Source organism: Sphaeramia orbicularis, chromosome 20 (assembly GCF_902148855.1).
Source record: "Sphaeramia orbicularis chromosome 20, fSphaOr1.1, whole genome shotgun sequence".
NCBI lineage: Eukaryota > Metazoa > Chordata > Actinopteri > Kurtiformes > Apogonidae > Sphaeramia > Sphaeramia orbicularis.
Window position 1 is genome coordinate 42169208 of NC_043976.1, and position 71075 is coordinate 42240282.

The following is a 71075-nucleotide window of genomic DNA, read 5'->3' on the forward strand; positions in this document are numbered from 1 at the left end:
CATTATAATTTCTGTTCATTTTGTGATTATTCTGTTTTATTTCATTGATTACTTTTTCCACGCTTGTTCATTTTGATGATTTTTTGTTAATTTCTGTTCATTTGTTGATTATTGTGTTATTTCGTTAAATATTTTTTTCACGTTTGTTCATTTTGTTGATTTTTAAATACAATTGTGTTCATTTTGATGATATTTTTGGTTCATTTTGTTGATTATTTTGTCTGATTTTTTTTTCCACGTTTGTAATTTGTAATATTATAATTTATTTAAATTTTTTTTTTTTGTTAAGTTTTTGTTCGTTTTGCTGCTAATTTATTCATTATGTGATTACTTTGTTCCTTTCTCTTCATTCTGATAAATTTTAAAAACAATTGTTTTTTCATTTTTTGTTCATTTTTTTTTGTTCATTTGGTTGATTATTCTATTCATAGATAATTTTTTTCACATTTCTTCATTTTGATATTGCTTTTTTGTTGTCAAACACTGGAAAATTCATGCCATAAATCTGATATGTCGAACAAACGCCTTAAAGAAACCATGGTGAAAACACACCTTAGAGGGTTTTTTTCTCAAGTTTTAAAGATGAAAACACACTTTAGTAAAACCTGGTTCTGCTTCTGTTTTCTTTCTTTTGTTTTCGCTGCATCTGCATCAAAAACACACAACTCGGAGGTGTTTGGATTCCGCTTCTCCCTGCAGAAACAGTCATTAACTGGACGCCATCACTCAACTTTCCGAAGTAAATGCGCATCGGCCGCAGGACCGCCGTTTAATGAAGCTCGTCTTCGCCGCCGACCCCCTCGGAGGGCGTTTTACCGAGCTGGAAACCTGGAAAAATGGTCTCGGTGGGAGATCAGACAGGACTGCGCTTAATTTCATTTTATGTTCAAGTCGACGGCCAGCGAAATTACAGCGACGAGACTAAACATCCCCGTCGTCCTCTGACGCTCGCTCTGCAGGGACTGGAAACGAAGATGGCGCCTTTATTCAGCCGTTATGGTCCACGTGAAACAGAAATTAGAAGAGGAGGTGATTTATTAAACCTGTTAGATCCACCGTCCTTAATAACGTACACGTTTTATACCGTCATCTGTAAATATTATACGTTTAGATGTGTCAAATGTAATAAAGTACAACAGAGGACACTAACAAAGGCCTTGGAGTCAACCCAAAATACAATAAAGGCCATAACTTTCTAAATTTTGTATGTTTTTTTTTTTTTTTTTTGCAAATTTAAGGCATGGTTCAGAGCAGAGGTGCCAACATACAGCTAAAGGGATTAAAAACTGACCAAAAGTATATGAAAAACAACCAACTGAATCTCAACCAAATCCAGCATCATGAGAGCGGAAGAAGAAAATGACCCAAAAAATGAACCAATATGGAGCAAAGTAACCAACAAAGTTACTACAAATGAATGAAAAACAACTTGAAAAGCACTCGGAGACCTCCGCCAAGGCAGATCAAATGAATGAAAAACAATAAAATAGTCAACATAATGAACAGAAATTAGAAGAGGAAGCGATTAATTAAACACGTTCGGTCCACGTCCTTAATAACATACATGTTTTTTATATCTTCATCTGTGAATACCATACGTCCAGATGTGTCAAATGTAATAAAGTACAAACAAAAACGCTTATAATAAAGCCCTGGCCTTGGGTTGACCTGAAAAATACGATTAAGGCCGTAACTTTTTAACTGCGGATTTTATTCTATTTATTATTTGTTTATTTAATTTATTTATTTATTTCTTTTTACCAAAGTATCTGAAAAACAGCAACTGAATCTCAACCAATCCACATCTATGAGAGCGAACAATAAAACAACCAAAAAGATGAAGAAATATTGACCAAAGTAACCAACAAAGTTATTCCAAAATGAATGAAAAAATGATACAACAGTAACAGAAATTAGAAGAGGAAGTGATTAATTAAACCTGTTAGATCACGTTATTAATAACATACATGTATGAAAAGGACAGAGTTTATTTTGTGTTTTTTAATGTGTATATTATTGTTTATGAACTGGACATAGTTATTTTGATAAGTATATTACTGCTAAGAAATGGACAGGTTTTTTTGTTGTTTTATTGTTATGGAACAGATAGTTTATTTTTGTTTTTAATGGGTGCTATTATGTCATGAAAAGGACAAAGTTATTTTTGTTTTGATATGTGCACTATTACTGCTACAAAAAGGACAGAGTTTATTTTATATGTGAAATGCTGCTGCAATGGACAGTTTATCCTAGATATGTGCAGCATGTTGTGTTTTGTGCAGAGCCAGAATTTAGTCTGATGTGCGCAGGATTTTCTGATTTACTTATGGGATCGGACAGACGACTTTGGGGTAGATAGAAGGATGGAGGAAGGGGGCGGGAACATAATAAATTAAACTTCATCCCGCTCCTTTTTGAATGTTGGACTTTCTTTACATTAATCCTTTTGTTGTTTGGTTTTAATGCCAAATTCGAAATAAATAAACAAACAAACAAATGGACGGAATGTGGAACCTGAACTAGCCCTGCCTCTAACGGGACATGTTTTTAACGCAATGTCTACTAAATGGTCCGATATAATTAAAACGGGCCCTTTCCGCAGCGCTACAGGTCTGTTGGTGGATCTGAGGTGGAAATGCGTCACAGTGGGCGTTCCTGCTGTAAACTCCCATAACCTGAGCTCGCTAAAGGGGAAATGGATGGTCCGTCAGAGTCGGGGACGCCCACCGCCGTCAGACGTCTCTCAACAGACAGACCAAACAGGCATGATGGGAAATGTTTAGCGTGGGGCAGATCTAGCATTGATCTGGGTCCCACTGCGATCTGATTCCAGATGGGCCCGGACGGGACCGGCGAGCCCCGATGCAATTTTAACGGCGCAGCTCGGCTCTCGGGTTTCAGGGCAGCTTTTAGAGGTCGATACGGGGGCCTGCAGGGGACATTTGTTTGATGTGATGGATTGCTAAAGCAAACTGGAAATGAATAAATAGCAGGTACATTAGCAATAGGAAGCAGACAAAGCCCATTACTGTTCCAGTGGCATTTCTGTTTGGGAGCCTTCGTCCTTTAACACAAATACACAAACTGTTTATGAAGCTCTTATCTTTACTTTTTTTTTTTTTTTTAAAGACCGATATAAAACTTGGTGTTATGGACTCAAAGTCGACCCTAAACCAACCCACATTGGACGACCTGATCCCACCACAGCTTCTTAACCCTTTTAGAACTGCCATTACAACAGTCGGCCTAGATTTGTTTATGTTTCTTGTAATAAAAGGGTCAGAAAATGTCCTTTTTTTTGCCAATTCCTTTGTAGTTTTTATCAGGAAGAACTTAACTTTCAATATCTGTTCATTATTATCATTTCTATATATATAATAAATGCTTTTAAACCAGGGGTGTCAAAACTCATGTTAGTTCAGGGGCCACATATCGACCAGTATGACCTGCAGTGGGCCGGATCATTAAAATAATAACATAATAATACATAAATAATATCAGTTCCAAAATGTGTATGTTTAATTTCTATGTTTTAGAGTTGAAAAAAAGTAAGATTATATTATCAAAATTTCTACATCTACAAACTAGTCTTTTAAAAAAATATGGAAAAACATGAACCATGACCAAAATGAACATTTATTAAGAAAAAAGTTCCAATTTTAACAATTTATGCCATTATTTAGCTTCTCATTTTTACATGCTCATTACAAACATACAGATCACAGTGCATCTACAAATGCACAAAAATTTTAATAATAGACAGAATATTGGTAAAATTACTCTTAAATTTCTTAAGACATTTCAGGTTGTTCATGTTTTTCAAATTTGTTGTAAAAGGTTAGTCTGTAAATGTTAACATTTATGTGTAATTTTACTTTTTTTTTTTTTTTTACACTAAAACAGAGAGAAAAATATGTGGTTTTCGTTACTTATACTTTATTATGATACTATTTTACTGGTCTGACCCACTTTAGATGGAATTGATTGATTGATAGTTAATATCTTCAGTGTAATTTTTTATTTCCACCAATCTCATCCGCGGGCCGGATTGGACCCTTTGGCGGGGCCGGTTTTGGTCCCGGGCCAACTGTTTGACACCCCTGCTTTAAACAGTGTGTTACACTAAAAAATGATCAAATTGATGTGAATTTTTTTGTCATATTCACTATGAAAAACAACTGTAAATGTTATGAAACCTTTATGAGATTATAGAAATAAACTTTTCACCTATTTTACATTTGAATTCGTCCTAGATCACAGGTGTCAAACATGTAGCACTTTTATATACAGTTCTTTCCCCCAAGAATTCACCGCTAAACGTCGCTAAAAATAAAAAAAACTTCCATCTCTCTCTCACTGACTGCACTCTGCTTGCTCCATGCTCCGACCCCTTCCGCCCCTCCCCCCTCAGCCTCATACAGACCTCTACCCCTAATGTGTTACAGGACCCAAGAGAAAGAAGCCCATCTGAGCCATAAAAGATGACGTTTGGATTCAAAGTTACATTTATTTGAATGACGGCGGATGCAGGAAACTATCGTCTAAAAAGGTGTTAAAGCCTGAATATCACGGCCTCAACGTGAAATGTTGTTTTTTTTTTTGTTTGTTAGTTTTTGGACACTCAGTTTTTACTAGTTATTTATCATTTTGTCATACAGAACATAACAAACAACAATCGGCGGACAGATAATAGTCACGATCTAATAATAATGATAATTTCGGTTACAGTTACGAAATAGTAATCAAGTTTACCGAATTAATTTAATTTGTAGAGTAGCAGTTTATATCACATTTCAAACCACACATTAATGTATTTTAAAAAACTAATCCATTTGCCCTTCTCTTATCATGTAAAGTTCATCTTGCAGCCTCAGCGTAAATGTTAATCTCTCCATTTTGTGAATTTGATCGGCAGTTTCATCCAGTCCTCCAACACCGGTGGATCAAGTCGAAGCCCATTTACGACTGATGTTTTTTGGTTTTTTTTTTTCTGCAGCACCAAAGATTTTTTAGAAGGTATTTATCATTTATTGTCAAATCATCAGGAAAATCTCCCAACAAAAGTGTGAAAGTGGGTTGCTGTAATTTAAACCCAACATGTGAAATGTTGTTTTTTTTTTGTGTTTCGGATAATGGGAGCCAAAGCGCTACGACACGCACATCCCCGTGGAGAATAATCTTTCCTGGGAATCTGATAAAAGTAGAACATGAAGACAACGGCGGTGTGAGAGTGGATCTTCCTCTCCTCTACTGCCTTTTCTCAGCTCCATCCATCTGGTAATTACCCATGTGACCAATGTCAACCATGTCATTTTAACTCATAAAACCCACTGTTTGAACCGTCTACACGTAGGGAAAGAAAAATACATCATGGTGTCACTTCATGTTCTGCGTGTAATGTCATATATATGTTCAAATGCCCATGTGAACTAACTGGAAAAATGAGGAAAAACACATCATTGCATTGAAACAGTTCAACTCCATTAACCGTCTTCTACTAAAAGCCCTCATCCAGACCTTACATAAAACCTTATGTATTATGGGGTTTTCTGCGTCTGTAGGGTTACATTTGTAGATATTTCATCAAACATTTCGTTAATTATTATGTCAAATTGATAGTATCTGCAGGTTCATGAGGCTTAAGATGAAAACATTTGTTCTTTGTCTACGAGGACGAAAGTGTATTTATGATTTATGATAGAACACGTGGTATAGATGGTTTTTGTTTTTTTCTTGTTCTACTTTTGATGACGAAGGCGGCAAATGATGCCCCCTAAAAATGTTAAAAAACTTCAAACCAACAGGAATTCCACCATGTGGATTAACCCACAAAGACCCAAACACCCACCGTCGACCAAAAGCATCTTACGATATAATCTGTTCATCCACTAATTCTATTAATAGATGTAAATAATTGGTGTAAAATACAGTTATTCATCTTTCATGGTCATCAGATATGACCCATTTGGACATTCAGAGGCTCCGTAGTTACGTGGGAAACACCGTCATCTTCTACAGCATTGAATTTCACTAGTAAAACCATGGAGTTGGATCAATGACAGTGGATGAACACACTGGGTTTATGTTCAGTTAATGAGAGATTTACCAAAAAAGTCACCTTTTTCTTCAGTTTTTTCTGTTTTGCTACAATAATCTATGGCTTTGCTTCTGAGCTTTTATGAACATCTACATCACAGGTGTCAAACATGCGGCCTGGGGCCAAATACAGCCCACCAAAGGGTCCAATCTGGCCCGCAGGATGAATCTGGTGAAATACAATAACTACATTAGGATAATCAATGGTGTCAAATCATTTTATTTCAGGTTCCACATACAGACACATACAGTCCAATTAGATTTTAAGTGGGTCTAGAACCAGCAAATATTATATAATAACCTAGAAATAATGGCAACCCCAGATTTTCTTTGTTGTTTTTTGGTGTAAAGATGTAAAATTACATGAAAATGTTTACATTACCAAACTATACTTTTTTTTTTAAAAATGGGAATAATCTGAACAAATATGAACAAACAGAAATGTCTTCAGAAAAGTAAATGCAGTTTTACCAATATTCTGCCTGTTACTAAATGTTTTGTGTGATAGTAACACACGTGTAAATGATAAACTGATAAACTGAGGCAGAATATTGTTAAAATTGCACTTGTTTTTCTTAGGACAATTCAAGTTGTTCATGTTTTTCAGATTTTTAAGGAAACTTTGTAGACGTAAACCTGATCATAATAGAATTTCACATTTTTCACTGTTATTATTTTACTGGTCTGGCCCACTGGAGATCAACTTGGGATGAATGCGGAACTGAATGAAAATAAGTTTGAAACCCCTGATCTACATGATCAGTGAATTAAACTTAGGAAAATAGATGACTTCCACTGGAAAAGAATGCAAAATTCAGAGGATGATATTTTAATAAATGGTAATAAATCACTTAGTAAAGGTTAACCCATAAAGACCCAAACAGCCACTGGCAACCAAGAGCATCTACTGATCTAAACTGTTTAATACCTGTTGGTCCGTTAGTTCTATCAATCCATGTCAATAATTGGTGTAAAATACAGTTCTTCATCTTTTCATGGTCATCAGATATGACCCATTTGGACGTTCAGAGGCTCTGTAGTTACCATGGAAACACCATCATCCTCAACAACATTGATTCACCAGTAAAACCCATGGAGTTGGTTCAATAATAGTGGATGGACACCACTTACTTCAATTCAATTTTGCTTAATTTAAGCAAAAAAAAAATCTGCCAAGGAACAATGTGAAAATTATCTTGGTAAGATTTCTTGAAATAAGATTTTCCAGATCTGTTGTCTAAAAATCCGTTCCTATATCTCACTGAAAGTTCCTCTGTAGGTGATTCTGTCTTATTTTCAGTGTGATGAGCTACTTGGACTAGAAATGAGAAAAATACAGTTGGTAAGATTTAGATTTTTTACAGTGTATTTGCTCCAGATCCATAACATAACGTGTGCAAACTTGAAAATCCTCAGCTGGACTTACCAGGCGCACTACTGCCCCCAGTGGCCAGACTTATCAGTGCATGCTAAAGTTTTTGCGATGATGGACGGATGGCCGACCAACAATCCCCAACGGTCAGTGTGGTCGACTGTAAAAATGTCCAGTTGGAATCGAACCCTAAACCCAACAGGAAGTCCACTATTTTCAGCTTGAAATGGCCAATTTTGCCCTATTTTTAGCAAAGCAAACTTGCAATCACATTTGGTCGGTTTCTGAACACCTACGTAATCAGACACTTTTGTTTGAGTTGTAAATGGGAAGACTTTCATATGTTGCAACAAATGACTCAATACGGTTTCCTGTACAATGTCAACAGTTCATCTCTTGTATGAAGTTGGACATGAACGTACATTCAGTAAAAACATCTATCAGGTCCAGATGCACAAAACAGCCTCTTGGAACCAAACCCCAAACCCAACAGGAAGTCGGCCATTTTGGTCTGAATATTTATGCCGTGTTTTGCTTTTTCTAGCAGGAAGAAAAATGTCCAAAGGTCCAAGCCTAAAAACATCTACATGTCCACAGCAAGGTTCTAATAGTTTTGGATTCTTCATTATAGTTTAGTTTACTTAGTTTTGACTTTTTTTTTCTCTAATTCAGTTCGTTTTAATTCATTTTTAGAGCAGATTTGCTAGTTTTTGTTAGTTTTTGTTATTTTCTAAATGCTTAGTTTTAGTTTAGTTTTAGGGGTTTTTTTTTATATCTTTTCTCTTCATATAAATTCAAATAAATCCCAGACAGGACTCTGCTGCTTTCTCCCACCTTTAGTCTCCATGTTTCCAGGTAGAGTGGGGACCAGAAGACAACTGGAAACCACAAGTGAACACAAGTGACGGACCCTTAAATATCATACGGTGCCAGCAGCTAAAATTGCTTGAGGGAAATAAATCGATTTCATATCAATCCAACATTGACAAAGATGAAAACTAAGGGAATTTATCCATAATTTTTATACGTTTTAGTTAGTTTTGTAAACACACAATACAGTTTCAGTTAGTTATTGTTTTTTTCTTTTAATTCTAGTTTTTATATATTTCAGTTAATGAAAATGTTTTTTCAATTCTAGTTTTTGTCATTTCATTAGTTTTCGTTAACGACAATAACCTTGGTCCACAGTAACATTAATAAGGTTGAGTAGGAACTCCCATTGCACCATGTTAGTTTGAAAGTCGACCTCGTCTTTATCAACTGATGCAAAAAAACATGAAATAATAATAGAAGCAACATGTTATCAGAAAACCCCGAACCACCCAAGCGACACCTGTTTTGTAGGTAAAACCCTTAGATTTGAGAAGTGCTGGTCCTCACCCTCGTCGTTGATGAAGCTCCTCAGGGAGGCCAGGTCTTGTTGTTGCAGAAGAAGGTGGTGTTTTCCGGGAGGCTGCCGTTGAAGCAGTGCGCCGTGCTGCGAACGCATTTCTGCCGCAGGTTTCCCATGAAGAGCTGAAGGCCGATGAGGGCGAAGACGCTCAGGCAGAAGACGGTGAGGATCATCACGTCCGCCAGCTTCTTCACCGACTGGATCAGAGCGCCGACGATGGTCTTCAGGCCTGGTGGGACGGCGGACGCAAGGACGCACAAGGAAGGTTACACAATTCACACTCGACACTTCACGTCTACTCTAAGTCCAGGTGATTGTATTCAGTTTTTCATGTTCAGGTTGAGCGACATTTTCAGAAAAGAGCCGTCGTTACAACACGTCATGATTGAATGTTTTACTCCATCCCAACTTTTCCAACAACAGTGAAGCTCAGACAGCAACGACTGATCAATGACAACAAATTAGTGAAACAGCTGTAAGTCCATCAGTATCATTTATACTCGGCCTGTTTTTGGCGACTGGTGTCATATAGAATTCTGACCCCATGGGAATCTGACCCGGGTCACTTTTCTATGTAGAGTAGGGGCTGTTTCCATGCATGACCCAGAAACGGTTTCAAGCCACTGAGTTTCAGCACCGCTTCTTCTGGTTATTTGTCAACAATGGCTGAGGCCACATCGAAGTGTCTGTAGTCGCTTTTTCCACTGGACATCTGCGCAAAAACTTTACCCATATTACTAAATGTCAAAAAAACAGAAGTGCATAATGTCGGTTTTTTCCATTAAATCACAAATTTAATGATTTATTTAGTATCGCAAGATGACATGAGAAGTCATCCCATAAACATGGCGACAAACGTAAATATGGTGTTGATTTACAGATATATTCATTATTAGTATATATTTCATCTCCATCTCATACTAAATTATAAAATGATTCAGTTTCCTGGTGTGTCCACACATACCGCACCATGTTTCTTTTAAAACTCTTCTTCTTTGGTTGTTGTTGTAATATCCGTCAATATCCGTTTTTTTTGTTCATGTGACTCTAGTTGTGGAAAAATGTCTTTTTCATTGCAGTTTTGTGTGATTTACCAATTGTGCTACGCCCAAAAACCACCTTTTGCCAATGGAAAAAGTTTTAATCAAAAACGAGAATTTGGGCAAAATTGTCATTTTTCCATTAGGTAAATTTTTATGGGCAAGTTATATTCACGCAATTTGAGGATCTGTGGAAAAGTGACTACGGCTGCATGCCCCAATGGACATCAAATAAACAAAGGTAACTATATTTACATTTTACATGGTTTGTCCTTCAGATTTAGTTGAGAAGAAGAAACGGGTCGTCCTTCACAAATATCGCTGATGTTTCCCCCGGTAATCCTCTTAACAGAAATGCCGGGCTACACACGAACATACTTCCTGAATGGATTCTGAAGTTCGGCCCCTCATCTCGATGAATTACAACAACCCATTTCTTCTTCTCAACTAAGTCTGAAGGAAAACCCTGAAAAATTAATATAGTTGCCTTTGTTTATTGATGTTATTTATTTGCTTCTGCTGTAATACTTGTAATGTTTTATGTAAAGCACTTTGAACTGTCTTGTACATGAAATGTGCTGTAGAAATAAACCTGCCTTTCCTTGCCTTGATGTCCATTAGGGAACGCAGCAAGTGTCGCTTTTCCATTAACCCTCAAATTGTGTTATATAACTTGTGCATAAAAATTTACCTAATGGAAAAATGGCAATTTTGCCAGAACTCTTGTTTTCTGATTAAAAGTTTTTGCGCAGGCAAGAGGTTGTTTTCGGGCGTAGTGCAAATGGTATATCACGCAAAACTGCAATGGAAAGACCTTTTTCCACAACTAGAGTCAGGTGAATTAAAAACGGATGCTGACGGATGTAACAACAAGAGAAGAAGAGTTCTAAAAGAAACATGGCACGGTATGTGTGGACACACCAGGAAACTGAATCATTTTTCAATTTAGTACGAGATAGAGGGGTAATATATAATAATAATAATGAATATATCTGTAAATCAACATATTTACTTTCATCACCATGTTTATGGAATGACTTCTCGTGTCATCTTGCAACAATAAATAAATAAACAAATCATCCCATTTGTGATTTCATGGACATTACACACTTCTGTTTTTTTGACATTTAGTAAATATCGGTAAAGTTTTGCGCAGATGTCCAATGGAAAAGCCACTGGTGACACTTCGATGTGGCCTCAGTCATTGTTGACAAATAAACCAGAAGAAGCGGTACTGAAACTCAGTCATTTCAAACTGTTTCTGGGTCATGTGTGAAAAAGCCCTAGTGTGACCCCCAGGTTGATTTTCTAGTCTGGAAAACTGACCCCATAGAATTTCAACCCCTTATATGAATTTGTTTATTAGTAAAAATGTTCTAATACATTTCTGTATCATAATAAACTTAAATATATCTATATAGTTTGAAACTTACTCCAGAAACTACTAAATACATTCATTCATAAAGCCATTAAAGTAATAGGTCACTTTTCCATGCTGCAGTATTTTGACCCTTTGCCTATTTCTATGTTTTATTATGGACTGTAGTTGTACAGTGTAATGTCTTGTGTCTTCTATAGCATAGAAAAGTGACCCATTACTTCAATGACTATATGAATACCACTATTTTGGCTTGAAAATACAGAAATACATACATGAGTAATGGAGTAAAATGGCTGCATTTCTGAAAACGTTCAGACCCCAGACTTTTCAAATCCAGACTTTTATGGAGAAACATCCCATTTTGCAGATATTTCTTTGTGTGATTTGGGTCAATGCATTCAGCAAAATCAGCCTACGGGTGTTATTTGGCTCAGTTTTATATACAGCATTAATCAATATTAATATGTGTCTCATCAGGTGTCATAAAGATGGCAGACGCTCCAAGGACACAACTTTATCTGAATGTTAGTGATGAACCCATGTAGACCCAAAACATCTAATACCTGTTCATCCACTAATCCTATCAATACATGTCAATAATTGGTGTAAAATACAGTTCTTCATCTTTTCATGGTCATCAGATATGACCCATTTGGACATTCAGAGGCTCCGTAGTTACCGTGGAAACACTCATCTTCTACATTGATTCACCAGTAAAACCCATGGAGTTGGATCAATAACACTGAATGGAGATACTTGGTTTTGTATATATTAATAAATAAAATGAACAATAATGAATAAAAGAAACATACATAATAATATGGAAAAAAATAAGCCAAAAAATTCACTAAAATAAAGTAAAACAGGATGAAATATGAAAGAAAATTACTAAAAAAAATAAATATAAAATGACCAAAAATGAAGAATAAATCAACAAAATAATATCTAACATGAAGAATATAAGCCACAAATTGAAGAAAGTTGGAAAAAAAATGAACAAAAACAAACAAAATTACAAATAAAATGAACAAAAACTAATAAGAACATTTACAAAATAATAAATAAATATAAGTTGTAGAAGATGACGGTGTTGCCATGGTAACCATGGAGCCTCTGAACGTCCAAATGGGTCATATCTGATGACCGTGAAAAGATGAAGAACTGTATTTTACACCAATTATTGACATGTGTTGATAGGATTAATGCATGAACAGGTACTAAACAGTTTAGATCAGTGGATAGTTTAGGTTAAAGGTGGACGTTTGGGGTAAAAGTGCTTGAATTTGACCTTGAAAAATGTGTACGAACCCTGAGGTCGGTTTCGGACTAAAACTAAGAGCAGCCATCTTTATGCGCCACCTAATAAATAATAAGACAATACGATGAAATAAAGGATAAACATGAGGATGGGGTCGGGTGAAAACCTGACGACTTTTACTCCACACCTTCAGGTTTTCACCGAACGCCACATCAAACCCCAGAGTCACACACACACACACACACACACACACACACACACACACACACACAAAGGCAACGACAGCAGGAAGCACACACACACAGACCACAGACATGTCCACTGTCCACCGTCCTCCTAGTCCTCACATTTGAGCTGGATTCATTCATTAGAAACAGACGCTTTCCTTCGACTTTGGACCAGAACCCGGGCGCGTCTGTGAACTAATGAATAATGAGTGCGCTGAGTCGATGCCATTGGCTGCAGCGGTCACATGCTTGTGCAGCCGGAACATGTGTTAGACATGATGAGAACATGCCCGAGAGCCGGAAAGTATGAAGAGGGTTTCAGAGAGAGAGAGAGAGAGAGAGAGGAGAAAGAGAGAGAGAGAGAGAGACAGAGAGGCAGAGAGAGAGAGAGAGAGAGAGCCCAGTGCTGACATGCAGAGTGGAGACATCCAGAGGTTCAGCAGCAAAAAGGACCGAAGAGAAACGAGAAGAAGAAGAAGAAGAGGAGACAGAAGAGACAGAAGAAGAAGAGACAGAAGAAGAGACAGAAGAAGAGGAGACAGAAGAGACAGAAGAAGAAGAAGAGACAGAAGAAGAGACAGAAGAAGAAGAGGAGACAGAAGAAGAAGAAGAGACAAGAAGAAGAGACAGAAGAAGAAGAGGAGACAGAAGAGACAGAAGAAGAGACAGAAGAAGAGAGAAGAAGAAGGAGACAGAAGAGACAGAAGAAGAGAGAAGAAGGAGACAGAAGAGACAGAAGAAGAAGAGACAAGAAGAGACAGAAGAAGAGACAGAAGAAGAAGAGGAGACAGAAGAGACAGAAGAAGAGACAAGAAGAGACAGAAGAAGAAGAAGAGACAGAAGAAGAGACAGAAGAAGAAGAAGGAGACAGAAGAGACAGAAGAAGAGAGAAGAAGAAGGAGACAGAAGAGACAGAAGAAGAGACAAGAACAGACAGAAGAAGAAGAAGAGACAGAAGAAGAGACAGAAGAAGAAGGAGACAGAAGAGACAGAAGAAGAAGAGACAGAAGAAGAAGAAGAGAGAAGAAGAGACAGAAGAAGAAGAGACGGAAGACGAAGAGACAGAAGAAGAAAAGACAAGAAGAAGAGAGAAGAAGGATAGAAGAAGAAGAAGAGACAGAAGAAGAGACAGAAGAAGCAGAAGAAGAGATAGAAGAGGAAGAGACAGAAGAAGAGACAGAAAACAGAATGGACAGAAAAGGTCAGAACAGAGCAGACAGGTAATGGAGTAAATGCAGCCGCTTCAGCCACAGAAATGATTCCAACCCTTAAACACTGACTCCACCCAACGGACTGGAATGATTCAGACCATTTAGACTCATGTTGAAGATTATTTTGGTCATTTCTGATCATTTTAAAAATTATTTACATCATTTTCTTGATTTTTTCGGTCATTTATCTTTATTTTCTTTATTGTTTTCTTCATTTGTGTTCATGATCATGATTCTCTTGGTCATTTCTGTCCATTTTTAACATTATTTTGTTAAAATAATCTGTTTCCTTAAAGTTTGACAGTAGATTTTATATGAAAGTAGAATGTTTGTTGTGGTAGAAAATTATTATTTCCAGTCAGAGCAGGAAAAATAGTATAGAAATTTACAGGAAGAACATTTAAAATCAGAGTCATGGATAAAAAAACAAAACTCACTGTTGATATAAATTCAGTCTAAACCATTTGAGTCGTTTTGGAAACAAAGATAATTGAACCAAACTAAACAAAGCACTGATATCTATCCCATAATATAAAACTATTCTGACATGAAACTGGTTTAAGGTAAAAACCAGTGAAATCTGAGGCTTTAGCAGCGCCTGGGTTCAAGAACAGACTTAACTAGGTTTAGTCCAGTTTTCTTTGCTTTCGTTCATGAGTATATTACATTTTCTTTGGTTTTGTTCATTTTTTTCATCACTTTATTAAAAGTTTCTTTGGTTTTGTTCATTTTTTTCATCATTTTTTTCAATTTGTCTTTGATTTTGTTCATTTTCTTCCATTATATTGAATTTTTGTTTGGTTTTGTTCATTTTGTTCATTATTTTATCTAATTTTTCTTTGGTTTTGTTAATTTTTTTCATTATTTTGTTCATTATTTTGTTTAATATTTCTTTGGTTGTGTTCATTTTTTTTTATTATTTTGTTCATTTTGTTCATTATTTTATTCAGTTTTTTGGGTTTGTTCATTTTTTTCAATATTTTGTTCATTTTTTCATTATTTTATTAAATTTTTCTTTAGTTTCATTTATTTTTCATTATTTTATTCAATTTTTCTTTGGTTTTGTTCATTTTTTCATTGTTTTGGTAATTTTGTTCATGATTTTATTGTATTTTTCTTTGGTTTTGTTCATTTTTGTTCATTGTTTTGTTCATTTTTCATTACTTTATTCCATCTTTCTTTGGTTTTGTTCATTTTTTTCATCGTTTTGTTCATTTTGTTCATTATTTTGTTGTATTTTTCTTTGGTTTTGTTCATTTCTGTTCTTTTTTTGTTCATTTTTCATTACTTTATTCCATCTTTCTTTGGTTTTATTAATTTTGTTCAATACTTTGTTCATTTTGTTCATGATTTTACTGTATTTTTCTTTGGTTTTGTTCATTTTGTTCATTATTTTGTTCATTTTGTTCATTATTCTATTGTATTTGTCTTTGGATTTGTTCATTTTGTTCATTATTTTGTTCCATTTTTCTTTGGTTTTGTTCATTTTTTCATTGTTTTGGTTATTTTGTTCATGATTTTATTGTATTTTTCTTTGGTTTCGTTCCGTTTTGTTCATTGTTTTGTTCATTTTTCATTACTTTATTCCATCTTTCTCTGGTTTTGTTCATTTTGTTCATGATTTTACTGTATTTTTCTTTGGTTTTGTTCATTTTCTTTCATTATTTTGTTCATTTTGTTCATTATTTTATTGTATTTGTCTTTGGATTTGTTCATTTTGTTCATTATTTTGTTCATTTTGTTCATTATTTTATTCAGTTTTTTGGGTTTGTTCATTTTTTTCAATATTTTGTTCATTTTTTCATTATTTTATTAAATTTTTCTTTAGTTTCATTTATTTTTCATTATTTTATTCAATTTTTCTTTGGTTTTCATTTTTTCATTGTTTTGGTAATTTTGTTCATGATTTTATTGTATTTTTCTTTGGTTTTGTTCATTTTTGTTCATTGTTTTGTTCATTTTTCATTACCTTATTCCATCTTTCTTTGGTTTTGTTCATTTTTTTCATCGTTTTGTTCATTTTGTTCATTATTTTGTTGTATTTTTCTTTGGTTTTGTTCATTTCTGTTCTTTTTTTTGTTCATTTTTCATTACTTTATTCCATCTTTCTTTGGTTTTATTAATTTTGTTCAATACTTTGTTCATTTTGTTCATGATTTTACTGTATTTTTCTTTGGTTTTGTTCATTTTGTTCATTATTTTGTTCATTATTCTATTGTATTTGTCTTTGGATTTGTTCATTTTGTTCATTATTTTGTTCCATTTTTCTTTGGTTTTGTTCATTTTTTCATTGTTTTGGTTATTTTGTTCATGATTTTATTGTATTTTTCTTTGGTTTCGTTCAGTTTTGTTCATTGTTTTGTTCATTTTTCATTACTTTATTCCATCTTTCTCTGGTTTTGTTCATTTTGTTCATGATTTTACTGTATTTTTCTTTGGTTTTGTTCATTTTCTTTCATTATTTTGTTCATTTTGTTCATTATTTTATTGTATTTGTCTTTGGATTTGTTCATTTTGTTCATTATTTTGTTCATTTTGTTCATTATTCTATTGTATTTGTCTTTGGTTTGGTTATCTTTTCTCACTTTCCGTTCTTGTTTTTGCCCTCGTTTGATAAACCCGCTGAACTCTGAGGCTGAAGCGGCGTCCTGGTTTGGTGAACGGCCTTAAATGTTCCGGCGCCGTTTGCTGAACCTCGGATGTCCGGCCACACCCAGAAGCTGCCGGTTCTTCATACTATCTGAGCATCAAAGCGTCAAAAGCGTCGAGTGCAGGATGCGGCGTTCCCGATCCGCCTCCTCACCTGGGATGACTGAGATGGTTTTGAGCGCTCGCAGAACCCTGAACGTCCTTAACGCCGACACATTACCCAGGTCCACAAACTCAGTCACATATCTGCAACAGGCCGAGACAAGAAGCACAAACAGACACACACAGAAGGGTTGGACCCACAGCGAACCACGACACCAGCAAACACAACCGGGCCCGGGGCGGGGGCGGGGCAGAGGGCGGGGCAAGGGGGGCGGGGCTGCCGGCCGTGGAGAGGGGGGCGGCGCTGGAGAAGAGGGCGGGACGTCAGGGATGGTCACATGGGTCTGAACTGGAGGAAACCCGGGTCGGAAAAGAACCAGACCACACTCTGAATTTACGTCACGGTGTTTGATTCAGTTGGTGAATTCATTATTTTAATTATTTTCTTGATTATTCTGATCATTTCAATTTGTTTTTGTCGTCATTATATTCATTTGTGTTGATTTCCTGGGTTATGTTGGTCATTTTTGTCCATTTTTAAGATTATTTTGGGAATTTTCTTGATTATTTTGGTGACTTTTGTCAATTTTGAAGATTATTTTGTGAATTTTCTTGATCATTTTGGTCATTTTTATCATTTTCATCATTTTCTTGATTATTCTGCTCATTTCAGTTTGTTTTCGTCATTATTATATTCATTTGTGTTCATTTTCTGGATTATATTGGTCATTTTCATGAGTTTTAAAGAATATTTTATTAATGTTCTTGATTATTTTGGTCATTTTTAACATTATTTTCATCATTTCCTTGATTATTCTGATCATTTCAGTTTGTTTTCTTTTCTTGCTATATTCATTTTTGCCCATTTTTAAGATTATTTTGTTAATTTTCTTGATTATTTTGGTCATTTTTGTTCTTTTTTAAAATCTTGTCATCAGTTCCCTTATCATTTGGTCATTTGTCTTCATTTCTTTAATTACTTTGGTAATTTATGTTCATTTCCTTGATTACTTTGGTAATTTTTTTACATTATTTTCACCATTTTGTTGATTATTCTAATCATTTCAGTTTGTTATTCTTTATTATAATATTCATTTGTGTTCATTTTCTGGATTATATTGGCCATTTTGTTCTTTTTTTTTATTATTTTTTTTGTCTTCAGTTCCTTCATTATTTGGTCATTTATCTTCATTTCCTTGATTATCTGGAAAAAAAAAAATTCACTTTCTTGATTCTTTTTGTCATTTATTTTCATTTTCGTTATTTTGGTCATTTCTGTCATTTTTCTTGATTATTTTATTCATTTTTCTTGATTTTCTTGATTATTTTGTTCAATTTTTTTTATTAATTAATTGTAAAAATGTTGCAACTTCCTGTATTTTAGGGACAAATTCAGTTGTATTTAGCTATTTGTTCTATTATTTTACCTATTTTTGTTTATATCAGCACTCACAGATCTGTCCATTGTTTCCCATCAGATTAAACTCAAGTATCGTTTTTTCTTTTTCTTTTCATATATATGTATATTTAGACATCTCCAGTTTTCATCCATGTTTCCATCGCTGACAAACCGACTTGTCCTTCTCCGCGGCTTCTTTATTAAATCTCAGGTGAATCCACCCGTCAATGGGACAGAAGAATGATGGGGGGGGGGGACGCCAGACATAAACGGACACAAGGGGGGGGCTTATTGAGTCCCGTGTTGCCCCCTGGTGGTGGTTTCTGGCCTTACCTGGGATGACTGAGATAGTTTTCAGGGCTCTCAGGACTCTAAAGGTTCTCAGCGCCTGCAGGTTTCCTACTTTGATAAACTCTGTTAACAGCCTGTAGGGGGCAGTGTTGTCAACACACAACAAAAGAAGACAAACACAAGAAAAGTCTAAAACGTTAAGTTAAAGCCTGTTGGCGAGCAGCGACATCCAACCATTAAAAAATATGTTAAATAAAACTCATGTTCATATCAATGTGATCAAAAATTCAACATGTAAAAAATGTATGTGTTAAAGTCAGATTTTTATCGCATTTATATCAGTCATTACATTTTTAAATACTCAGAAGTTACATGTGTAATGTGTTGAGGTTTAACATCAAAAATATTCTAAATATTTAATGTAGTAGATGTTTTTAACTAAACAATAAAGCTGCAAATTCATAAAATATAACATATATATGTACATTTAATTTGTAAATGTGTCAATTCATTTTCATTTCATTTATTACTTTGCTAATTTATTTTTATTTTTGTGTTTATTTCGTAATTTTCTTGACAGTTTTATTTGGTTGACAATTTGTTCAACATTTTATTTATTTATTTATTTTTGTACATGTAGTAACAAGTTTTAAACTGAACAATAAAGTTAAAAAAAAAAAATCCTAAAATGCTACAATAAAACATTGTTTAGTTAGTTGCTTTTACTGTCTTGATACTTTTTTTTTTTTTTTTTTTTTGTGCTTTTTTTTTTTTACCAAATTTTTTTGATGATTTTGCAGGCTTTAGTTAATTTTTGATACATTTATTCAGGGTTGTTTTTTTTTTGTTTTTCATAATTTTGTTCATAATGTTAATATTTCTTTGTTATATTATGTTGTTGATTGTGTGAATAGTTATTTTATCAAATCTATTTTTCCACATTAAATTTAAGTCATCAAGTCTTTAAATACTCATATGTGACAAGTCTATTTTAATGAAAAGCAAACATTTTTTGTGAGGTTTAACATCGAAAACATTTTAACAAGTTTAAACTGGATAATAAAACTGAAAATTCTTAAAATACTACAGATTAAAATGACACCATTATTTAGTTATTGCTTATTTTGTTCATTTCATTACAATTTTGTTAATTACTCATTTTGTTTATTATTTTGCTACCTTGATCATTTTGTTGTTGTTCTTCATAGATTTGTTTACTCTGTTGTGACTTTTCAATTTTGTCCCCTTAAAAACAAAAATTTGATGAATGTACAAAAACTGGACAATAAAACTGAAAACTCCTCAAAATGTCCATTTAAACCAACACTTTACAGTGAATGTTTTACAATGTCACAATGAAAATGTTGATTCAATGCTTATTTTACTTAATTCGTTGATCCTTCAATCAACTTTTTAATTCTTTTCCTATTTTATTTTTCATTTTGTTCATTTTTGTCTAATTTGTTGGCTATTTGTGCTCATTTTTATGAATTTTTTAAATTTGTTTTTTCTTATAATATTTGATTTTTGTGTTACTGTGGTATTTTCCTTGGGTCTGTAAAGTTATGAGGTCCTATACAATTTGTTACTCTTTTGTAGAATCACCTATTAAAATAGTTTTACAGACCTAAAATCTCATCCATTTATGATCAAACACATGCTCACACCTTGTTTTTCCAAATCAATAACTGATGATGATGCTAAACTGACAAAACGTCCCTAAAAGGTAAAATTAAAGTGTATGTTTTTTCACCCTCAGTGTCAAACGCTTTCGATAGAGTGACAGCGGCGGCGGCAGGGGGCGGGTGGGCGAGGGGCGTGGTCCCCGCTGAGATGGAGTCATCTGACCCTGAGAGACTAACGGCCTCTATTACGGCTCATATTTCAGCGGCGTTGACTGGCGGGCTGATTGAATTACAGTGGAGGCGGGGGGGGTCGGCAGAACAGGCCGTTTACATGCAGCTGCAGACGACCAGTACATGGACCGGTAATGGAGGCGGAGCTTCACAGTGGGAAGGACGAGGGGGCGGGACCGTCCACGTTAAGGGTTTTCATCTGGTTCATCCCTCATTAAACTGGATTAAATACATCCTAAACTGTGTCGGTGCAGAATGAGACGATAAAATGTGCAACGGGATTCATACATGTGAAAAAAAAAAAAAAGGCTACGAAATGCGCACAAATGTTGATTTTCAAATCAGTAAATCTTTGAGTATCTGTAGATCTGTAATGCATAAAAATCTGTAAATATGATGAAAAATCCAAATGTCAACAAGATTTATAAATGTGTCGAAAGATATTAAGTAGCAAAAAAATCTGTAAATGTGAACAAAAATCTGTAAAAAGTAGGAAAAATCTCAACATGTAACATAATTTCTAAATGTGATAATAATGAAATCTAAATATTTATAATGACAAAATAAAAATCTGTAAAGCGATTTAAACATAATGTAAACGTGCAATGAGATTTATGAATGTGAATAAAAATTTGAAGTGTTAAAAAAAAAAAATCTGTGAACGTGAACAAAAATCTGTAAACATGAAAAATGCAGAAAAAACTGAAAATGGTTGAAAATTAACAAAATAAACTAAATGAACAAAAATGAATAAAACAACTAAATAAATACAAAACACAATAAAAGAAGAAAAATGAAGGGGAAAAAAAATCTATAAAATGAATGGAAATGAATAAAAAAAAAACTCAATGAAAAAGAAACTCAATAAAATGAGGAAAAACAAAGAAAATAAAAAATGAAATGAACAAAAAAGTACCAAAAAATCAAAATGAAGATAAATGAAAAAACGGCTTTACAAACAAATAAAATCATTAAAATGAAGATAAAATGTGCCCAAAAAAAAATCCAGTTTTTCGAAAAGTTAGTAAATGTGAAGAAAAATCTGTCAACAGTAGCAAAAATCTCAACTTTTAATGTGACTTCTAAATGTGATAATGAAATCTAAATATTTATCCTGAGATGTGTTTGTCTGCTCAAAAATCTGTAAAAAAAAAAAAATAATAATAATAAAAATGTGTAAAGTGATTTGATACGAACACAAATCTGTAAATGTGTAATGAGATTTATAAATGTGCACAAAAAGATGCAGAGTTCTAAGAAAAATTTGTGACCAAAAATCTGTAAACAGTTGCAAAAATCTCAACATTTAACATAATTTCTAAATGTAATAACAATGAAATCTAAATATTTATAATGACAAAATAAAAATGTGTAAAGTTATTTAATCATGAACAAAAATCTGTAAATGTCAACAAGGTCTGAAACGTGCAATGAGATTAATTAATTTGCACAAAAAAAATCCAAAGTTCTAAGAAAAATTTGCAAATGTGAGCAAAAATCTGTAAACGGTAGCAAAAATCTCAACATGTAACGTAATTTCTATCTGTGGTAATAATGAAACCGAAATATTTATAATGACAAAATCTAAATGTGAAAAGTGATTTAATATGAACAAAAATCTGTGAATGTGCAATGAGATTTATAGATGTGAATAAAAATTTCATGTTTTGAGGAAAAAATCTGAATGTGAACAAAAATCTCAATGTGTTTTTAAAATTTTAAATGTGCAAAAAATCTGGTTTTAAGAAAAAATTGTAAATGTGAACAAAAATCTGTAAACATTAGCAAAAATCTCAACATGTGAAGTCATTTCTAAATGTGATGATAATGAAATCTACATATTTATACTGAGATGTGTTATTCTGCTCAAAAATCTGTAAATACAAAAAACAAAAAAATTCAATAAAGAGATCTAAAAACTCTAAATGCGATCTTCAGTGTACAAATGCGAACAATAATCTGTGAAAGTGAAACACAATCTGAATGACATTTAATTAATGTTGAACTAAGTCTGAAACTGTCGACGTGGACGTAAATCTGTAAATGTGTGCATTTCTATCCGATCCCTCTGAGTCCACGAACCTCCTTGAAGTGTCACGGTGAAGGGAAGTCTGCGCTGATGTCACCGCGGCGTTAAACTCCTATTGATTTGTGAACAGATCATTTATCGGAGCTTCATACGTGGCCTTTTATCGCCGTGGAATTGGCTGCAGAGTGCGGCGCTGATGGCGGCCATTAACGGGTCGTTACATTACAGACAGCCGGGGAGGGGCGGGGCCACCGACGACCTGTTACCATGGGAACCCCCCACCCGGTGGCAAGGGAGGGGAGGGGCCGGTGTGTGTCTGTCTGCCGGCTGTCACTATGGCAACCAGGTTTATCCCACCGGGTCTACCCCCCAAGACCATGACCAGGTCAGGTTTAAGCGTTTCTGTAACATCAGGTTCAGGTTGAGTTAATGTCAGGTTAACGTCAGCTTTAGGTCGAGTTAAGGTTGAGTTAATGTCAGGTCAACGTCAGCTTTAGGTCGAGTTAAGGTTGAGTTAATGTCAGGTCAACGTCAGCTTTAGGTCGAGTTAAGGTTGAGTTAATGTCAGGCTAACGTCAGCTTTAGGTCGAGTTAAGGTTGAGTTAATGTCAGGTTAACGTCAGCTTTAGGTCAGGTTCAGGTTGAGTTAATGTCAGGTTAACGTCAGCTTTAGGTTGGGTTTAGGCTGAGTTAATGTCAGGTTAACGTCAGCTTTAGGTCGAGTTAAGGTTGAGTTAATGTTAGGTTAACATCAGCTTTAGGTCAGAGTTTAGGTTGAGTTAATGTCAGGCTAACGTCAGCTTTAGGTTGAGTTAATGTCAGGTTAACGTCAGCTTTAGGTTGAGTTAATGTCAGGCTAACGTCAGCTTTAGGTTGAGTTAATGTCAGGCTAACGTCAGCTTTAGGTGGAGTTAAGGTTGAGTTAATGTCAGGTCAACGTCAGCTTTAGGTCGAGTTAAGGTTGAGTTAATGTCAGGCTAACGTCAGCTTTAGGTCGGGTTTAGGTTGAGTTAATGTCAGGTTAACGTCAGCTTTAGGTCAGGTTTAGGTTGAGTTAATGTCAGGTTAATGTCAGCTTTAGGTCGGGTTCAGGTTGAGTTAATGGTAGGTTAACATCAGCTTTAGGTCAGAGTTTAGGTTGCGTTAGTGTCAGGTTAACATCAGCTTTAGGTCGGGTTTAGGTTGAGTTAATGTCAGGTTAATGTCAGCTTTAGGTCGGGTTCAGGTTGAGTTAATGTTAGGTTAACGTTAGCTTTAGGTCAGAGTTTAGGTTGAGTTAGTGTCAGGCTAATGTCAGCTTTAGGTCGGAGTTTAGGTTGAGTTAATGTCAGGTTAACGTCAGCTTTAGGTCGGGTTTAGGTTGAGTTAATGTCAGGTTAACATCAGCTTTAGATGAGGTTTAGGTCGGGTTTTCATTGGGTTCACATCAGGTTTATGTTGAGATTTAGGTTGGGTTTAAATTGAGTTAATGTCAGATTAACGACAGCTTTAGGTCAGGTTTAGGTTGAGTTTAGGTTGGGTTGGTGTTGGGTTAACACTGGGTTAAGGTCGGGTTTACGTCAGATTAGTGATATGTCAGGTTTGGATTGGGTTTGCATCGGGTTTAGGTTGGGTTTATGTCGCGTTTACGTCAGGTTTATGACAGGTTAACAGTACGTTGGGTTTAGGTCGGGTTAACATCAGCTTTAGGTCGGGTTTAAGTCGGGTTGATGTTGGGTTTACACTGGGTTAACACCAGGTTTAGGTCAGATCTACCCATTTTGTTTATTGTTGATTTTCTTGTTGATTTTGTTCATTATCATTATAATTATTTCATTTTACGTTGCTGATTCTATTGTTTCATTTGTTTCTGTAGTTCTTGTTTATTTTGTTCATGCTACTCCTCATCTTGATCGCTTTGCTGATTATTTTAATTACATTAAATAAAAATAATCACCAGTAATTCATAATATTATTTTGTTTTGCTCATATGATGACTTATTTTCAGACTTTTTCTAGTATTAGGAAGAATCCCGGCGTTGTGGTGCGTCTTTATTTCCTCTGATCCTACGTCCAGGTCTCGGCGGCGGTAACGCATCCTGGTTTCGTGGTCATCAGTCAGATTTTAATAAACCCAGGGTGTCGAGGGCGGATTACGAGTGTGCGTTTCCACGTAAAGGATGTGTGTCCACACCACCACGCATTCGCTTGGTGTGTTCGCCGTCCTCCATGACTTATGTGTCCCTGTCGTCCCAAAGATCCATGTGATGCAGGACGGACCCGGGTTCAAGGACTCGAAGCTCTGGACATGACGCTAAACGAGACGATGAAACAACAGACGTGACGAGGCTGGATTTATGAAACTAATGTCGGAAATGTATCTGGATTCACACAGATTTAGAAACGTAAACAAATAAAATTTAAAAAATAATGAAATACATCAATAAATGAGCGAAAATTAACAAAATCTAACCAAAAAATTATATGAAAATGACCAAAAATGTATGTAAAATGGGGAAAATAAACAAAAAACCCCAGAATGAACAGAAAACAATGACGAAAAATATACACAACATAAAAATAAAAGGCTAAAAAATTAAAATTACCAAAAATGAATAAAATACTCCATAGAATTATTTTATCTAAAAAAAGAACAAATTAAGTAAAAAGTTGAATAAAACAATCAAAATGGGGAAAATGAACAAAACAAACAAAAAACAACAGAAAATGATTGAAATAAAACCAAAAAAAAAATGAACAAAAGAGAAGAAAAGGATCAATAAAATGAAAAATAATTGACATTAAACAAAGAAAATGAAGAAAAAATTGAATAAAAAAAAAAAAAATCAACTTTTTTGCAGATTTTCTTAATTGATGGTCTAAACCTTGGATGTGGTTTAAACATGGGGGGTCAGATCTGGTCCTGGTCCTCTTGATGGTCTAAACCTGGGACATGGTCTAGATGTGAATGTGGTGGGTCAGATCTGGTCCTGGTCAGACTGATACATCCTTGGATACAGATGTGGTTTTAGAAGACCCAGGTGGACTTGGTGGGTCTGACCTGGTCCTGGTCCTCTTGATGGTCTAAACCTGGGATTTGGTCTAGATGTGAACATGGTGGTTCAGATCTGGCCCCAGTCCCCTTGATGGTCTAAACCTGGGACTTGGTCTGGAATGGTAACGTGGCGGGTCAGATCTGGTCCTGATCATTGTCAGACTGATACATCCTTGGATACAGATGTGGTTTTAGAAGACCCAGGTGGACTTGGTGGGTCAGACCTGGTCTTGGCCCAGACCCAGGTGGACTCCTGGGGCCGTGTTTTTAGGTCCTGGTTTTAACAGCGATCTTGGATTGGTCTGGGGGTCGTCGAGGTCGGAAATGACTCGATACAAGTTAAAGATTTTGTATTTTTATTCGAAAACGTTCAAATAAATGAGTTTTGTCGTAAATGTTTCATCTCACGTTGCATTCCAACATTTATTTTCTATATTTAATGAGTAAATTCAAGCACATATTTGTACAAAATGAACATGGGTTTTAATTTCGTTACAGTTTGAGGTATTTTAACTATTATTTTATTCATTATTTGTTTTATGTTTTGAAAAATGTGGCTCATTTTTCTTATAACTCAAGTATAAAAATTAATTCCAGGTGAATAATCTGACTCTAAACTGAAATGAGACAAATGTCCAATCCTTTAGTTGTCGTGTCGCGGCGTTACCAGAGCTCTAATTAACGAGTGTAGTGTGATAAATGCATGTTTTTACGGCGGCAGGTGGTGGATAATTAAAGAGGAGAATCCACAACAAAGAAGTCAAACCTCCGACCTCCTGACAAACGGCCCCTGGGGAGGCGCTGCTAATGCAGGGTCAAACATCCAAACATCCACCTGTCCGACCCCCGGCCCCGCCTGACCCCGACACCGCCGCGTGGAGGAGTTTAACACAACAGCAGCAGAGGTCAAAGGTCAGTCCAGGGTTCAGACCACGATCCGAAAATACACCTGAGGTAAATGTACTGTGAAAAGTCAACCCTGTCTGTAAAGAAAACACCGACGGCAACGTAAAAATGTTCACGTAGTGATTATAAGGTTAAATTTGAACACAGGGATTAATAGAACTAACAAACAAATCAATAAAAGCAAGAAAAAGGAAGAAAAAAAAACTATAAAATGAATGGAAATGAATAAAATAAACCATTAAAAGAACAAAAAACTCAATAAAATGAAGAAAAATGGGAAAACAATCTAAATGAATGAAAATGAACAAAATAAACAAAAAACACAATAAAATACAGAAAAATTAAGAAAAAAATTAATGAAATAAATGAAAATGAACAAAACAAACAACAAACACAATAAAATGAAGAAAAATGAAGAAAAAAAATCAATAAAATGAATGGAAATGAACAAAATAAACAATTAAATGAACAAAAAACTCAATAAAATAAAGAAAATAAACAACAAAATGAACAAAAATGAACAAAATAAAAAACAAAAATTAAAATAAAGAAAAATGAAGAAAAAAAATCAATAAAAATGGATGGTAATTAACATAATAAACAACAAAATGAACAAAAAACACAATAAAATGAAGAAAATAAACAAAATGAACAGAAATGAACAAAATAAACAATGAAATGAACAAAAATGAACCAACAAAATCTAAATAAAGATAAATGAAAAAAAAAACAACTATACAAACGAATAAAATCATTAAAATGAAGACAAAGTTAAAAACAAACAAAATAAGCAAAAAACAACAAACAGAATAAAGTTGGAAAGAATAAAAAACTAAATGAAAAGAATCAATAAAATGAAGAAAGATGAACAGAATAAGCCAAAAAATGAAGAAAAAAAACTCAAATCAATTAATAGAAAGAAACCAAACAATCAGTGGTTTATGAGTTGATGTCGGTCATATGAGGTAGAGTCTAATTTTCTAAACAGTTTTAAATCAGTCATTGAAAATGGAAAAAAACAGGTGTGGCTTCATATGATTGACAGCTACAAGGACCAATTACTTAACTAATCACTGCTATTTATCAGTGATTAAGTATTGCTGATCACGTCCTGATTTTAGTTTATTCTATTATTCAGTTGGGTTTTTTTTTAATGATTTGACATATGGATGGTTTTCACAGGTTTAGGTGCAGGTGTAGGTGGAGGTGCATTTGTAGTTGTAGGTGTAGTTGTAGTTAGTGGTGTAGGTCTTTGTGTAGTTGTAGTTGCATGTGCATGTGTAGTTGTAGTTGTAGGTGCTGGTGAAGTTGTAGGTGCAGGTGTAGTTAGGGGTGTAGGTCTGTGTAGCTGTAGTTATAGTTACATGCGTAGGTGTAGTTGTAGGTGCAGGTGGATGTGCATTTGTAGTTGTAGGTTTAGTAGTAGCTAGGGGTGTAGGTCTTTGTGTAGTTGTAGTTGCATGTGTAGGTGTAGTTGTAGGTGCAGGTGTAGTTGTAGATGTAGTTGTAGGTGCAGGTGTAGTTGTAGGTGTAGCTGTAATTGCATGTGTAGGTGTAGGTGTAGTTGTGTTTAGGGGTGTAGGTCTTTGTGTAGTTGTAGTTGTAATTGCAGGTGTAGTTGGTGTAGGTGTAAGTGTAGGTGCAGGTGTAATTGTAGGTGTAGTTGTAGGTGCATTTGTAGGTGTAGCTGTAGTTGCATGTGTAGGTGTAGTTGTAGGTGTAGTTGTACTTAGGGGTGTAGGCCTTTGTGTAGTTGTAGATGTAGTTGCATGTGTAGGTGTAGTAGTAGGTGCAGGTGTAGTTGTAGTTAGGAGTGTAGGTGCAGGTGTAGTTGTAGTAGGTGCAGGTGTAGGTGTAGTTGTAGGTGCAGGTGTAGTTGTAGTTAGGGGTGTAGGTGTAGTTGTAGTTAGGGGTGTAGGTGCAGGTGTAGTTGTAAGTGTAGTTGTAGGTGCAGGTGTAGTTGGTGTAGGTGCAGGTGTAGTTGTAAGTGTAGTTAGTGTAGTTGGTGTAGGTGCAGTTGTAGTTGTAGGTGGAGTTGGTGTAGGTGTAGTTGTAAATGTAGGTGCAGGTGTAGTTGTAAGTGTAGTTGTAAGTGTAGTTAGTGTAGTTGGTGTAGGTGCAGGTGTAGTTGGTGTAGGTGCAGGTGTAGTTGTAAGTGTAGTTGTAGGTGCAGGTGTAGTTGGTGTAGGTGCAGGTGTAGTTGTAAGTGTAGTTGTAAGTGTAGTTGTAAGTATAGTTAGTGTAGTTGGTGTAGGTGCAGTTGTAGTTGTAGGTGGAGTTGGTGTAGGTGCAGGTGTAGTTGTAAGTATAGTTAGTGTAGTTGGTGTAGGTGCAGTTGTAGTTGTAGGTGGAGTTGGTGTAGGTGCAGGTGTAGTTTTAAGTGTAGGTGCAGGTGTAGTTGTAAGTGTAGTTGTAGGTGTAGTTAGTGTAGGTGCAGGTGTAGTTGTAGGTGTAGTTAGTGTAGTTGGTGTAGGTGCAGGTGTAGTTGTAGGTGTAGTTAGTGTAGTTGGTGTAGGTGCAGGTGTAGTTGATGTAGGTGCAGGTGTAGTTGTAGGTGTAGTTGGTGTAGTTGTAGGTGTAGTTGATGTAGGTGCAGGTGTAGTTGTAGGTGCAGGTGTACGGTCGTCACTCACGCCATGACGATGACGCTGAAGTCCAGCCAGTTCCATGGATCCCTCAGGAAGGTGAAGGGTCCGATGCAGAAGCCCCTGGCCAGGATCTTAATGAGGGATTCGAAGGTGTAGATACCTGTGAAGGTGTACCTGGAAGGAAGGACAGGGGGAGGGGCCAACGACCACAGAACAGGTTAGTGAACAGACGGAGGGATGGACGGACAGAATAATGAAGGAAAGGAGGGAGAGAGGGATGGAGGTAATGAAGGAAAGGAAGGAGAGAGGAGGTAAAGACGGGAGGGAGGGAGTAATGAAGGAAAGGAGAACAGGTTAGTGAAGAGGGAGGGAGGGAGGAGGAAATAAAGGGAGGGAGGGAGGGATAATTAGTGGAGAAAGGAAGTACAGAAAAGGAAGGAAAGAAAGAAGGAAAGAAAAACAGGAATGAAAGGAAGGGAGGGTGGAAAGAAGAAGAGGGAGAGGAAGAAAAAGGATGAGGGAAAGGAGAGAAGGGAGTTAAGGAGGCCAGAGGAAGAAAGGATGAGGAAAGACATTAAAAAAAAGAAAAGGACAGATAAATACAAGAGAAGAAGAGGGTGATGATGATGAAGAGGAGGATGTGGAGGAGCAGCTGGAGGAAGATGAGGACGAATATTTATAAGATCAGAGATGGATGGATGGATGGATGGATGAATGGATGGATGGATGGATGGATGGATGGATGGATGGATGAATGGGTGAACAGATGGATGGATGGATAGAAGGTGAGCCCTCCAGGTGTACTTACTCCAGGTACTTGGCCCAGTACGCTGGCTCTGACATGGCCATGAAGCAGCAGTTGGTCAGGATGGTGCACATGATGAACAGACTGAATAACGTGAGCAGGTTAAGGAAACAACACTGGACTGTGTTCACATCAGCACCAACACAACACCTTCAACTGCAGTTCAGTATGCGCTAAAGGCTAATGCTAACGGCTAATGTTAGAATACTAAATAACAGGTACTTCTTGGTTAATAGGGGTCCACATCACGGCCCTGTGACTGAATCACATGACAGTTTCAACACGTCGTAGCGTCAGAAGTCGGTCACGTACACCACCGGGGACAAGTGCATTCGGAAGTGCAGACGTGAAACTCTATCCCACCTTTTATTTGATGTTGATAGAACAAATACAACCAGAGATATGACGGTTTAAAACCAGAGCAAACAAGCGACATAGTGAGAGCGATATTTTAGCGATATAAAGGAGGCGTTCTATTTCTGACCTTATCTTCGTCATTTTTTGGCCTTTTTCAAAATGGAAAAAACTGGCTGAACCTGCGGATTCTAATCCACAGACTGGATTAGCATTACAGGTAAGGATGAGGATGACCCCCACCTGAACTGGATGAGGAAACTGGGAGGACCAGGGGTGGGGGGGGTTGAGAAAACCGAAGAAAACGCTTATGTAAAGATCTGCTTTTATGTCAAATATTTGAGTATCCTACTAAAATGGACATTTCTGTGTCTGGTGCGTGTTTGTCCGACACGTGTCCTGATGTTGCACCACGGGAGGGCGTATGGGTGCAATGCCGCTGTTGCACCACAGGAGGGCGCTATCGTACAATGGCACCACGGGTACAATGCCGCTAGTAGTTTTAATTTATTACAATTTTGATTTTATATTCCTAATATTTGAAACCAATATTCACTTTTAAAGTCTTTGAAAAGGTTCGTTAAGCATCTTTGTGTTATTTATGCAGTAAAGTATATACATTTTTCAAATCTGATTTTATATTTCTGTGTGTTTTTTGGCCTTTTGTGTTGATATAGTGGGTAAAAGTGAAAAAACTAATAGGCAGATGAGATAGATGAAGTTGTGCTGGAAAAAAACATACCAAACATAGGTATCGGAAACATTTCTTTATATATGTATATAAAGGCAAAATCAGAAGTACTCAAAACAACCAAAATAGGCTCAGACCCCTCAGGGTTAATTGTCCTGTCGGTGGCTCTGACCACGAGGGTACTGATGAAGATCTGGAGGTGGAGCTGGTCTTTCAGTGGTAGTTGACTGCTCCTAATGTGTGCTAACGGCTAATGCTAATAGATAATGTTAACCCTTAAAGACCCAAAGATCCACCGTCGACCAAAAGCATCTACAGATCTGAACGGTTGATCCATTTATTCCTATCAATCCATGTCAATAATTGGTGTAAAATACAGTTCTTCATCTTTTCATGGTCATCAGATATGAGCCATTTGGACGTTCAGAGGCTCTGTAGTTACCGTGGAAACACCGTCATCTTCTACAACACTGATTCACCAGTAAAACCCATGGAGTTGGATCAATGACAGTGGATGGACACACTGGGGTTATGTTCAGTTAGCGATATGTTTTCTGAAGAAGTCACTTTTTCTTCATTTTTCTCTGTTTTAATAAAATTAACTTTGAATTTACTCAGAGTTTTCATGAACATGTACACGATCTGTGAATTAAATATAGGAAAATACATGATTTACACCCAAAAAATGCAAAATACAGAGGACAGTATTATTTTTAAAATGGTGATAAATCAGTAAAGAAAGGTGACGGTGGACGGACACACTGGGTTTATGTTCAGTTTATGAGAGATGCTACAGGTTTTTCTGTTTTGATATAATAACCTTTGACTTTACTCTGAGCTTTTATGAACATCTACACGATCAGTGAAAACAGATGATTTTCACTGAAAAAATGTAAAATTCACAGGATAATATTATACTATATGGAGATAAATCACTTAGGAAAGGTTAAACAGAGAAAAATTCATTTGGGAACTGACACAAAAGTCACACTGGGTCCTTATGGGTTAAAATATTAAAAAAAAAACAACAAGTAAACATCAGTTGATTGTCCTTTTGTTTGTTTTTCATTCAGTTATTGATATCTTTGCTGAAAAAGTCACTTTTCTTCCGTTTTCTCTGTTTTGCTGTAATAACCTTTGGATTTACTGAGTTTTCATGAGTATCTACATCAAATATAGGAAATTAAACATAGGATTGACAGTAAACAATGTAAAATACAAAGGATAATAGAATAAAATGAAAAAATAAATGTGATTATAAGGCTACTGTATTCCAGAATTACTAATATCTCCCAAAAAATCGGTCCTATCAACTTGACGTTTTGCTAGTCTGTTCCTTGACCAAAAATACATAAGTATGACAAACTGCAGCAGTCAGCTCTGGACGGATTTAGTGTGAATCCCCAGACACACACACACACACACACACACACACACACACACACACACACACACACACACACACAGGCCACTTGGCTTTTTTAATATAGATTTTACCTGTACAACCCTCTTGAAACCAAAATAGGGCTTTATGTGGCCCCTGAACTAAAAGGATTGTTAAAGCAGTGATATTTGTCTTTTTTGAATAGAATTCTTCCTTTTCCCACATTTCCCTGTGGTCTCCATAAACTGTAAATGCTCTGCTTGGCTCTGAATTCTTCACTCATTTACCTCCACAGGTCCATCTTCAACCCTATTTCTGAGTAATGACACCAGAAAGGTGGTTTGGAGCGCTGGCCCTTTAAATGCACATGAGCCACTTCAGGCTCCGCCCCCTCCAGGTTATTGGCTGTGCTGCTCTGTCCCGTTCAACCAACAACTGAATCTTTGAGGTAATGGGCTCCAAGTTTGGACATATTTTCAGTCTGGACTACAACCGCTGCTGCTGACAAACAAGTATGGAGAAATACTGGAGAAATGTTGGACTGAAGTCTGGACCTTATATTGGGGGGTGGGGGGGGGGGGGGGGCGTTTAATATCAAATACCACATTAGCCCTGATTTTCTGATGCAACAAGATGTTCTAAGCACTCCTGTGTAATTTTTTTGAAATTTTCATCCAAACCCCCCACCATCACCACCAAAGTTGCTTTTTTAACTCTGAAAATCCATGTTTTTCATAACTTTCCCAGCTTCTCCACTCTTTTGTCCAGTGCAGTGTATAAATATGTTCATAGGGGCCACTTAATGATCTTGTAAGCGCCACATTGTATCGTAAAAGTACTTTGTACTGTGAAAAGTCTAATGTCAAGGTCATGTTGGAGGTTAAAGGTCACCAAAAGGCCTAGTTTTTTCAAAAATTCATACATTCCAACATTTTATCAAATATGTCCTTAGTTCTCTTCCCTCTGGTCTCCTGGTGGGACCCCCCAGGGCCTTCGGGCATACAGCTACATTGTACTTTATCAAAAGTGAAGAAGGTTTGAAAAATGCAAAAAAAAAAAAAAGTTTTCAGAGTTGAAAAAGTAATTATCGGGGTGTGGGGGGGGCTTGATTTGAAATTTTTTCACATTTTTTTATTCCCAAGACATGGGACCATTAGAAAATCTGAGCTAAAGTTCAATCTGAAAATTTTCCTGAAATAACCCCCCCCCACACACACACACACACACACACACACACACTAATATGTGCAAATGTTGTGACAGAACTAGTTATAGATGTAACAAATTAAGAAGGAATGAAAACAGGTTGTAGAAATCTACTGGATTTTTGCCCAAATGAATATAAAGGTAGTTTTGCAGCAGCTGGAGGGTTCAAATTCAAACTGTCTGAACTATTAGGGTCCAAACACACAAAGAAATGAAGCACAGACTGGCTCAGACAAATATGACCCTGTAACATCTTCAGTGTCATTTTTGTATTTCACAAATTCACAGGCCGGATTAGACCCTTTGGCAGGCCGGCTTTGGCCCACAGGCCGTATGTTTGACACCCCTGGGTTACATGGATGTACAGAATGTGTATAGGTGCCACAACCATCGCATAGCATTGCCATGGCGACGCAGATAGAACTTGGGCCACTGGGGCTTAAGAGGCTCCAGTGGACCACAGGATCCTGGACCATAAACTGGGTCTTGTATCATGAAGATGGAGTTCGGACCAAACAGAAGGAAAATGTGAGGATAAAGGAAAGACGGTAAATAAGGGAATGGGTGGAAGAAGTGCGGGTGGGGGGCTCCTGCGGTGGATGTGGGAGGTGTAATGACATTACCTGTACAGTGGCCTGGGAGGTCCATAACAGCAGGGCTGTCATTACAGTATAATTAGCTCTCAGCTCTGCGGCGGTACGGGGGGGGGGGGTTTGCGTTGTTTGTCAATCGGTAACCGTATTACCTCGCCGCCTGCCTCCGACATCATTACAGCCGGTACTCAATCAACAATTAGTCGGCTGCTCAAACAACTTTCAGCTGGAGTTTGGGCCCCGTTCACACTGGGAGTATGTTCCTTCTGCCAAATTACAATAATTATGATTCATTTATAGCTGTGATTGACAGCTGAGCAGGGAACTCTCCCCCGCCTCGTCGCGTGCGTGGCGTTGCAGGTGAAGGCGATATTTAACATGTACTGCTGCCTTCTGACAGTTTGGAAAGTTACCGCTCCCCATTATATGATGATTAGACAGGAGTGAGGCCTTTGGCTGCTGTTAATGGCATATTAATTTGCTGCATTGAATGTGGCGGGCGTCGGAGGGGAGCGCTCAAACGCTAACTCGGCGCTGCCTTTCAGTTCACTTCATCTTTATTTAGCCCTAATGGGAAGTCGGCGTTAAAGAAGATGAGGCACATGTAAAACGGCGGCGGTGGCCAGAAGACACGTTTTTAACTTTCACATTCAGCTTCATGTCTGACACTCGCCGTCACCAAAGCGTCAGTTCCTCGACGGCCAACACCACACCGAGCACATTCCCATTTTACAGCAGAGCCGCTGCTTTTATCTGATGGAGCAAATCACTGAAAACTACACTAGATGAGCCTCATAATCAGCCTTCTGCTACTTATAGGCCACAATGTTCCACTCCAACCAGCAACTACGAAAATATGAGCAAATATCAGGGAGTTACAAGACTAGTTTTAACCCCGAAGGACCCAGTGGGACTTTTATGACAGTTCCCAAATGAAGTTTTCTCTCTGTTTAACCTTTCCCAAGTGATATATTACCATTTATTAAAATATTATCCTTTGAACTTAGCATGTTTACCAGTGAAAATCATCTATTTTCCTATTTTTAATTCACTGATCATGTAGATGTTGATAAAAGCTCAGAGTAAATTCAAAGATTATTATATCAAAGCAGAAAAAAACTAAAGAAAAGGTGACTTTTTCAGCAAAATCTTCTATTAACTGAACATAAACCCAGTGTGTCCATCCACTGTCATTGATCCAACTCCATGGGTTTTACTGGTGAATCAATGTGAATCAATCATTTTGGACTGTAGTTTGGTGGTCTGGCATTGTGCTTGGGAGTTGGGGAAGAACGAGGGAGCACATTATGTTCATCTGGGTTATCCAGGATGGAACAGATTTTAAAAAATTAAAAAATCACTGTTGAGAGACATGAAGTAAAAACCATGTCTGAGGCATTTTGGAAGCAAAGATAACAATTTAAACCAAACTAACCAATGAAATGATATTTATCCCAATATAAAACTATACTATATCAAAGGTCAAAGGCCACTGCAGATGTGTTCTCATCATTAATGCCTGGTTGGTGAGTTTTTTACCTCCTGTTGTTTTTCCTGTATCTGTTCACCTGATTTAAGAGGAAATATGAAGGTTTATTTCTCAACAGGACATCTAACAGCTGTAGCCATGATGTGTCCCAATACTTTTGTCCATGGGGTTTATAAACATTAATATTTCCTTAAAGTTTAATGGGAGATGTGAAGAAAAGTAGATGGTTAGTTTTGGTAGAAAATTATTTACAATCAGAGCAATAATGAAATAAAATATTTTAGAAATTTAGAGGAAGAACATTTAAAATCATAGTCATGGATAAAAAAAAATGTTTAGAGAAATTAAGTAAAAATCATCTCTGAGGCATTTCGGAAACAAAGATAACACTTTAACCCAAACTAACCAATGTAATGATATTTATCCCATAATATAAAACTCTATTCTGACATTCGTCATTATTGTTTTGGATCCCAGACCCCTGTTAGAAAACAAACACCTGAATTCCACATGTCCACATACTTTTGTCCATTTAGTGAATCAGTCAAATCTAATCAAATCCATTTCTAGTCACATCCAGGTGCTCGATGAAAAACACACACACACACCTGAGTTGTGTGTGTTTTGGTGTGTGTCCACTTCACACCGCGGCACCGGTCCAGTCCACTCCATCTCACACACACTTATGAAACACTCGTACACAAACACACTAAAAGTCCACTTCAGCAGCTTTGCGACAACGCCGATCAACACGCACTCACTTTTCTTTCTGATGCCACTCGTGACCGCGCACACATCAGCAGTGCCACACCTCCGACGCTGACCTTTTCACCCACTTATCCCCCTGACAACAGCGGCGTGTCCGCCAGACCGGCATCTCTCAACACCCGCCGCCGCCTCCCATGAACAGTAAAAATAGACGAGTGTGAGGTGAGGCGGTGGGGTGTGTGTGTGTGTGTGTGTGTGGGGGGGGGGGGGTCGCTGAGTTTTGGGTGTGAGCTAACGTCTGTCATATTAGTTTGTGTGACAGCAACCGACAACACACCCAGTGGTTGGATCGGCTGCTTTGATTGGTTCATTAGTGTCGTTACCCGATCCGGACCAGAAACCTTATAGTTCAACACAGGAACAAAGAGTTTCAGAGATTTGATATTGGTATTAAAGTCACCTTTGCATTGAGTTTGTACTCAAACACATATTGTTAAGTAGAAATTCTGATGCAAAACATCACATCAGCTAACAGTAGCTACTGAGCTAACTGCAGCTAAAGGATTATTTTAAGCGGGGTACACACTGAAGATAATGGGGCTGTTTTTATCCTGATTTCCCCCTACCTGACCAAGGACGGCAAACACCAGATTATTTTATGTCTTATCAGTGTTGGGAAGATCGACGTTAAAAGTTACGGCATTACTAATGCCGTTATTTTTTTCCAGTAATGGGTAATCTAATGGATTACTATTTTACAACGCCGTTACCGATAGAGAAATGTGGTGCGTTACTAAGCACTGATATCTAACAGCTGATATCCATCCTGGCTCACTCAGCCAGGCACGAGAGGTGTGACGTTCGCGGATGAGTCGAGTCTTTTGAACGGTTCTTTTCAGTGAATGGTAAGAACCGATTCGTTGCGAGCCGCTCGTTCACGAGTCGTTCTTCTATTCAAATCCCCCACACTGCCTTCATGCTTCACCTGTGTGTCCATGAGTCTGAGGTGTCCACGCTGCCTTCACCTGAACGACTGATGACACGTCCGAGTTTGAGTTGTCCGCAGCAGACCACATTCACCTGAACGCAGCTACGTGCTCAGCTAATTTAGGGGAGGAGTTATCAGCTAATTTAGGGGAGGAGCTATCAGTGATTCCGACTGACTGGACTGGAGACATTTACCGCTGGATCAGGGAGGAGCGACTGGAAAAAGGAGATGTTGGATTAACTGGAGGAGCAGCTTCTTCCTATAAATGCAGATATGCACTTATGTGGTGGAAAAGCCGGGCCCTGGTGGACCCCAGTCAGGCTCTGGTGGACCCCAGTCAGGTCCTGGTGGACCCCAGCCTCACCACAGTCCTGGTATTCAGTACCTGTCTGCTGTTCTACTCTACTACTGGCCCGTGAAACACGCTTAAAAATCAGTTTCCTTTTACATATTTGAAGGTTTTTTAAAAAAGTAACACAATAATTACTTTCCCTGGTAACTAATTACATTTATGAAGGAGTAATTATGTTACTAATTCAATTACTTTTTTGGGAAAGTAACTAGTAACTATAACTAATTACTTTTTTAAAGTAATTTGCCCAACACTGACTAAAACACATTTCTGTGTCATTTAATCTGTGTAGGGGCGCTTTATGAAACTCACTGACCGGAGGTTTTTGAATTTGTGTTGCTTTCGTCAGAAGCCAAAAAGACTAAACAGAGACTGCCTCCAACATTGTACATGTACAAGTGTCTTCTTTAAATACAGCGCTCACAACGCAGAGTCTGACACCACTGGTTACGCAAGGTAAGGACTACAATGACTCTTGTATTCAATAATAATATTGAATGAAAGTGTGTGTATGTATTTGATTTAGGTCCAGAAACTGCTGCAAATTATTTAGAAATACTGGTGACATGTTTTCTGATGTCTGGGACAAACTGGTCTCTGGTCTTCATCAGGTCCTGACGCCTGCGGCTCCAGGTCAAAGGTAAAAAAACGAGAGTTGAGGTGGCGTGAGTCGTGTTCATTCTGCCTCCTTTTGTGTTTGCGTGTCGAACAGGGACCACCTTGATGAAGGTTGGGAAATATTTACTGATAGTGTTTACGGCTCAGCGGACAGCTCCAGATGATATCTGGCTCAGAAATACGAGCAGCGGCGTACACACAGTTAGCATCATCTGTAAATACACTGTCATCCGGCGAGTCTGGAACACATCCAGCCGCTGATGCTGGGTAAAGAGAGCAGTCAACATTTAAAGAGGAATACTACGAGGATGATGGATGGGTTAAATGTTGTTATATTATGTGTGATCACTGCAGTAAATAGACTTTGATATATGGTTAAAAACACTGCTGGCTTTGGGCTTCCAATGCATTCTGGGAAATTACTTTTGTAATTATCTGTACTATATAATGTCAACCACTTCAACATAAATAAAAGTGACAATGAAGGTGAAAAACGTATTATTTCATACCATTAAGTATTTCGCTCCAGTTCTAAAATAATACTCAATTAACGGACAGAAACAGATTGATATTGAAACTTAAATTTCTCATTTATGTCAAAGAAACAATCCTGTGGACTTTAACACTAGGAGACAAACTACAACTCCCAGGGTGCATTTCATCATCAGACGTCCAATCGCAAACGTTAAAACGCAGATAAAACACTGGAAACTCAACCTCCAGCATCGCTCACTTCAGTTTAGAAGGAGTTCTGTAACCACGGCGACGGCAGCAACAGTGTAGCAGTTTAGAATTCTACTCAGCTGTAATTGGCTCCCGCTGCTTAGCAACAGCAGCTGATTGGTCGGGGGTTTAAACCTATTCTTTAAATGTGTTTGTTTATTACCCCGCCCTCAAAGGGGTATTGTTTGTTTGTTTGTTTGTTAACACTCTAGCAATAAAATTATTGGTTGAATTCATACTAAACTGGGTTCATAGATTGCCAGTGACCCAGAGTAGGTGTGATTACATTTTGGGAAAAGTAGGTCCAAGTTCAAAATTTTTATGACTTTTTTTACATCTTTTTTTTCTCCCATTTACTTATAATGGGCGCAATTTCACATGTCTATAAAAACAACAATTTTGTTTCAATTTAAGTCAAACTTGGTACATATATAGAGGTAATTGATATAATGACATCAGCTGGATCGATGACAAAATAAGCTACAATACATGTGAGGGGCGGGGCTTGTGCTTGGCCCTACTTGTTCTCTTTCAAACTACATTGTGCCGTCTTACCTGAGACAGATATTTCTATTTTTCTACATTTTGTTGCCAAAATCAATGGAAATTCTATCTTTAGAGTTTCCAATAGTTTATTGTTACATCTTTTACATTTACTTATTGAGGATTTTATGTTGTTTTTGTCTTGAAGTGTTAAAGTTAAGGTTAACTCTCTGTATTATCCCCATAATAAAATTCAGTGTCTACATTTAACCCTTCCACACACTGCCCCTAGCATTAGCATGGAAGGTTAAGATGGGGGGGGTTGCCCTAATGTGGGACACTGTATTTCAGACTTCTGTAGTATAGGTAGGTAGTAATAATAATAATAATAATAATAATAACAATGTAAAGTTAAGTGTCCAATAATGCACCTTACATCTTGTTTCTTTAACTTTTAGTTCAGGACCAAAATCAGGCTGTAACCTGATACAGTGGGCAGCTATAGTTCCATCTGTGTTGCCATGGTAACGCTACATGACACTCTTATCAATATACACATTCTATACATCCACGTAACCAGAAGAGCATCAGCTAAAAGCTCAACAAAACCAGAACACAACTCAAACAAGAAGCACAATGTCAAATCTGTCAACCAGGCTAACGGTGTGAGACCAGCATACGTCACAAACAATTTAATAAAACTTCGCAGCGGTAAGCTAACATTAAGCAGATCCAACTTTACAAGTTTTCTTTCTACCGGGGTTTTATTTTTACTTCTTTTGCATAGTAACATAAGTGGGTAGCGTTAGCTTGGCACTTAGCCTCTTAAGTCCGGTTGCTTGCAGTTCCGTCTGTGTTGCCATGGTGATACTACACAACACTTGTAGTAAGATATACATTCTATACATCCATGTAACCAGAAAAACATCAGCGAAAAGTTCGACAAATCCAATTTTCGTAGAACATAACACAATCGAAGCAACAAGTCTAACAGTCTGACACCAGCGTACGTTGGGAATAATTTAACAAAACAGACCAATGAAACAAACTTCGCAGCGCTAAGCTAACTCTAAGCAGATCCAACAGTACCAGTATTATTTCTCTGCTGACAAAACTCACCGAACGAGACCAAAAAAGAGCAAAACTAAACTTCACATTATGAAGAGATGATGATGAATGTTGTCTTAACGTTGCCATTTTCTGATCATAACTTGGTTTGATATGAATGAAGCTTCTGCTATGGGCTAATCCACTGTTTTGTGTTACATTGAAATGATTCCCACTGGAAACAAATGACCCAAGGTTTAACTTAAGATGGAGACGACTATGATTTGACATTAATCCTGGTAACTATTGATACCGATTGATGTAAAAATATTTACCGCGATGATGTTTTTTCAGTATTTTTGTCTTAATCGTGGTCATATTTGTGGCCTGTACTCTCTCTGCTCCTGTCATGTGAACTGAGCGTCGTGCTGAACATACCGCCGTTGCTCTTCAGGCCTGTGTTGACGTTAACCATGTCGTACATATGTTGATGTCAGAGGCGGTGAATGTGACAAGGCCTCTGTTTGTTCCCGTTGTGCCGACAGGGAGGCCCGGGCGTCCTTCAGCATCCCTCGGCATCCTTCATCCTACGCTGAAGCCCTGCAGACAGCACAGATACTGCCGCTGACCTCTGACCTCTGACCTCCCTGCAGCATTTACCCCATAACCACCGAGTTCACGCAGTGTCAGCGTCAAGGATATGAGTGGACCAGGATCTTGATGGCGATTCTGCGAATGGGGTGGAAGGGGCTGAAGACGTAGAGAGCTGAAGTGGCACTGAAACGGAAGATGGCCTTCCCTTTGTTCAGGACTATGAAGGTCTGCAACGAAATCACACAGAAAACCTTTATTAAAACACAATAATCACACATTCTGACATTTGTCTGGATCGACTAAACAAAAAAAACTATTACTTCTGTGGCCATTTTTCTCTTTATTCAACTTTATTTAAAGGTGGGGTAGGAGATGTTTTCCTTGAGCATTTTTGACTCTATTGCTTAAAATCCCCTTCACACCCCAGGAGGTCAGTCACAGACAGACAAAATGTGACGTTTACACATTCATTAGGTCTAAATGTTCTGGAAAAATGATGGAAGTCACAACATAAAAAGAGTTTTCTGTGTTTTCTCTTCACTTCTGGAGGCTTAGGTTTAAGTTTTTATGGTTCAATGTCTTTATTTTTCCATCATTTAGGACAAACATTATAACAACACCTAGACAAAAGCCTGAATAAACACTGAATGTGACATTATTCTGCTTTTATAGCATCACATTCAACATGTCTTTGGACAGTCTGCCTTTTCAGTAACAGGGGTTAAAGGTGGGGTGCAAGATGTTTTCCTGGAGCATTTTTACCTTCACCAAGGAGGTTATGTTTTTGCCGGCGTCTGTCTGTCTGTCTGTCTGTCTGTCTGTCTGTCTGTCTGTCTGTCCATGTGCAAGATAACTCAAAAAGTTATGGAGGGATTTGGATGAAAATTTCAGGAAATGTTGATACTGGCACAAGGAACAAATGATTACATTTTGGTGGTGATTGCGGGGGGGGGGGGGGGGGGGGGGGGCACACTGATCTGCCCTGGCAGAGGTCTGCGCTCTGAGTGCTTTTCTAGTTTACTATATTGTTTAAAATCCCCTTCACACCCCGATTACAACCAATTAATTAAATGCTCTAACACAAAAATAAAAAATGTTAGTCACCTGTGGAACAGACAGGACTGAAAAAACACCATCCAATCATTTTAATCAACCCATCGAAATGATTGAACGGTGATATGTCGATCAAACTCAACTGTTATTTGTCCCTCCCCCCTCTGCTCGTACCCGTCTTTGTGCACAAATAGCACGTTCTCAGAGGCTTGGAGCACTCGTACAGGAAGCAGAGCCAGAGATTGGTTATATTAGTTATATTAGGATGGAAAATTCACCGGCAAACTGTTTAGTCACAACATAAATCAGTAGGAAATGTAAAGTCTAACTTCTAATCTACTACACTGATGAACAAGCATGCCCGCACGGGGGGGTTAACAAGCATTGCGTGTACCTGTACTCTGGAGGCGTGGTTTCAGGGGGATGTCTGAAGAACGGGGTTGGACTTTTGAATTGTGTATTTTTGAAATGTAGCTTGCTCGAACCATTTTTCCAAGGTCTCCTAACCCACCTTTAAGTGATTTATCATCATTTATTACCTCATATCTGTTATGGACAGATATTGATGAAATTTTCAGGAAATGTTGATACTGACATAAGGACCAAATGATTCAATTTTGGTGGTGATCATTAACCTGATTTAAGTGGAAATATTGAGGTTTATTTCTCAACAGGGCATCTTACAGCTGTAGTCATGATGTGTCCCAATACTTTTGTCCATACTGGTTAAAAACAGTAAACATTCCTTAAAGTTGAATGAGAAAGTAAATGATTATTGGTGCTAGAAAATTATTATTTACAGCCTAAAAGTAAAAAATATTTTAGAAATTTAGAGGTAGAACATTTAAAACCATAGTCATGGATAAAAAAATTAAATTAAATTAAATTTAAATAAATAAATAAAAAAGTCAAAACCATCTCTGAGGCATTTTGGAAGTAAAGATAACGATTTAACCCAAATTAACCAATGCATTGATATTTATCCCAATATAAAACTATATTCTGACATTAGTCCTATAGTTTTGTCTCCCAGACCCCTGTTAGAAAAGAAACACCTGAATTCAATGTGTCCACAGACTTTTGTCCACGTAGTGTATTTCCCAGTTCATATTCATACATATTCATTTTTTAATTTTTTTGGCATTTTCACACCCACATCCATCGACAAACTTCTTACTTTTTGGTGCATTTATAGCAGAATAGGTGACGGATGTAAAAACACCAGAAAAGACAGTAATAATAGTCCTGGGTTATTTTTGGAAAGCGGTCTAGACATATTGTTGCAGGAGACGGTAAATTGTTCCCATTGTTTGTGTCCCACTATTGTTTGGTGTTTTTGGCTGAATTCTGACCTGGACTCACTAACTCCACATTATGGACGGAGAGAAACTGGACGGACCGACGGAGACGAGGACGGAAACCAGCAGGAAACTTTACAAACTGAGTTCCCTCCGGTGTTAATGGTTTCATCTGACATTTTTTAAATCGTTCTCGGTTGGTCTTTAACCCCACATGATCCTGTCAGACGTCCATCCTCCAGGAGTCGGGGTCTGCTCCAGGTTTTTACCTGTTAAAGGACGTTCTTCCTTCCACTGTCACCAAGTGTTTACTCCTGGAGGATTCTGCTGGTGTCTGAAAAGTGGCTTAAAAGTCTGGTTTGGACCAGGTCTGCATGTAAAGGGTCAGGAGATAAGTTTAGTTATTAGTTGGTGCTGTATTAATAAATTTGATTGATTGATTGATTGATTGATCAACAGACAAGTGGATGTACAGATACATACAGTGACTAATGACATTAAATGAAGCCCAATTTATGCATTTACGTCGCATGAACATCGTCTGTACCTTATCTTTACCCGAAACCCCATAATTATCACTAGTAGTTCTGCTGTCATTAAACTATCTATCTATCTATCTATCTTGGACATTATTATTGTTATTATTATTATTATTTATCATCAGTACTTTATTATTTATTTAACTGCCTGCTTTCCACTTGTATTTTTGTGGTCATTGTTGTCACAATTTTTTGTTTTTTGTCTTGGAATATTTCTTATGTGTATACATTCGGTCTTGTGCTGTTACTAGAACTTTAATTTCCTTTGGGTTAAATGAAGTTCTATCACATCTAATCTGGTATTTCTAAACAATTTACTGCAGTTTCTGAGATTTAAAGTCAATGAGCACAAATAGGACTCCTTTGTTTCAGTTGTTAAAAAATACAAGATTATTTCTAACCAATTACTAACTATTTATACCCAGGCAATCAGTTAGCAATAGCTAAGATGCTAATAGCTGCTAACAGTAGCTAGTAAGCTAACAGTAGTTAAGTGAGATGACAGAAATAATTAAACTATTTTTTTAGTACAGTAACAATACAGTTGTTGCTTATTATTTCCTAATTATTTACAGCAGAAGTTAGTATTTATTTATATTATCTATGGTTCTTAAAAACCTTATTACTCTAAATAACAAAGTTAAGAATAAAGTTATTTCAAAGTCCTTAAAGACCCTGTAGTTTTGATAAATCATTCAGTTCTGCAGCCTCCGATCATTTCATTCTTTAATCATTACTTGTATATATTATTAGTTGTATATACTTAATATTTCTGCACATCATTGTCCAAGATCTAGGACAACAAAACCAAAAATTTGAAATATGAACATGTACTGTGTTGGCATCAAATTGGAGATTCTCTTTAAATTTGCATTTTTCTATTGTAAACAAAAACATCTTCCATTTCACAAAAAGAAGCAAAACTAATCTAATACTCGTGAATGAATAAAAATTTTTAAAATTTAAAAACCATGTGATTTACAGTTGATTTTTGCATCAGGATGTTTGTAGATTTTGCCAACAGTTGAATTCGCAGACCTAAAAACTGACTCTCATGACCTTCCCAGAAGGGTTGGATTTTATTCCATGTGTTTTCCAGGTTCTTCATGACCTGTATGTGCATTTGAACCCTTTAAGAACTATCAATAAACAGTCTGCCCAGATTTCTTTAGTTGTTTTTGCAATAAAAGTGTCAGAAAATGTCTCTTTTTTATGCCTTTTTTTTGCACATTTTTTTCAGGAAGAACTTAACTTTCAATATCTGGCCATTAATTATCATTATTATCTTGAATAAATGCTTAAAATAGTGTGTTATACTAAAAAAAAAAAAACAGACGTGCATTTTTATCATATTTATTATGGAAAAACAACTGTAAATGTTCATAATGAAAGTTTATGAAATTATAGAAATAAACTTTCAGCTACTGTGCATGTGTTCAGATATTTTAGTCTGTCTTGATCATTGTTTGGCCATGTTCTTCTTTTTTTTTTTTTTTGGTTCTTTTGTGTCATTTGGATCCTGTGTGATAGTCTGTGTTCACCTCCTGTCTAGTTGCAGACAGAGCCCCTGATTTCACTGAGAAAAACATCCATCATCTGATTCAAATACACACACTGCATCTGTGTATGAACTGGATCAATCTGCATAGTGATTTACATAAATATAAATACGCATACATTTATATAGTATGTACAGCTAAAATACAACTACCAATGAATTATACAAACTAAAAAAATAGTGAAAATAGGTAAAAAAACAAACAAAAAAAACACCAAAACTTGACGAAAACCCAGCAAAACACACTAGTAGAGCACTCTAAAACAGCACCATCACTATTATATACAATTATTTACCAGAATTCACAGCTAAAACACAGATAAAACTTTGCTAAAAAAGCTACTAAAAGTGATAACAATCTTCCATCTCTCTCTCACCGACTGCACTCTGCTGCTCTAAGCTCCGCCCACTTCCACCCCTCCCCCTCAGCCAATGCAGACCTCTACCCTAATGTGTTACAGACCAATAAAAAGAACCCAATCTGAGCTAAAAGATGACGTGTGGATTTTGTCCAAAGTACAAACAGTTCAGGCGACATAATCGTCTATAAAGGGTTAAGTGACGCTGCTTCGTTTCTCGACTGAAAAACAGAGTAAACGTAAACGCAAACTACTGAACATGTTCAAGTGTAGAGTCGTGTCGAGAACGGAGGTGACCAACACAAACTACATCAGAGCCAGGCGGTCACCTCCCCCCCGGTCCCCAAAAACTGGGCTACCCAAGGCTCCATTTATCTTCCAGGGATTCTACGACCAGAGTTGGATGTGTGTGTGTGTGTGTGTGTGTGTGTGTGGGGGGGGGGGTATAGTGGGGGGGTCCAAACACCTACCCTCTGGTCTTTGAAGTAGTACGGGTCGATGTCCTCCAGGGGAACGCCCACCAGATGAGACGGGATGTCGGCGAAGATTCGAGGCAGCTGTTTTCCAGCCTCCAGGTCTGGGCGGGGCCGGGGGAGCTCCACGTCGCCCAGGTCCTGACCCACAACGGACGCACAATAGACACACAAAGACCGTTAGACCCGCAACAGACACACAACAGACACACAAAGACCGTTAGACCCGCAACAGACACACAACAGACACACAAAGACCGTTAGACCCGCAACAGACGCACAACAGACACACAAAGACCGTTAGAACTGCAACAGACACACAAAGACCGTTAGACCCACAACAGACGCACAACAGATGCACAACAGACACATAACAGACACACAAAGACCGTTAGAACCGCAACAGACGCACAACAGACACACAAAGACCGTTAGACCCGCAACAGACGCACAACAGATGCACAACAGACACATAACAGACACACAAAGACCGTTAGAACCGCAACAGACGCACAACAGACACACAAAGACCGTTAGACCCGCAACAGACGCACAACAGATGCACAACAGACACACAACAAACACACAAAGACCGTTAGACCCGCAACAGATGCACAACAGATGCACAACAGACACACAACAGACACACAAAGACCGTTAGACCCACAACAAACACACAACAGACGCACAAAGACCATTAGACCCACAACAAACACACAACAGACACACAAAGACCGTTAGACCCACAACAGACGCACAACAGATGCACAACAGACACATAACAGACACACAAAGACCGTTAGAACCGCAACAGACGCACAACAGACACACAAAGACCGTTAGACCCGCAACAGACGCACAACAGATGCACAACAGACACACAACAGACACACAAAGACCGTTAGACCCGCAACAGATGCACAACAGATGCACAACAGACACACAAAGACCGTTAGACCCACAACAAACACACAACAGACGCACAAAGACCATTAGACGCACAACAGACACACAAAGACTGTTAGACACACAACACATGACCATTAGACACAAAACCAGACACACACACACACAACACTAAAAACCATTTGACCTGCAACACAAAACACACACACACTACACACTACAGAAACACAACAGACACATGACTGTTAGACCCGTAACACACACACACAACTGTGAGACTCGCAAAATGACTCACTTAATGGATTCACACAATGATTCACCCTACAGACTCACAAATCAACAACACACACGACCATCAGACTCATGAAACACTCATAAAACAACACACAAACTGACTCACAAAACAAACTCACTGAAATGACTCCCTAAAGAGACTCACAAAACGACTCAAGCCGAACCACAAAATGACTCACTAAACAGACTCAAAACAGAGTCACTAAAGGGACTCACAAAATGAGTTACAAACCAACTCAAAAAACGATTCACAAAATGACTCACAAAATGATTCACAAACCAACTCACAAAATGACACAAAACCGTTACTAAACAGAATCACAAAATGACTCAGAAACTGACTCGTAACGATTCACAAGCCGACTCACAAAATGATTCACAAACCGACTCACAAAACGACTCACAAAATGATTCACAAACCACCTCACAAAATGATACAAAACCGTTAATAAACACACTCACAAATTGACTCACAAAATGACTCACTAAACGGTGACAAAACGACTCACTAAACACACTCAAAACAGTCACTAAACAGACTCACAAAATCACTCACAAAAAGACTCACAAAATCACTCACTAAGTCACTTCACAAACTCACTGAAACAACCCATAAAATGACTGACAAACCAATTCACAAAATGACTCACAAAGCAGACTCACAAAATGACTCAAACCGAGTCACAAAACAACTCAAACCAACTGTCAAAATTACTTACAAAACGACTCAAACTAAGTCACAAAACAACTCAAACCGAGTCACAAAACGACTCACTAAACAGACTCAAAATGACTCACAAAGTGACTCACTAAACGGACTCAAAACAACTCACAAAATGACTCACAAAACGTCACTAAACCAACTCACAAAACGACCCACTAAACAGACTCATAAGATAAGAGACCGGCCTCTTATCGACCCGGTACCTTATCGGACCGGTGGCGTTTTGGACCAGTGGCATATCGGACCAGGCGTACCTCCTGGTACTGTTTGTTGCGCCGGGCCTCCTCCTCGGCGATGCGCTGCTCGATGGCCGCCAGGGAGTCCGGCGTGAAGCGCTGAAAGCTCTCTGGTCCCATTGGAAACACACAGCCAGCCATCTTCTCATCCTGATCCTGCTGCTGACTGGCCCGGTATACCAGCTGAAAAACAGGGAAGACCATCAATACCCGATCAATAATCGACTGGAAACTTTACAGCTGTTACAACACGGAGGCAGAAGACGGCGGCTGAAACCGAAGCCCGCTCTGGAAAAACTATTCATTTATTATTCAGTCAAAGCATCGGCGGTTTAACCCAGTGGTCGATCCGTCGCTCAGATTCCACACACATTTCTGAAACAATTAAAACACTAGAGGTCGACTGATCGTACGATGGTGAAGTCACATGGAATGATGGTATCTGGTATGAAAAGAAGCAAAGCATTCTGGGCCTGAAAATGCATGATATGAACCAGAGTAAACAGAGAAATGAATGAATGTGGATCTGTGAACTTCAGAGTGGGAGTCAGGAAACAGTACTACTACTAAAGTACTGAAGTACTAAAATACTAAAGTTACTATTTTACTCGTAAACCAGGGACATGAAAGACAGATTATTCTATAAACTTTTCCATTTTTAGAGTTTACAGCTCAAAAACCATGTATTTATATGTATTTATATTAAAACATAAGGACATAAATCTGCTACCATACCTCATGATCCATGAAGCAAAATCACACATTCAGAACCACTTTGTATGATGACATTAATATAAGAAAAAAAAAAAAAACACTAACATTTGTGATCAGCTCTGTATGAAAGGCCCATTTTTCTATAAAGTTTCTCATTTTTACTATAAATATAAGAAGTTACAGCTCGAAAACCATGTATTTATACGAAGTTTTAAAAATAGAAGTCAGGAAATAGTTCCACTGTCATGTACGTTTTCAGTGAGATCTCATCTTAGTCACAATATCTGCATCCATCCATCCATTGTCTTCCGTTTATCCGGGGCCAGGCTGTGGGGGCAACAGTCTAAGCAGGGATGCCCAGACTTCCCTCTCCCCAGACACCTCCTCTAGCTCTTGTGGGGCGTTCCCAGGCCAGCCCAGAGACAATATTTGCATAAATAAATAAATTATTGGTATATATTAGGGCTGTCAAAATTAACGCATTAATGCAGATTAATCCATCATCATGATTAATCCGATTAAAAACTTTAACTCCTTTAACCCATTTACAGAATGACTCTGAACATCTCCTCCTACACATTTGGGTCCGTTTGTCCAGTAGAGTTAGTGTTAACGCACATGAACAAACGGTCAGCTGATCCGGTAGTGACAGACAGCAGAACCACCCCATAAAGATGGAAGACGTTAAACAGCACATTGGCCCTCTGGATGGAAATATGAGGACAAAAAAACCCAAAACAGAACAGTCGACCCACATACACTATTAGACACACTCTGCAGGAAGGAGTTTTCTATTCACCGAAGCACTTCCACATTCAAATACCACATTAACACGAAACGTGTTAGTCTGGGATTCTGTTAGCACTTCGGCTAACGTGTCGTCCAGCTTACGACAAACATGTAAAGTTGTTACGTCTCGGCCTAGGGGTTTACCAGGACGCAGATAATGCGCTCTCTTGTCCCCTCCCAACTCCCAAACACACGCCAGTCCAAAACTAAAGTTCAAATATTTATTATTAAATAACTATAGGAGGGTTAGGGTGGGCTCGGCTAAAACAACAAACAAAAGTCTTCAAAGTTCAAACTAAATTCCCTGATCAAAAAATAAATGCAAGAAATAAAATACACGAAACTAACTGAAACTCCCTAAACGAAAAACAGGAGAAAACATGAAAACAAAAGAGCCACCCTCCCCTACCAGAAAATTAGGATTGTTTGGAAAAAAAGGCATTATTTACAACTATTTACAACTGAACAAACTAACACAGAAACACAACGACTGACGATCAAAAGACACAGGAAGCACAGCTAGGAGTTGGCAGCGAGCAAGGAGAGAGCATGCTGCTGGATCCAGGGTCATTTAAATATGGTGACTGGTATGGTATGGCACAAAATAGACACAAAAGAAACACAGCACCCCTACAGGACTGGAGGGGGAATACAATACGACAAAAAACATATGCATATACATATGAACATAAACTGACAAATTATGACCCAGGGTCATAACAAAGTGCATAAATATTCCCTTCTTTCTTGAGTCTGTTTGCTCATATAAAATGAAACATGATTAATATAGATTAAAAATGAATATTTAATTGTGATTAATCAAAAATTAATCCACAATCCTGTGATTAATCAGATTAAACATTTTAATTGTTTGACAGCAGTCGTGTTTATTAAAAGTATAACCTGCTGTTGTTTAGTGTTGGTCAGTGTGATGTGGAGAACTTATATCCAAAACCAGAAAAATGTCCATAAATTCAACTCAGACATTTATCTGGATCAGGATGAAAAGTTACAGTAACACTAGCCTTGTTGAAATGATGAAGAAGCAGAAGACCAGCCCCAAAACTGTTGAGTATTGGGAGCGTTTGATTCGAGTGCCTGAAGTGTCTCCGATCGCCGCCACCGAGAGGTGATTGAGCGGCGATGATTACGTCCTCTGAGGCGCCCACCAACCCCGGGACGGTTCGAGGAGGCGCCAATCAGCCTGATGACGTTCAATCCCACTTGGATCCACCAGCAAAACATCAACACGGCGACGCAGGAACTACAACCCCCCACCCCCACCCCCCGGCCTTTCCTTTTCTTTAACTCTTCCCTGACAAATCTGTTATTTTGTTTGAAGAATGGGGTGAAATTTGTCAAGTGGCGAATCACTGGCCATGAACAGTACACTCCACATGTTTCTTCTTGTAAAACTGTGCACTGTAAAAAATGATTTCTAAAAAAGTGAAAAAAGGCTTATTTCTGGAACATTTGTCTTAGTTTTCATCGAAATATGGAAAAAGCTTGCCTAGAAATTTCTACATAAGAAAAATATTCTTATTTTTAAAAGAATATATACATATATATAACTTTTTCTTAATAAGATTTTCCAGCTAATATCAAGGTGATTTTATTTCTTGTTCTAAACACTGTCTGCTAAAATTCTAGCATTTTTATTTTGTTTTGAGGCACATTACGTTTTTTTAGTTGATACACTTTTGTACTTGTTTTACATATTCTAGCCAAGAATTTTTTTTCTGACCCCAATGGCCGACTTTCTTGGTCAATATAAGCCACTTTGCAAAAAAGGTTCAGAAGTTAAAGTAATTTATGTTGAAGAAATGGAAGGTTTAATAGTGAAATAAATTACCAGGAATAAGTTAATTCATGTATTTGTTAAAAAAATATATATTGACAGTTTTTACCCAATTTATTATTTACATCTATGTTTGCAAAATTATGATTTACACATTTAAATATTCTCATTTGTAGTGTACAAGCAGCTAAAATAATCTGTTGAATGTGCTTTTCTAAATCACTTCCATTTACCAATCTAAGTACTGTAAGCTCCTGATTGGTTTGTTCAGTCATGTGAGATTATGTTCCAGGAAGTGTAGTGGTGGTAGTTGCGGTGTGTGAAAAAGTAAAGCACTGTTTAAGAAGAAATCTGTCTCCATCCTGTTGTTGCATTTTATAAAGAATGAACCATTAACCACCACCGAACCCTCACGTTACAAATATAAAGATAGTTTTGCAGCATCTGGAGGGTTCAAATTCAAACTGTATGAACTCAAATGTATGAATTCGAATTTCAGAGATTTTCATATGTGTGAGTGGATTAAAGTGAGGGCAGATGTGACGTCTAGATGAACTGGGAATGTGGGTGTGAAATTATGGAATGGACCTTATGATGCACTTAAGTTATCCACTCCTTTGGCAAAGTTTAAAAAAAAAAAGAAGGGAGTACTTTAAGTTTAAATTATTCAGAAATATTGAATTGAGATGGTAGATGTGTTTTTGTTGTTGATTTTTTTAAAAAATTATTTGTAATTATTATGGTGTGAATGCTCGATGCTGTACACATTTAAGTTGATGTAAGCAGTGTATTAGTTGACAAGGAGAGGCAAAAAAATAAGCTTTTGCTTCTAGCCTATTCCTTTTTTGGTTTTTGTGTTTATTGCGATCGATGTACTGAGTGCAATGATTGATGTAAAACCAAAAATAAATTCATTCATTCATTCATAACTAGGCCTGTAGCGGTACACATACTGAACCGAACCGTTTCGGTACGCACCTGTTCGGTTCGGTACACAGCTGTACCCAAACGGCACAGCAGGATGAGAAAAAGAAAAAGGAAGGAAAGACGTTGTTCGATGCAGAACTTTAAATCTGCTCAAGTTTCACATGGACAAATTGAAAGGGAGCACACATCGACCCGAAATATGAAATAGCAGCTGATATAAGGTTAAAAAAAAACAACAAATATGATGTGAACCTGTAAGGAAGAGACTGGAGACCCTCCACCATCAGTCCAGTCTGTTTGGATCAGTTCAGGTGAAAGACAACAAGGAGGAAAGAGACGTTAATAAGACGGACGTTGTTTACCGTCTATGAAGTACGGTAGTTCTACGACCGACCCCCTCTCTCTCTTTCTCTCTCTCTTTCTCTCTCTCTCTCTCTTTCTCTCTCTCTCACACTGTATATTAGGCTGAAAGATATATTGTTATTGTATCGATATCGAGATATGAACATTCAAGATATTAATATCGAAAAAGCAACGATATAAACGATACAGATTTCCCCCGTGCTCGCCCTGCATGTACAGCTCTGGAAGTCACAACAAATTTTATTTATTTGTACATTATGTTAATGTTGATGACAGGCAGTGAGTTCTTATAAATAAAACTGCACTTTCCACATTCTTTTGTATTATGATGTTAGTATTTTTCTGAAAAATGCTTGGTTTTCACTGAACCCGTAGTCATATCGTATCGATATCGAGATATCTGGCATGAATATTGAGATATGAAATTTCGTCCATATCGTTCAGCCCTACTGTATAATAGAATACAACCTGGGAGTGGGATGTCAAAATTATGTAAAGTTTCACTTTCGTTTCACACCAGTGTTAGTTATAGACCGCACCCCCACGTATAGAACTGCGCTGTGCCGCTGCGCCGCGCAGTATTCCAGTTTATCTATAATCTATTATCTCCAAAACTTGGCGAAAAATGTTCAAAAATTCATAAATGCATTAGACATTTTGAGGGGTTTTCTTTCTTCCCATACCGAACCGAAAAAAACGAACCGTGGCTTTGAAAACTGAAAATGTACCAAACCGACAATTTTGTGTACCGGTACAGGCCTAGTATGAAGTGTTAGTGTTAGTGTTAGTGTTAGTGTTAGTGTTAGTGTTAGGGTGAGCCTGCCGCCAACACCCCCCTTCTCTCCCTCTCCCCCTCCCTCCCTCCCTCCCCCCTCTCTCTCTCTCTCTCTCTCTGTCTCTCCCTCTCCCCCTCCCTCCCTCCCTCCCCCTCTCTCTCTCTCTCTCTCTCTCTGTCTCTCCCTCTCCCCCTCCCCCCCTCCCTCCCTCCCCCCCTCTCTCTCTCTCTCTCTCTGTCTCTCCCTCTCCCCCTCCCTCCCTCCCCCTCTCTCTCTCATCGCCACCTGTCAGATCCTGTGCTTTTATGTTCATACAGTTGGATAATTATGGGATGTTCAGGTAACGAAACGCAGGCCGCTGATGTCATTAGGACTCGGACACAGGGGATGCTGGGTAACGGTCCTCGGAGGCGGCGTGGACCAGCGTCCAGAACATGTGCTGTGGATCCTAATTGAATGAGCGCACAGGCCTCGTCTTCCAGGCCTGCTTTCAGGTGCGTTTATTCTTCACAGATCCCAAATCAGATCAGAGCAGCGCGGCCCATCAAAGGACAAACCCACATCTGGTTTACCTTCTCATCAACAGCTGTCGTCAACGCCGTCATAAACGCAGAGCGGCGTGGACGGCGGCCGAGCGCTTCACATTCAGTCCGTCACGTACACGACGGCGTCCGACGGTTGCCAAGGAGACGAGGACACAAGGAGACGAAGTGGGATGAGGAGTGAAAAAAAGACCTGAAGAAGCTCAAACGAGGAGATAAGAGGTCGTTAAAAATAAGAATATGGACTCCGACTGTGTCTACTTGTTTCCTTTCCTTATTCTCCCCTCTATTTGTTTTTTCCTTATTCTTTTCCTATTCTCTCCTTTCCTTGTTCTTTCCTTGTTCTTTCCTTTCCTTATTCTCTCCTTTTTCTCTCCTTTCCTTGTTCCCTTTCCTTTTTCTTTCCTTTCCTTGTTCTTTCCTTATTCTCTCCTTTTGTTATTCTTTCCTTTCCTTATTCTTTCCTTATTCTCTCCATTATTTGTTCTTTCCTTATTTTCTCCTTTCCTTGTTCTTTCCTTTTTCTGTCCTTTCTTTGTTCTTTCCTTTCCTTGTTCTCTCCTTTCCTTATTCTCTCCTTTTTCTCTCCTCTCCTTGTTTCCTTTCCTTTTTCTTTCCTTGTTCTTTCCTTATTCTCTCCTTTTGTTATTCTTTCCTTTCCTTATTCTTTCCTTATTCTCTCCTTTATTTGTTCTTTCCTTATTTTCTCCTTTCCCTATTCTCTCCTTTCCTTGTTCTTTCCTTTTTCTGTCCTTTCTTTGTTCTTTCCTTGTTCTTTCCTTTCCTTATTCTCTCCTTTTTCTCTCCTTTCCTTGTTTCCTTTCCTTTCCTTCCTTCCTAATTTTCCTCTCAGCTCATTCCTTTCCTTTCCACCTCCCTTCAACCCTTCTTTCCTCCTTTACTGAAATATAAAAACACAATAAATACATTCATGTAATAATTTTATTGTCAATCATCTTGTTTAAGCTTTGGTGACATTTGAAGAACATTTATATTTTATATGATTCATGATGAGTTTATTTGAGTAGATAAGGAATTATTTTTGTTGATGAAAGGTTCATTTATTAATTAATCACCAATTTATTTATTTTTCTTATCAGTTAACAAGGGCACTTTTCAGTTTATATTTTACATTAAATTTACTCATACATTTTTAAAAAAAATTTTTTTTAATAATTACAGTTAAATATATGTTGTTTGTTTACAAAGTTTTGTAAATATAAAGAAACCTTTGGCACAGGAACAAATTTTGCCTAATTTTTTTCAATTAAAAATGCTGAAGCGAGAGTTGGGGGGTATTTGTAGAAAAAAGTCTATTTGATGGGGTACTCCACTGTAAAAAGTTAGAGAGCTACTATCATAAGGTAAAGAGATACTTTTAAATTACAGTAATGAGTAATCTGTAACGGATTACAGTTTGAAAGTAACTTGCACAACACTGGTTAGAGGATTACAACAGAATATCCAACGTGATATCATGACTCGCATAAATATACACGCCACTTTTAACACTTTTAATTGGCGTGTTATCAGTATGCATTATAAGCTTATCGTACGTACGTTCACGCCGTTATTAGCCCTGTCCAACCTGAAACTATGCGTCAAATACCACATACTGAGGTTTGGGGTTACGTGAACCGGAGATCTTGGTGTAAACTAACATGTGATCAAATGATGCTGAAAAACACAAGGTTGAAAATGTGTTCGTACAACGCGCCAAATGGTGTGAACTGGTGTGACATACAATGGCGTCTCATGAGATCAGTCTCAAATATCACAGGAAAGGTGAAGAAGCCTTTTTTTGACTTAAAGCAGGGATTATTTGCTTTTTTTAAATGGAATTATACGTTTTCAAACATTTCCCTGTGGTCTACATAAACTGTAAATGTACATTTGTGCACCAAAAGGCAGCCAGACTATCATTCTGCTGTTATGATGCTGGACAAGACGAGTAAAAAAAAATACATTTAAAAAAAATGTATTTATTTATTAATAGGATCCCCATTTAGCTGATGCCAGACATCAGCTACTCTTCCTGGGGTCCTCCTGTTCCAAACAGACATACAGTATCCATTTACAAGCATAACAACAATGTGATTCACCCTTTTATTTCCTTCTTAAGAACACTCAACAGTCAAACAAAACAACATTAACAATAAATATAAATCATTTATATAAATCCTATCCTACTATATAATGCACGTTCTTTGTCTGTCCAACGTCCGATCGATGTTGCAGCACAGGAGGGCGTTTGTATGGATTTTCCTCAGCCTTCAAAGGCCCAATCGCTACCAAACTCGCCAACTGAATACAAACATTACCTGACTATCTACTAGACACAATTTTATGTCCGTATTAAAATGTTGTGAGGTATGCTGGGAGATTTAAGCCTCTCATGCTATCGTACAATGGCACCATGGGTACAATGCCGCTAGTATAAATAAACTGTAAATGCTCTACTTGGGTCTGAATTCTTCATTCAACTCCACAGGTCCATCTTCGACCCTATTTCTGAGTAATGACACCAGAAAGGTGGTTTGGAGCGCTGGCCCTTTAAATGCACATGAGACACTTCAGGCCCCGCCCCCTCCAGGTTGTTGGCTGTGCTGCTCTGTCCCGTTCAACCAACAACTGAACATTTTAGGTAATGGGCTCCAAGTTTGGACATATTTTCAGTCTGGACTACAACCGCTGCTGCTGACAAACAATTATGTCGAACTGGAGAAATGTTCGTCTGAACTCTGGACCTTATATGTGCAAATGTGGAGATGCAACTAGTTATAAAACATAAAAAACTAAACAAGAATTAAAACAGGTTGTTGAAATCCACTGGATTTTTGCCAGAATGAATATAAAGATAGTTTTGCAGCAGCTGGAGGGTTCAAATTCAAACTGTCTGAACTATTAGGGTCCAAATACACAAAGAAATGAAGCACAGACTAAGAAAAGTGGGTTTAAATAAATATGAGCCTTTTAAAGTACACAAACTTCCTCTTCTACTATATACTACTAATACATACTGTATACGCCGACATATGTGATGTGTAAGTGGACCAGACAAAGTGGAGGACGGTTCAGCGGCTGCGAATGATGAGGAAACAAGATGCAAATGATGATGAGTCCAAGGCACAGACGGTGAGAGGCGACGGCGTTCTAAAACACACGGACTGAACGGATTTCTGGGTCAGAACACGAACAGAGACGACCCACCGACCAAACAAGCATCGCCCTCAGGAAGGACACACGCAGGGACACACATGTAAATATACAAGGACTGCAAGAACAGGACTGGGATGAACGCGACACGGACCCAGGTTAGCGATGTGGATTCACCTTCAGCTCGTTACAGTGATGGGAAGTCCGATTCTTTTGACGAACCCCACTGTTTCAGGTCCTTCATCTGTTGTGAATCAATTCTGAATTGACTTGTTTTATTCACTGATTTAAAAAAAAATAAATAAATCATCCAGCGGGCCTTGGTTGTAAACTGTCGGAGCCAAATTGCCAAATGTATGTTTAATCTTCTACAGCACTTGAAAAGTCTCAGTGGACATTTTTAAGACACACCTTTATTCTGTTGTTTTTATAGATACTCCTTGATTTTATTGGGTACTTCAGAATTTCATATTTTATATTTTTGCACCTTGTACTCTTTTTGTGTGTTGCTGTCTTATGTCTTTTAATCTGTGTAGCATTTTGGTTGTTTTTGTGTGTGTGTGTGTGTGTGTGTGTGTGTGTGTGTGTGTGTGTGTGTGTGTGTGTGGTGTGTGTGTGTGTGTGTGTGTGTGTGTGTGTGTTGCCGTCTTGTACCTTTTTAATCTGTATAGCACTTTATGAGGTTTTCTCTGTGATAACTGCTACATGAATAAACTTTACTTACTTACAAGTGAAAAAGGCACCAGGTCTAATCCTTCATATCTCCGTTTTTATTGTTATTCTCTTATTCACTGTTTTTTCCACTGGACTCAGCTGTAAATGTAAAAAATGGAGTTGGATGGTGAAATGTCAGCGTTTCTTCTACACAAGTGAGTTTGATTTTTAGGCTTGAAGGTATAAAGATATTATGGGATGTTCTTATCTTTGCTAAGTTGCATTTGTTGATCCACAGTTCAGACTAAACTGTGACAGTTCTGACTTTTTGCTGGATTCAAACAGCAATTGACGACACAAACTGAACAGAAAACAGTTGATCTGTGGTTTTACTGTGGCTGTTTTCAGTCTAAAAACAGAGCTAAGCTAACGGAGCTAACAGAGCCAAGCTAACAGAGCTAACAGAGCCAAGCTAACAGAGCTCAGCTAACAGAGCAATGCCAACAGAGCTAAGCTAACAGAGCTAAACTAACTGAGTAATGCTAACAGAGCTAACAGAGCTAAGCTAACAGAGCAATGCTAACAGAGCTATAATGTAAACTATCAGCTGATGTTATTTTGAGTGACTGTCAAAATAAACATTTATGAGTTTTAGTTTTTGAAGAAAACTTGATACAATAATACAGATTAGGGATGAAAATTATCGATTAATCCATTAATCGTTAGTTGCTTGACCTTATCAATCGATTAACTGATAAGCGACAATTTTCCTGAGAACCTGAATTTCTCTTTCGATAGGGTCTATAAGAATAAAACCTAAAAACTGTTGATATACTTCATAAAAAAATCATATCCTATTCCTTAATGATTAATTTATTGAACCATTAACTACAGAACAGACAATGACATTTATGAGGTAGAACTAAATAAACTCTGATCCGATACCAACCCTGCATTTGTGTGTGTATTTAGGCGGGGGTGCACCGCCCCCACAAACAGACGGGCCGGTTGGTGTTCCGCTCCACCAAGTCCCTAAAGCGAATCTAACTCTAATTCTAACGCCATGGTCCGGTTTGACGGCCGACTGTCCCAGCCACGGCGTTATTCAACTTCAGTGGTGAAGCCTGGTTTGGGCAGTGGTGCCCCCTACTGTCAACACCACAAACCTCACTGTGGAAAAGGGTAATTAACTGACAATTAATAATTTAATTGAGCAAATTCTTATCAACAATTAATTGACAGTTAATTAATTAATTGTTTATGTGTGGAAACAGTGAAGTTTAGACGTTAGTCAGCGTCTGTGGAAACGCAGGGTCGGTTCATCGGTGGTTTAGGTCCTAAGTGTGTTCTGGTACCAGACTGACCCCTGATGGTGATTTGGAATATTAACCCAGAAAGACCCAAAGCGACTTTTGTGGCAGTTCGCTAATGAATTTTTTTTTCTATGTTTGCCCTTTCATAAGTGATTCATCACCGTTTATTGCAATATTATCCTCTTTGTTTTGCAGTTCTTCAGTAAAAATCAGGTATTTTTCTATATTTAATGAGATTTTCATAAAATCTCAGCGTAAATTTGAAGGTTATTCTATCAGAAACAGAGAAAATGGAAGATTAAGTGACTTTTTCAGCAAAATCTCTCATAAACTGAACCTAAACCCAGTGTGTCCATCCACTGTCACTGATCCAACTCCATGGGTTTTACTGGTGAATCACTGTTGTAGAAGATGACGGTGTTTCCACGGTAACTATGGAGCCTCTGAACATCCAAATGGGTCATATCTGATGACCATGAAAAGATGAAGAACTGTATTTTACACCAATTATTGGCATGTATTGATAGGATTAATGGATCTACAGGTCGTAAACAGTTTAGATCAGTAGATGGCTCTGGATGGTCATGGAGGTTTGGGTCGTTAAGGGTTAATACTTCATAGAACTTGAGTCAGACACATGTCATTGTATTCATCTGATCCTAAAACTGCAACGTGAAACTAAAACTCCCCAAACCATGGTCCACATGTCAGGTGATTCAGTGCCGTCCCTGCAGTCGTCCATGTACTTCTGTCTGTACTTCAGTATGCGCTCATTCATTCTCGTGTGGATGGATGCAACAGCAGCACACTTGGCGTCCTCCATCCTCCTGTGAGCCAAAATCCAAAAGTTCTGGCAAAGCCTCAGCTGCATCCACATCAAGTCTGAAACATTATTAAACCTGCAAGATTTAACAGATATACTGCAATAGATCCTGGCTGCAGCGACTATTAAAGATCACATGACACACCCACAATAAAAAAAATAAAATAAAAAAAAACTCAGTCCACAGAGTCTGCATCTGCTTTTCCATTTCCATACTTTTATTCACTTTAACAGCCCTTGTTTTGTTTTGTTTTTTTTAATCTCATACCACCTATAATTCAGCCGCTCAGCTCCATATTCAAAAACTGTCAGTTCTCTTTGTCCACCTGTCATCAAATCTGCCTAGCAACAGCCCACAATGCCCTGTTCTTCTACCAGCTCCATAAAAACAAATAGAAGAAGAAGAATCTGGTGTCTATGTCTAGTTCCATTTGTGGATCAACTGACAAAAAGTAAAAAATGAAACGTATATTCACCTGTTGATCAGCTGTCAACAGGTGAACGTAGCTCCTCATTCTTCTACCAGCTCCGTAAAAGCAAACAGAAGAAGAAGTCATGTTCTTCTACTGTTTATTTGTGTCAAATGTAAATATATGAACAAAAGATAATTTATGGATATTTATGAGGAGGTGTCAGAAATATATAGGCAGGGTCATAAATATATTTAAAAATATATATAATATATAATGGATAATATATCTGTTTAAAGTTCTTCTATCACCTCTGTAAACAAATAATAGAATTTTACTTCTTTAAGAAAATTTTACAAGAGTTTGTACACATACATACATACATATACACACACACACACATATATACACACGTGCACACACACACACATATACACACACATTATATATATATATATATATACACACACACATATACTAAATACATGTGTATATAGTATTACAAAGTTTACATGTAAACTTTATGAATATATAAATATATATATAACAAGTTAATATAAAGCAGAATATATCTAAAAGCTGTAGATGAATGCACACATTCTTTTTCCTCCGTAGACTAACAGTAGTAGAAGAATGTTGCTTCTTTAAGAACAGAATGTGAACATGTTGGAGCTGGGAATTCAGTATTTCAATAAACATCTGTTTAAAAGACACATTCTTGTCTGACCTCCGTAAACTAACTGTAGTTTGTACTGAACTGAATCAATTTTTAAATTTTCTTTAGTTGAAACTAAATTAATCTGAATCTATCAGGTTGGAGTCTGAAACTGTTGATAATCAACAAATATATACGACAGAAATAAAACATATGTGTTTAAAAGCCTCAGACTGATGCACATATTCTTCTACCAGCTACGTAAACTAACACTCGTCGAAGAATTTGGATTTTTTTTTCAAATGAAACGTAAACTTTCGGAGGTGTTTTTCAGACACTGGCGCCTGAATGACCTGTATTTGACTCTGTACTTGTTGATTATACGATCACAGGTTCAGTCGTGTAAACACGTGGACCTCCGATGATCTGTCATCGTCTCGTCACAAACAGAACATGATAAAAAGCTCAACACATCTGTGGAAAAGCCTCGCCGTGATGGGACCGGCTCCCAGGGGGCGTGGCCTCTCTCAGGACCAATCCCCTCTGTTCGCTCTAAAAGCCAGCGTCCTGTCAGCGCCCGGTGATGGAAAGTGAAAACTCCCAGAGAAAGAAGGTGGAAGAAGGCGGCGGTGAATATGCAGCAGCTTCAATTCAATTAGTCTGAGAGGAGAAAACACATTTTGTCACCGTTCCGCCGCCGCGATCGGAGCCGAGCTGCAGGAAATGATTCACTGAGATCAGGCGGCGAGCCAAGGCGAGCTGGCAGACGACCACGGGGACAGTTTGGCTTCAGGACGGGGAGGGGGCGGCGGTAAAGGGGGGTGGGGGGTGACCCTGACACGCAGCCGCCTGGGTGCGTCACAGCAGAGCTTCAGGGTGGACGGAGATACTTCACACCTCCACCAGTTTAGAGGCAAACACAGGACTGGACCAGGTGGGGACAGTACTACTACTGTACAAGTACTGCACCAGGTGGGGACAGTACTACTACTGTATACAGTACTACTACTACTGTACAAGTACTGCACCAGGTGGGGACAGTACTACGACTGTATACAGTACTACTACTACTGTACAAGTACTGCACCAGGTGGGGACAGTACTACTACTGTATACAGTACTACTACTACTGTACAAGTACTGCACCAGGTGGCGACAGTACTACTACTGTATACAGTACTACTACTGTAGAAGTACTGCACCAGGTGGGGACAGTACTACTACTGTATACAGTACTACTACTACTGTACAAGTACTGCACCAAGTGGGGACAGTACTACTACTGTATACAGTACTACTACTGTAGAAGTACTGCACCAGGTGGGGACAGTACTACTACTGTACAAGTACTATGCCATGAGGAAAAGTACAACTAAACCTGATTAAATCCACAAATTGTGTATTTGTACATGCATTGGATTTACTGTGTATTATTTGTTTGAATTCCAAATCCTAGTACATGAAGTATTATTATATTCGTGGTTGTACTGATGCAAAGTGGAGGCAGTCGGTTTGTTTTTCTCTGTTTTCGTGGTTTTCTTCAGGCTGGTACAGTACCAGTGGACTCATTCCGTGTCCACAGCGGTGGGTTCAGTCTGTGGAGCTGATGTTCGCACTGACACAGACGTCTCCAAAGACACAAGACAATAAAACACCAACCAGCAAAGACAAGCCATTAATGAACCCGACGGGACGCCACTGAGGCCGACAGACACGAGCAGCGTTCAGCCGTCCTCTGATTATCTATAGAAAAGTCCAGAACTGAGGAGGAGTACTACTACTACTGTACAAGTACTGCACTATAACGAAGAGTACTACTACTGTACAAGTACTGCACTATAACGAAGAGTACTACTACTGTACAAGTACTGCACTATAACGAGGAGTACTACTACTGTACAAGTACTGCACTATAAGGAAGAGTACTACTACTGTACAAGTACTGCACTATAACGAAGAGTACTACTACTGTACAAGTACTGCACTATGAGAGGAGTACTACTACTGTACAAGTACTGCACTATAAGGAAGAGTACTACTACTGTACAAGTACTGCACTATGAGAGGAGTACTACTACTGTACAAATACTGCACTATGAGGAAAAAGTACTACTGGAAGTACTACTACTGTACATGCATGCGTGTTGGGGTCAAATCCAGGTGTTAATCTGATTAAATGTAATCAGATTACTGCTGTTATCTGATAGATCAGATCACATTAGACTGTTTACATGATCAATAATACTCTGAAAACTCAGCTCAGTTTTACTGTGAATGGAAACAGGTTCGATGTTTAAACTGGTTTCATTCAGTTCAAACCAACAACAACAAAATAGTTCTGAAATCTGGACCAAGGCTCCGCCCACCTGAGACACCGACCATAGTTTTTGTCCTGTTCCATTTGTTTTACTATTTTTTGCGTTTATATTTTCAGTGGTTATGTTGTTGTAAATTTTACTACAATTTTTGTCCGTTCATTTCTCAATTCATTTTTGTTGTGCTTTGATTCTTTTTTTTTTTTTTTTTTTTACTTAATTGTAATTTTTTTCTTTTGTTTCGTCTTTTCTGTTGCTATCCTTTTGTTGCAATTTTTTGATATTTCATCTTATACTTTTTACAGTGTTTGCATATTTATTCTATTTATTTTATTGTCTTTTACATCCATTTTTTCTTATAAATACAACACTGGAAGTATAAGTACTAATATGTTCTCTGATAATACCACACTGCAAATAAAAGTACTAATATGTACTGTGGAAAAACTACAATGCAAGAAAAAGTATCCACACCAGGAAAATACCACAATGCAGTACTTATACAGTAGTAGTACCAGTAAAAAAGTAAAAGTACTAATCCATACTGTGAAAACACCATACTCCAATAAAAGTACTAATACATGCTGTAAAAATACTGCACTTTAAGTAGGAGTACTAATACATGTTGGTAAAATACCACACTGCAAGTAAAAGTCATCCAACCTTCTGTCCTCCTTTCCATTGTGACTTTGGATGGATGGTTGTGTGTTTTTTCTTCATATTTATTATAAATAAGTGAGTTAATTAACTGAACCGTTTGAATGCTGATGACATTAATGACATTTGTTTATGACATAAAACTCTTTTTATTATTATGATGATTAATTATCAAATGAACAGATGAAGATGAGGCTGAAGTTAAAAACTGACAATGTTTGGGATGAAGGTTCTGTTCAGAAACACATGGAACAACCATATATATATATATATATATATATATATATATATATATATATATATATATATATATATACACATACATATATATATTCCATATTCCTACAGAGGCAGTATCAGTATCAGTTCATGTTGTGGTCAAGGTCGTGTAGTAGATAAAGTGTTTTATAGGCGTCGTCTCATCTCCGTCAGTAAAACCTCAGCTTCTGCAGATTTCAGTCGTTAGACGAACAGGAAGTAACGAGCGTTCAACCGCCACCGTCTGAGACGCATGAGACCACAAATAACACCTTCATTAAGGAGAATTAGTCCTCATTCACACTCACTCCTTCCCTTACATCCTTCTGATCCTTTTTGTGCTGCTCCCTTCCTTTCTTCCTTCCTTCCTCCTTCCTTCTTTCCTTGCTTCTCTCCTTCCATCCCTCCCTTCTTTGTTCCTTCCCTCCCCTCCTTCCCTCCATCCTTCCTCCTTCCCTCCCTCCCTTCCTTCCTTCCTTCCTTGCTTCTCTCCTTCCATCCCTCCCTTCTTTGTTCCTTCCCTCCCCTCCTTCCTTCCTTCCTCCCTCCCTCCCTCCCCTCCTTCCTTCCTTCCTTCCTTCCTCCCTCCTTCCTTCCTTCCTTCCTTCCTCCCTCCCTCTTTCCCTCCCTCCTTCCTTCCTTCCTTCCCTCCCTTCCTCCCTCCCTCCCTCCTTCCTTGCTTCTCTCCTTCCATCCCTCCCTTCTTTGTTCCTTCCCTCCTTCCTTCCTCCCTTCCTTCTCTCCTTCCTTCCCTCCCTCCCTTCCTTCCCTCCTTCCTTCCCTCCTTCCTTCCTCCCTCCCCTCCTCCCTCCCCTCCTTCCCTCCCTCCTTCCTCCCTTCCTTCCTTGCTTCTCTCCTTCCATCCCTTCCTTCTTTGTTCCTTCCCTCCCCTCCTTCCTTCCTCCCTCCCTCCCTCCCCTCCTTCCTTCCTTCCTCCCTCCCTCTTTCCCTCCCTCCCTTTCTCCCTCCCTCCTTCCTTCCTTGCTTCTCTCCTTCCATCCCTCCCTTCTTTGTTCCTTCCCTCTTTTCCTTCCTCCCTCCCCTCCTTCCTTCCCTCCTTCCTTCCTCCCTCCCTCCTTCCTTCCTTCCTTCCTTCCCTCCTTCCCTCCTTCCTCCCTCCCTCCTCTTGTTTATTTGCTCTCCATCACCACATTTTGTCGCTGTATATTTTAGCGCCTCTGCTCTGGACTTGTTGTGTTATTGATTTCATTAAAACTAAAATAAATTGAAGGAAACATGCGTCAGTCTGTGAATCTGCAGCTGTTGAACTCAAACACTGATGATGAAATACTGTCATGGATGCAGTTTATACTCAAGTCCAAGTACAACAACTCACCATTTACTGCAGTAAAAGAGACAGAGTCCAGGATCTGAACCTCAGTCACTTTAATGGAAAGTGGCTTCAGTCATGGAGTCCGTTCAACTTTTGTCATTTTTTAGTTAAATTTTGTGTCATTTTTTTATTAGGGATGCACAATAACTATCAGCACCGATAATTATTGGTCCGATATTGGAAAAATAGGATGTCATTCAGATAATTCTAATAAAGTTTTCATCGATAAATAGAGCCCATAACAATAAATCTAAATTGTTAAGATTTAACATCAAACATCAAAACATCAATTTAGTTTCAATTTACTTCAAACTTTCCACATATATCGAGGCCATTGAAATGCTGACATCAGCACACGCATAGACATGATGACATCAGCTGGATCGATGACAAAATAAGGTACAATACATGTGAGGGGCGGGGTCTGTTGTGCCTGGACTCACTTGTTTGTTTGTTCGTTTGTTTGTTAACACTTTAGCAGTAAAAATATTGGTTGAATTCGTACCAAATTGGCTTTATAGATTGCCACTGACCCAGAATAGATCTGATTAAATTTTGAGAAAAGTAGGTCAAAGTCAAAATTTTTTATGAATTTTTAAAATCTTTTTTTCCTCATTTACTTATAATTGATGAAATTTCACACATCTGTAGCAGCAAAAGTATTTGTTGAATTCACACCAAATTTGGTTTCTAAATTGCCAGTGACCCAGAATAGATATCAATACATTTTGGGAAATGTAGGTCAAAGTTTCAGTTTTTTATCTTTTTTTTTTAACCCCCATCCCCCCCTTTAATTACAATGGGTGAAATTTCACATGTGTATAAAAACATCAATTTAGTTTCAATTTCCTTCAGACTTGGCACATATATAGAGGCCATTGATATGCTGACATCAGCACATGCATGGACATGATGACATCAGCTGGATCGATGACAAAATAAGCTACAATATGTGTGAGGGGCGGGGTCTGTTGTGTCTGGAACCACTTGTTTTGTTTTTTACATTTCTTGTTTTCATCTTAAAAATCATCCAACACATTAGAACCAAACCCTGCTCTGAAAACCGAAGGAGTCACAATGACAGATATTTGTGTTAAAATGTGGAAAGTAAAAGGAAAAAGGTGTCAGAAATTCAAAGTCAGGAACAGACAGCGGAGTGGCGTGATGCAGTCTGTGTCGTCAGTCGCTGGTGTTTATTCATGTAAATAAATTAATGCTGTTGAATTGAGTCTGGGGGAATCGATGACCAGGGAACAACAGAGTGAAATAAGAGATAGAGGCTCAGAAATAGAAAGCTATGTGTCCTTGCATGTGTTTGCATGTGTGAACTGTGTGAGCGTTCATCTGTGTGATGTGGAAACGCCCTCCAAAAACACCACCGCAATCCTTCAGGTTCCATCCAAACCGACCGAAGCCAGACCAAAAAAACCAGAACCAACCCGGAAAAGACCAACGCAGTCACTTCAACACGGTCAAGACACGCAAATGTGGACAGAAGACAGTAGAAATCCAACAGCCCACAACTACAAACACACAATTCAAGAATATATTTACATGCACTTGTTGAAAATATCCCGCAAGAAAATCAAAAACACATTGAATTTGGTAAAAACGGGGAAAAAATGTGTTGGCTTTATGGATTTATACACATTTAAGATTAAAAAGATGGTAAAATTTAAAGAAAGTGCCACCGAATGTGAAGAAAAGACCATTAATACTAAAACACACTTAAATTTTCAGAAAACACCATGAAATGGAAAGGAACGTCCATAAAAAAAAAAAAAAAAAAAAAAAAAAAAACACCTTTTAAAGCCAAGAAAATACAGTAAATACAGTAAAAACACTAAAAAGTAACAACTAACACTGTAAAATAAACATCTGAATCTACAGAAACACCAGGAAATTCACACAAAATGTTATTAAATATGAATAAAAGATGATGAAATCTAAGAAAAGCACTATGAAATGGAAAGAAATACTTAGAAATGGGTTCTTCTATGACACAGGACATGGGGCTAAAAATTCAAACCACATGTAGACGAATGTTATGAAGCAGGTTTAGGTCAGTTTTAAAAAATAAATATTTACTGAGATAAAAGAGAAACTATTTTTCAGATAAAACACATTTTTGTATTATTTTTATTCAAAAATCCGCATGTAACACGGTCAAAAGGACACGAAAATTACACGCTACTATTTTTTCCAATATCTCTTTATTCTTTCACAGGTGCATTTTGGGAATTGAAATAATTATTCAAGGCAGAGTGTTTCACAAAAATGACCGCTGTTGCAAAAGCACTCGTGATTTATTTGTGTTTAAATGTTCAAGTTCCGCGTGTAACACCAGTGGACACAATGGGTTCCACACCAAACCTGGAATGAGACTGAGACTGATGAAAAACCCACATGTGGATTAGAAAAACCACCAGGATCCACACATTGAACACAGTGTCTGTATTTAGAGTCTATAGAAGAGCATTTACACATTTACACATCTAATGCACTGACACCTAGGGAGATTTAATGTCCATATTTGGGTCCTATTTTTGGACCCAAGATTTGATTAGAAATTCTTTAATTATGGGATGGATCAGAGCAAGAGTATAACTTTTTTTTTGCATTTCTCTGAGGTCATCACTAGGTCCATCCTGGGGGGAAATATGTCCACATTTACCTTTTATTATTGGGTCTAAAAAGATGGAAAAGTGACAGATACTAAAATAAACCCAGTTTCAGAGAAGAACCCAAATATGAAAAACAGTCATAATTTAAAAAAAAAAAAAAAAAAAAAAACACCTTTCAATGCCAAGAAAATACAGTTAACACTAAAAAGTACCAACTACAACTGTAAAATACAAACCCGAATCTACAGAAACACCAGTAAATTCACAGAAAATGTTGTTAAATATGAATAAAAGATGATTAAACCTAAGGAAAACACAAGTGAATGTAAAAGAAATATAAAGAACACCTGTAATTCTGAGGCTAAAAAATAAGAAAATACTGCAAACGCTGAAAAATCACCAAACGAATCTGTCAAAAACCTACTTGAATGTGAAGAAACACCAGTGAATTCAAAGAAAAGACCATGAAATTTAAAGAAAACACTGTTAATAATAAAATAATAATATTACATATGAAGCATTTGGGTCATTTAATTTATATTTTGTTGATTTGGTTAAAGTTTTCTTCATTTTCTTGCTCATTTCAGTCTTTTTTGTTTGTTTTCTTTTGGGTTTTGGTTTATTTTGCTTCTTATATTCATCATTTTTGGTTCATGTTATTCATTGATTTTGTTAGAATTTTCTTCATTTTCTTGCTCATTTTACAATTTTTTTTTACTTAATTTAATCTTTTTTTGTTTATTTTCTCCAAATACTGTTTGGTTTATTTTGCTTTTGTTTTATTTATTTTGTTTTCTTCCTTTTTTTCTTCCATTCATTTATTTATTGTGTCTTTTCTCCAGTATTTGGTTGATTTTATTCCTTTTTTGTTGTTAATTTGGTTGCATTTTTCTTAATTTCTTGCTCATTTTTGCTCAACTTTGTCCTTTTTCTTTATTTTCTCCAGTATTTGGTTTGTTGCTTATGTTCATAATTTTTTGCTTCATTTTGTAAAGTTTTTTTTTCTTTATTTTATTTAATATTTGTTCATTTTGGTGAGTTTTTCTTCATTTTTTATATTCAGTTTATTTATTTTTTTGTGTGTTTTCTCCAGTGTTTGGTTTATTTTGTTGCTTATTTTCATCATTTTTTTGTTCATTTTATTTCATTTTTGTTCATTTGGTTCAGTTTTTGTTAGTTTTTTAATTCAATTTATTTTTTTATTTTTTTTGTGTTTTCCCCAGTGTTTGGTTTTATTCTTTTTTTTTTTTTTTATTAATCATTGTTTTGGTAATTTGGTTAATTTTTCATTTCTTGCTCATTTTACAATTTTTTTTGCTAAATTTAGTCTTTTTTGGTTTATTTTCCCCAGTGTTTGGTTAATTTTGTCACTTATTTTCATAATTTTTTTCTTTATTTTGCTATGTTTTTTGTTTCTTTTATTAAATTTTACTCATTTGGTTCAGTTTTTCTTAGTTTTTTACTTCATTTTATTTATTTTCTTATGTGTTCTCTCCAGTATTTGGTTTATTTTTATCATCATTTTGGTAATTTGGTTAATTTTTCTTCATTTCTTGCTCATTTTACAAATTTTTTTTGCTGAATTTAGTCTTTTTTTGTTTATTTTCCCCAATGTTTGGTTTATTTTGTCACTTATTTTATGATTTTTTGTTCATTTTACTATGTTTTTTGTTTCTTTTATTTCATTTTTGTTCATTTGCTTCAGTTTTTCTTAGTTTTTTCATTCAATTTATTTGTTTTCTGTGCATTTTCTCTGGATTGATGGTGATTCCATTTCCGGTTCATCTTCTGACCCTGATACTTATGGACCTGACTGTAAATCCATGCCGGACTGAACCCCAGGGGGCGGAGCTACGGCAACACAGCGGCAGTCTGGGATTAAAACCGTGAATAAAAGCGCCGTGTTGAAGCGTCCAGGTGCGTTTTTCTGCTCTTTGTGTTGTTCTTCGGTGTCAGATGAGCAGGAAGGATCAGTGGAGGGTGAAACAGTCTTTCCTTCCCCCGACAGAGTCACCTTTCAGCTGAGGTTACAGCGTGACATCATGGCCGCTCGCCTTCAGACGCACAGCGGCCCGAAGCTCATATTTACCGCGGACCCTGAAGGCTCTGGTGAGCGGTGTTTACACCCACTGACACACATTCACACATTCATTATTCATCCGCTCACTCTCTTGTTCACTCATTTGCTTTTTCCCCTGCAGTGTTCGTCCTCCAAACATCCATCGACCCAAAAACACAGAGGCTTGCAGAGGTCAGAGGTCAACATGTTAAATAAACACCTGCAGCCAAAACTCAGGACGAACTTAAAGCAGTCGAAAGTTTATTCAATTATTCATGTTGCGACGTTAAAACGAACTCACAACGGTGCGTCAAACATATTCTGAACTGCAATAAAACGCACTGCTCATGAAATAAAGACGAGATAACTAACGTAGAGCCGTCCATTTTCATACGATAAACGTCAAATCTGTGTTTTATTCCCAGCTTTAGTGAAACCACGTGGTTGTTTGTGGTTTTAATTTATGGATTAAAGATTAAAATAATATAAAAGATGCAACTAGACGGAAAAAAAAGAAGATGAAAATGACAAAAAAAACAAAAAGGCAAAACAATTTAAGATGCAACAAGATTAAAAAAAAATTTTTTTAAAACATAAAAGAC

At 37.6% G+C, this 71075-nt stretch overlaps 1 protein-coding gene across 1 annotated transcript; it reads right to left on the bottom strand.

Annotated features, from left to right (window-relative positions):
• Positions 1 to 8869: 8869 nt before the first annotated feature.
• LOC115411079 (sodium channel protein type 3 subunit alpha-like) lies at positions 8870 to 48511 on the bottom strand. Its single transcript, XM_030123020.1, has 7 exons — positions 48326 to 48511; positions 46145 to 46288; positions 40976 to 41094; positions 29641 to 29730; positions 28878 to 29006; positions 18462 to 18553; positions 8870 to 9090 (listed from the first exon to the last, which is right to left on the bottom strand). Exons 1-7 carry the CDS (start codon positions 48509 to 48511, stop codon positions 8870 to 8872), a joined length of 981 nt encoding a protein of 326 aa, XP_029978880.1.
• Between the last annotated feature and the right edge of the window lie 22564 nt (positions 48512 to 71075).

What these genes read in the sequence shown, in the direction of transcription:
- LOC115411079 (XM_030123020.1), bottom strand. Translation starts at nt 48,511, where the DNA reads ATGGTCTTCCCTGTTTTTCAGCTGGTATACCGGGCCAGTCAGCAGCAG. An exon ending in ACTACTTCAAAGACCAGAGG is followed by an intron (nt 41,095 to 46,144) that starts GTAGGTGTTTGG and finishes ATTTCGTTGCAG; the next exon opens with ACCTTCATAGTCCTGAACAA. An exon ending in AACTATCTCAGTCATCCCAG is followed by an intron (nt 9,091 to 18,461) that starts GTAAGGCCAGAA and finishes CCGTCCCACCAG; the next exon opens with GCCTGAAGACCATCGTCGGC.